Genomic DNA, 72,089 nt, shown 5'->3' with positions numbered 1-72,089 from the left:
TGCTGAGCATTGAATTTGCTCCAGTAACCTCCCTCATAACTGGCTTTATAATATCGGAATGAAGATTTTTGTAACACGCAAGACAAAACATGTTCCCAAGTATATAATGTCTTTGCTCCAATCATTTGAGCCTCACTCTAATAAGTTATGATGACCAACAAGTCACTTTCTGTATTCTAGATAATAACATGCTCTTTGCAATCAGTGGAGTCTATGCCTCAAATGATTACTTGAAATAATATATATATATATATATATATATATATATATATATATATATATATATATATATATATATATATATGTGTGTGTGTGTGTACTATTTTTTCTAAAACTATCTCTAACCTTAAATTACCATGGTTTTATGTCGGAGACTTCGAATCCATAGTTGGTGCTCATGAGCATAGATGTTCACACTCTCATGCTAAGGTCCCAATTGATGATTTCCTCAACTGGTCAAAAAACCTCAATCTCATACACATCCCCACCAAAGTTTCCAAGTTCCTATGGCCTAATGGTAAACAAGGTTCTCGACACACTGAAAAGTGGTTGGATAGATTTATTTGCAATCAAGCTTGGATTTATCCTTGCAATACCATCTCTTGTTAAACCTTAACCAAATTAAGATATGACCATTACACCCTTCTCTATGATATGCTTCTAACTTCAAAAAATTTAAAATGTGGGCCTCCCATAATAACTTCTTCATTATCCTAAAAAAGAATGGAGCATTCCCATATTTGGTTCCCCTATGCACATTCTAAGCCAAGAGCTTAAATTGTTGAAAGAGGAACTAAAAATTTGGAATAAAAATTCTTTTATAAATGTTCATTATCAAGTTTGTCAAGCCACATCCACTCTTGATAATATCGAACAAAGAATCACTGGTCATGGCCCTTACAATAATCTCATGAAACTTGAAAAGGAATGAAAGATTGGCCTACAAAATGCTCTAACTAGAGAGGAAATATTTTGGAAAAAGAAGTTCAGAATTAGGTGGCATAAAGAGGGAGATAGGAACACAACTTTTTCCACAAATCTTCCACCAAGAAGAAGGCCTACAAGAAAATTTATTCTCTTAGAATTTGTTTCGTTCTAGAACCAGAAATAGAGAGAGAGAGAGGCGAAAGTTGCGGAAAGGTGGAGCTTCTGATGTGGCGGAGCGGGGGTATACCTGCAACGCTAGCACTCTGACGCTCGAGTAAGTATGTGAAAAGTATAGATTATTCAAATTGTGTTTGAAACTTGTTCCTTAAGATGACGCCATTTCCTATATATAGAAGAGAGAAATAACATCCCCGTTACCTTTCAGGCGTGGAATACGGAGGACCGTTGGATGTGTGTGAGACATAGATCCCTTGTAGCAAGGTATATGATAATCCTATGGTAAGGAGAAGAATCTAAAAACACAATCATGTAGTCGGTTGATGTCACTCTGTCACTGCATGTTTTCGATCAAAGAAACAAATCAAAACAAGTTAAAGAGGAGCAAAAATAAGGAATAAAGGCCAAAGAAAAATGAAAAAGGGACTAAGTATGAAGAAATATGGACTTAGTGAAAATCAGGTGGAAAAAGGAGAAAATACGTGCAACTACTGGAATAATCAGACGTGACATCGCGCAAGTGACAGAAAAGCAAAGTCAGCATCTCATGCGATGGAAGTTATAACGCACGCGATGGTACTTTTTTTGGGATTTTTCTGACGCCTTTTTTACCGCTTTAAAAGGGGAAGTTTGGTACTTTTTCAAGGGTTCTGTGTTTTAAACTGAAAGTGACGATTTACAACACCATAAGACTTATTTGGGAGCACATTTGAAGCCATTAGAGGCTAGTTTTTCAAGGGGTCTCTTATTTGTATTTGGTATTGTAATTTGAATTATAAGTAGCTAATTCTCTCTAGGTTAGATTTTGTTTGGTGAACCTATTTTAATACTATTGGGACATATGTTTGATTTGTTATTGCATGAGTGGTCCGTGCATTTTGATGCACGTTCTTTCATGTTTGTACTCAAACATTTCTTCGATTTGCTTTGATTATTTTTATGTTTTAATGTGTTTTCATAATTTATGTTATTTTTGCACTTATTTAATTTTCGTATTTAATTTTCAGCATTAGCAGCTTTCGCGAGAAAAATCATATCTTGAGCTAGGAGTATCGGATTGAGACGTTCTGCTAGTCGATGGAAAGCTAAGAAAAAGATATATAACTTTTGTTCAGAAGTCGAGAGCTGAATCAGACTATAACAGGGCCAGAAAATTCGTCGAAGTTGTAGCACTAGTTTTATTTAAGTTTTGGGTCATTACTTTTGAGCTTGGGTTATGTTTTCGATCCAGTTGGGTTGTAAACCAAATTCCTTATTTTCCATATACCTAACAGCCGCATAACATTAGGGAACAATCACTATTCACGAAATACTTGAAAGCTTTGGCAAGAATTCTCATGAAGAACTAATCGATTCAAACAATTTGCTGTATTCGGGTTCCGATACCTTGAGATTTTAGTAATTCTTATTCAGGTTTTTTATTCCTTTCAATATTAATATATGTATTTTGTTTGCTTAATCCGATTTACATATGCTATATTGATTTAATCTGATTGATTGTGTGATCCTAACTATAGTCACGATTTCGTTTGCTTAATTCGTTATCGAGTCCGTTTAATTCATGTTTGCTTAATTCATGAAACTTAATCCCGTTTGCTTAATTCGGATAATATGAACATACAACTTATACTATCAATTGCGCTTGTCAGTTGATATTATAATCGAATAGGAATAGTTAATCTGCGGTTGGAATTATGATAGTCGATGATAGGCAAAGACCGAATCAGTAAATTGTTGCTACAGCTTATTTCAATAACCACTTATTTTAATTTAATTTTTTTAATTGAATCCTAAACCAACCAAAACCCCATTAATCATTACTATCATTGGTTAATTCATTCAAGAATCCTTGTGAGAACGATAATCCGAGTCAATTTGTCGCTAACTACGTTTTGTAAAAAATACTCGTTTTTAATCCGCGCGCGACAGCGGGTCAAATTGGCGCCGTTGCCGGGGATTCTTGATTATATTAATCGTCTTTATAGTCATAGGTGTTGTTTTTTTTTAGCATTTTTTGCCTTAACTTCCTTGCGTTCGAGTCTTTTTGCGGTTTAGGAAAAAAATCTGTTTTTAAACAAATTGTCTCAGATTATTCCAAATTTTTGTCGATTCATTAGGAAAAAATCAGTAATCAAAAGCCTTTATTTATGGATTAAATAGTGGATGCCGCCCTAAAAAACCGAAATTCCTTATTTTTCTATTTTTTATGATTTATTTTCGGTTTTGGTAGTTTTAAAAAAATATGAAAAAATTCTCAAAATTCTTAATTGACGTCATTAGATTAATTTCGGTGTTAGTTTATTTTTCTAAATTTATTTTAATCATTTTCCTTCATTGTGTTTGTTTTTGACTATGGCTGACCAAAGAACTTTAAGACAGTTAGATGTCCCTGATGTGAATTATAATGACATGTGTATTGAATATCCTGAAGCTGACACTCCTTTTGAATTGAAATCTGGTTTAATACACTTGTTTCCAAGGTTTAGTGGTCTTGCAGGTGAGGATCCGCATGAGCATCTGAAGGAATTTGAGGTTGTGTGCTCTGCACCTTCTGGACCTTCACTAGAAGATATTGTCAAACAAATGACTGCAAATAATCTCCAGTTTCAACAACAAGTAGATTCTACTTTAAAGACTTTGCAAACACAGATTGGGCAGCTTGCCACTTTGGTGAATGCCATGCAGCAAGCTCAAGGATCAAACCAACAACCCTTGGAAGAACATTCTGTTTTTCAAATAGATTTGATTTCTGAAATTGTTGATGATACTTGTAGTGATTTGTTTGCATCTGATTTTCCATCATTGTCTGATTTTGATGATGTTTATTCTTGTGATATTTGTACTGAAACTAAAATTTGCTCTGTTTGTGCTGAAATTGAGGTTGCCTTGCAAGTTGATATTCTTACTGTAGATGAGGCTGCAAATAAAGTTGTTCATGTAGATAAAGCTTTTGACATCCCGGTTGCCCCAAACACTCCTTCTATTGAGCAGCCACCTTCCCTCGAGCTGAAGCAACTTCCTGAAAATATGAAATATGCTTATTTAGAGATGAATGAAAAACTACCGGCTATAATTTCTTCTAACATTGATTTCGATCAAGAAAATAAGCTTTTGCAGGTTTTAAGGAAGCATAAAAAGACATTTGGTTGGACATTGGCTGACAGTCCAGATCAGATCACCTTCACGTGTCCATTTGACACTTTTACTTTTAGAAGATTCTTTGATCCTGGAATAAAAGGCGAAGATACTAATAAAAATTTAAAGTTCAATGGACATTACCCAAAGCTATTCCATGACAACCCCACTTTGGAAGAAAAAAATGTAGAATATATCTCTTTGGGAAAGGCTGCTTATGTGATCACCTATCCTCCTTGACTACTCGGGTGTGTTCTTTCCTCTCTCTTCTCTCTCTTATTTTATGTTTGTTTCTTTCATTGAGGACAATTCATATTTTAAGTGTGGGGGAGAGAATATTTTATTTTCTTTGTTTTTGTTCTTTGTTTTGTTTTGTTTTTATTTTCTTTCTAAAAAAAAATTGCATTTTTGTTGAAAGTTTTAGGCTATAGAATAATTTGAGGTTGGATTGTAGAGACTTGGGAAAAGTTCACAAGATCGGTATCATTTTAACACCTTAAATCTCCTGAATATGAAAATCATTTTGAATACTTGCTATGACATAGCCTTGAGTTCTCATTTTTCTTATAGCTCTTGAGTCGTTTATTTCAGCAGTCAGCACCATCTCACACGCACTATACGCAGGGAAGCCGATGAATATAAGTGAGTGCTCCGGAAAAAAAAAACAAGGAATTCACCTTCTAAGTTTGGTGACCCTCACCCGGTTACTTAACCAAACGGTTGTAGAACCTTCAAAAAAAAGTTTTTGACTCTTTGTTAGTTGGTTCAGCGGTTTCTGGTGCTGAACTTGGTAGGGCAGATTACGGTCCGATTCCCCGCAACTACAAGTGAGTAAGCAAAGGGTTATGCCACTTAAGTACCAGAATCCCGTGCGAAAAGGATCAGAGTCACAAACCGATCGCCTTGCTATGGGTGTGTGGAGATAACGGGCTTAATGTGATTGCGCCTGAATGAAAAAGAGCAAAAAGAAGGATGAGTAAGTTAGGCTTTAACATAATAACATGATTCGAGTTGATTTGTGTATTCAGGAGGTTTATGACTGCACAATTGTGGATTAGTGTTCCTACGATATCCTTAGTGTGCAAGATTAGTACCTATCGAAGCAAACTTAACCGAAGATGACTTGTAGCCTAGAATGAGTAATCGTTGATGTGTCTGTGTTTTGTTTTGTTTTTCATTTTGCTCGGAGTGCAAAAGTTCAAGTGTGAGGGAATTTGATCCGTGCATTTTGATGCACGTTCTTTCATGTTTGTACTCGAACATTCCTTCGATTTGCTTTGATTATTTTTATGTTTTAATGTGTTTTCATAATTTATGTTATTTTTGCACTTATTTAATAGGGGTTTCCTCTGATTGGGGTATTATACCAATTTCGGGCGGAAAAAAAGGATATTTCACAAGTTTGAATGGTGTTATATCCTTTGTTACTCTTGCATTTTCTAGAAGTTAGGTGTTCGTCTTCCGCTAACCTCTTTTTAGAATGGGGTTATGAACCATCTTTGTGTTCCCCCTTCGTAACTCCACCCTTGTGCCTGGGGTTTCACTTGAGTATTTTAGTATTGGTATAAATACTACGAAAAAATGGGTTCAGCTTCTCAAGACCTCTTTTCCATCTTTTTAAAGTATGTCCCGCCTCAAAGGACGATGTTGGTCACATGCTTGTTTCTCTCTTTCGTGCCAAAAACCAGGTCTTCATGGTTTACATCGAAAACTTGAAGTATTTCAAAAATGATTACTTCTTGACTAATCTTATTTATCCTCTTGCTTATGAGGAATTTTGTGTCGTCTCTCCCAATTCTGTCAAGCAAGTCGAGCCCATACCCACGTGAGAACCAATGTTTGTACCCATACCCGTGTGAGAACCAATGTTTGTACCCATACCTCTATTCTATGGGTACCTAGACACCCATACCCATACATATTTACCTGCATTTCTAATAAAAAATGATCGATCATTTATAATTTACCATGTCATTTTAATTTTTTAACAACATATAAAATAATTTGAGAATGTTATTGTTGAGTTAAGAAATAAACAAATATTTATATTAAAATGCATAGAAATTTAATAATGATGTATTTAATAAAATTGATAGATTAATATGTGTATATAATAATGAAAATAAAAATATATAAATATATATTGTGCAGGTAAGATGCGAGTTTGGTATTAAGGTACCCGTACCCGCACTCATACGCACTTATTTTAATGGGTAATTGCTCGTGCTCGTGTCCGTATCCATTTTGCGGGTTTTTACCTTACCCGTTATGGATAATTTTTACGGGTATCCACTGGGAATGAGTCCAATTGCCATCCCTAGTTAGAATTTTGAGTTCCAACATCAGCCATTTCAACTCTCTCTTCACCGAATCTTCCACAAATGTAAATAATGGCCTAATTAATGAAGTTATTCATCACCTTATCAATGATAACATCAATAACGTCAATAAGAAATGAAATCTTCAATCTTAACAAGGACAATTCTTCTTACCCTGATGGGTTTAGAGGTTTCTTTTTCCAAGAATTTTGGCCTATCATTTGTATTGATGTTTAAAATATTGTCATTAAGTTCTTCACCAACAACTGGTTGTTTCCCAACATGAATTCCAACAATGTTTTTCTCCTTCCTAAAACTTCAAATGCAAATGCTCTCAACCAATTTAGGCCAATTGCAATGTAAAATTTTAGATTCAAAATCATATCCATCGTTCTTGTTGACATAATGGCTCAAGTTCTTCCTTCAATAATATCACCTGAGAAAAGGGGCTTCATTCACCAAAGACAAATCAAAGATTGAATTTGTCTCAAATCTGAGACCATCAACATGTTACATCATAAATATACCAGTGATAATCTTGTAATCAAAATTGATATTGCCAAAGCCTTTGACACTTTGGATTGAAACTTTCTCGTTAAAGTGCTAAAAACTTTTGGCTTTTGCTCCAAGTTTATCATCTAGATCCTTACAATCCTGAATTCTGCAAAGCTCTCAATTTCCATCAATGCCCAAGCTTGAGCATTTCTTATCTTACTCTATAGGAGTGATGCAAGATGGCCCTTTTTCTCCCCTTATTTTTTTGTCTTGTAGAGGAGGTTTTGAGTATAGGTCTCTCCCATCCGGTCCATCATAAGAAGTTAAAGTTCATTAAAAGTACTAGGAATCATCACATTCTATCTCACTCCTTATATGTTGATGACATCATGTTATTTTGCATATGCTCTACTAATAATATTCAAATGTTTTCTCAATTCTTTTCTAGATATGCTGAAATCTCTGGCCAAATTATCAACCCTATATCTACTATATCTATGGAGGCTCAATTTCTCATACCATATTAAATCACATTGTTTCTTTAGGTTTCAACATTGGCACTCTCCCCTTCATATATTTTGGAGTGCCCATTTTCGAAGGGAAGCCTATGAGGTTTCACTTCCAACCTATAAATGACAAAATCAAGCTTAAGTTGGCTAGTTGGAAAATTGTTATTTTAACATTTGCTGGTAGAATCCAACTCATCAAAAGCGCATTTCATAACATGATTGTCTACTCTTTAATCATCCATGCATGGCCTAAATCACTGTTGAAGGAGCTTGAAACCATGTTTTAAAACTTTTCTTGGAAGGGTGACTTGCACAACAAGATATTAGTAACACTTGCTTGGAAAAAAATTATCTCCCATCATAGATGGTGGTTCGGGTTTGAGATCACTCACTCACCTTAATGATGATTCATTCGTTTGGAACCTAAAGAGAACAAACTGGTTTAGAACCACCCAGCTTCTTGTTGGATTATTAGAATAAGTCAAATGCAGTGTAGTTGGCTTTTGAAGTGTTTTTGGAGAATAGCTTATTTGAGAAGCTATTTTGGAAGGCTTCTTGTTTGCTGCAGAAATAGCAATTTCCTGAAGCCAAAACAGAAAAACAGTTTTGTTTTATTAGGCAGTTTTGGATGCTTTGTTTAGTCTGTTTGTTTAGTGGTTTGTACACTATAAATAGACCTCAATTGTAATATTTGTGGTTAATGCCTTCAGATAATGCCATTCAATATTCTCATCTCAATTTTTCTTATTTCTCTATTTTCATCATCTTCCTCAATTAACCTTTCTACCACCAAAATAACAACTTCCACCATTGATTCACCTTGAACAAGTTTGATCTTGTTCCAACATTTGGCATCAGGAGCTTTGGTTTTGATCCTATTCCGCTGCAATCATGTCCGTTTCAAACTATAAAATACCCACCAACCTTCCAATTCTTGATTCGAAGAACTACGACAAATGGTGCAAGCAAATGAAAGTCTTGTTCGGTTATCAAGATGTGCTTGATGTGATTACCACCGGTGTTACTCCTCTTGTTGAAGAGGCTACTGCAGCCTTGCAAGCTACTCACAAAGAAGAGAAGAAGAAAGAATATAAAGCTCTCTTCTTGATACATTCTTGCGTCGATAGTGACAACTTTGAGAAAGTTGGCGATTGTGACTCGGCAAAGCAAGCTTGGGGGATTCTTGAGAAGGCTTATGCAGGGGCAGACAAAGCGAAGGTTGTGAGGTTACAAACTCACAAACGTCAATTCGAGTTACTTCAAATGGAAGAAAAGGAAACGGTCAACGATTATGTGACGCATGTTACGCGTTTGGTGAATCAAATGAAGTCTTGCGGTGAAGCTGTTTCTGAGCAGAATATTATATCGAAAGTGTTGCATTCTTTAACACCTAGATTCGATAACATTGTGGTTGCGATTGAAGAATCGAAGGACCTCAAGACTATGACCAAATATGAGCTTCAAAGCTCATTGGAAGCTCATGAACAAAGGATGGATGAAAGAGGAAATGATAAGGCGAAAGCGGAAGTGGCTTTGCAAGCTCGTTTAAATGAAAAGAACAAGAGATCGAAAGGGAAATGGTCTTCTAGAAGTAAGAAGAATTTCCAGAATTTTGGTGGAAAAGATCCACAAAATTCAAAGGGGCTAAAGGGTGAAGGAAGCTCCAAAGAGGGTAATCAAAGCGCCTACAAACCACTCGACAAAAGTTCCATGAAGTGTTATAATTGTCAAAGGTTTGGGCATTTTTCGAGAGAATGTCGCTCAAAACGCAAGGAAAATGATGTGGATGAGGCTAAGGTATCCAGGCAAGAAACGAATGATGAAAATACGCTTCTTGTGGTGATTACGGAGGAGAATAATGGCATGGACAGCAACTACTGCAGTACCGAAAAAGTGCAGAAAACACGTTCGGAGAAAAACGCATTGGTAACGGTTCGAGATGGAGTTCAAGGTAGTGATGAGTGGTACTTGGATTCTGATTGTTCGACTCATATGACTGGTAGAAAGGATTGGTTCGTGGAGATCAATCAAGCCACGTGAAGTAGAGTGAGATTTGCAGATAACACGACTTTAGCGGCCGACGGTGTCGGTGATGTTTTGATCATGAGAAGGGATGGTGGTCATTCCTTGATCAAAGATGTATTGTATATTCCTGGAATCAAATGTAATCTTTTAAGTATTGGCCAATTGCTTGAAAGGAATTACACGATTCGCATGGAAAACAAGGTTTTGCGTGTTTTGGACCAAAATAGTGTTTTGATCCTTAAGGCTCCTATGGCTGCCAATAGAACTTTCAAGATTGAGTTTAAAGTTATGGAGCATAGGTGCTTAGCTACTGCTGCAAGTCGTGAAGAATGGTTATGGCACTACCGTCTCGGTCATCTCAACTTTCGAGACCTCGACGCGTTACATAGGCACGGTATGGTGTCCGGGCTGCCACGAATTAATATTCCATCTGAAATATGTGATGAGTGTGTGTGTGTAAGGGAAGCAACACAAGAGTAATTTCAGCAAGGATGCGGGTCATAGGACCAAGCATCACCTTGAGGTGGTGTATTCCGATGTATGCGGACCAATGCAAGTCAATTCGTATGGAGGCAACCGATACTTCGTCACGTTTATTGATGATTTTAGTAGGAAGCTATGGATTTATCTCATTAGGAGGAAGGATGAGGTGTTTGAAGTGTTCAAACGGTTCAAATCCATGGTTGAGCGACAAAGAGGTCACAAACTCAAAATTCTCAAAACCGACGGTGGAGGCGAATTTACTTCGGGTGAATTTAGGAGTTATTGTGATGACGAGGGTATAGTGCGTAAGGTTGTACCACCTTATACGCCTCAGCAAAATGGTGTTGCCGAGAGGAAAATTCGGACGATTATGAACATGGTGCGTAGCATGTTGAAAGCGAAGAATTTACCGAAAGGGCTTTAGGGTGAAGTCGTTTCTACTACCGCCTATTTGCTGAATAGGTGTCCTACAAAGAAGCATGAAAAGGTTACTCCAGAAGAGGTATGGTCCGGATTCAAACCGAGTTTGAGTCATTTGCGTGTTTTCGGTTCGGTAGCGTTTCGACATATTCCGGGTCAACTTCGAAAGAAGTTAGATGACAAGGGTGAAAAAATGTTGCTTGTTGGTTATCATCCTACCGAAGGCTACAAGTTGTTTGATATGAGTAGCAAGAAGATCGTGATTAGTCGAGACGTGATCATGGATGAAATTCAGACTTTTGACAGCAGAATTTCTGCTATACCAGTCCAGGAAATTGATTCCCAAAAAGGGGAAATCGATTTCCAGCCCAAAATTGCACTTCCTGAAGCTGCTGAGATTCGAAATGCAGGCCCAGAAATCGATTTACCACATGGGGAAATCGATTTCCTGGGAGGAAATTTGAATTTTTAGCCTGTTAATGATGCTGGACAGCAACCATTCACAACGGAGAATGGTGAATCGAGTAGACGACCAGCGAGGCAGAGAGGTATGCCTCAAAGACTCTGAGATTGTGAGGTATTCCGTGATAGTGATATCAATAACGATGGTGATCTCATTCATTTCGCTTTAATGGCCGAATCCAAACAGGTAGATACGGAGGAGGCATTAAGCGATCCAAAGTGGATGAATGCAATGAAGGAAGAGCTTGAATCGATTGAGAAAAAAAATACTTGGATGTTGGTTGACTTACCGAAAGGTAAAAAGGCAATTGGTGTGAAGTGGGTCTTCAAAGTGAAAGCAAATCCGAAAGGCGAGATAATCAAGCATAAGGCTCGATTATTTGCAAAGGGATTTTTGCAAAAGGAAGGCATAGACTTTTATGAGGTATTTGCTCCGGTTGCTCGACATGAAACCATCCGGTTAGTTGTTGCGATAGCAAATAACAATAGTTGGTCGTTATATCAAATGGACGTCAAATCGACATTTTTGAATGGTCCATTGGATGAGGAGGTGTATGTTGGACAGCCCCCTGGTTTTGTTGTTCAAAATCAAGAGGCAAGGGTCTACAAGTTGAGGAAGACACTCTATGGTTTGAAACAAGCTCCAAGAGCTTGGAACAAACGCATAGATGGTTTTCTTAACGACATTGGTTTCAAAAAGTGTGTCCGAGCATGGTGTTTATGTGAAATCGGGTGCAAGCGAAGGAGTAATCATACTTTGTCTATATGTGGACGATTTGTTGATTACTAGAAGTTGTGAAAAGTACATTTCAAGCTTCAAAGAAGAGCTTATGAAGGAGTTTGAAATGAGTGACCTTGGGTATGTGAAGTACTTCTTAGGCATAGAGTTCCAAAAGATAAAGTTGGGGCTGCTCATGCATCAAAGTAGGTATGCTTTGGAGATCTTAAAGAGGTGTGATGTGAAGCATTGTAATGCTGCCATAACTCCAGCCGAGGCACAATCACAACTATCCAAAAGCGAGGAAGAGCAAGATGTGGATCCGACTCAATACCGGAGATTGATTGGATCATTGCGTTATTTGTGCAATACGCGGCCAGATTTAGCATTTAGTGTCGGTATTGCTAGTAGGTTCATGGAGAGGCCAAAGGTATCACACTTGGCAGCGGTTAAGAGGATCCTTCGTTATGTGAAAGGTACTTTTGGCTGTGGAATTTTGTTTTCGGCAAGTGACACGGGCAGAAGGTGCAATTTACTTGGATACACCGACTCCAATTGGTGCGGAGATAAAGATGATCGAAAGTCTACGGCTGGTTATGTCTTTATGTTTGGCGGAGCACCAATCTCTTGGTGTTCTAAAAAGGAGCGGGTGGTTGCTCTCTCTTCTTGCGAGGCGGAGTACATTGCAGCGTCATTGTGTGCATGCCAAGCTGTGTGGCTTGTGAACTTACTGTGTGAGCTGGACAGCAGCACGAGAGAAGTTGTTTTGTTGTTGGTGGACAACGTTTCAGCCATCAATCTTGCTAAGAATCTCATAGCACATGGGAGGAGCAAGCACATTGAGATGAGATTCCATTACTTGAGAGATTTAGTGAGTTCTGGACAGTTACGTTTGAGCTACTGCAAAAGTGAAGAACAAGTCACGGGCTTGTTGACGAAAGCGGTTATGAATGATGTTTTCAAGGGACTCGTGGTGAGGTTGGGCATGAAGAACATTGAGCATTTGACTTAAGGTGGTATGTTGGATGATTAGAATAAGTCAAATGCAGTGTAATTGACTTTTGAAGTGTTTTTGGAGAATAACTTATTTGAGAAGCTATTTTGGAAGACTTCTTGTTTGCTGCAGAAATAGCAATTTCCTGAAGCCAAAACAGAAAAACAGTTTTGTTTTATTAGGCAGTTTTGGATGCTTTATTTAGCCTGTTTGTTTAGTGGTTTGTACACTATAAATAGACCTCAATTGTAATATTTGTGGTTAATGCCTTCAGATAATGTCATTCAATATTTTCATCTCAATTTTTCTTATTTCTCTATTTTCATCATCTTCCTCAATTAACCTTTCTACCACCAAAATAACAACTTCCACCATTGCTTCACCTTGAACAAGTTTGATCTTGTTCCAACACATCTGACTTACTTTCTCTATAAGACGCCCCCTCTTTCACTTGTAACCCTCGTCATCACGTGGCTTGGTCAAACTCTATTTGGAACCAAGCTATTCGTCCATATCATTCAACTTTCATGTGGCAGATCCTTCACAAAAAAATGTCCATCGATGATAATTCATGCCATTGACTTCATTCTTTTTATTTTATTTTATTTTTAAAAGATAAAATTCTGATAATTAGCAAACTACTAGTAATTGTATAAAACCGATAAGTGAGGCGCATGAATAAAGGACCATTACCAAACTACTAGTAATGGAAAACACACGTGAATTTGTTCGAAATCACCTGCCAAAATTGAATGATAGTAAACTTAAAACACCTTCACAAGAACCAAACCAAAGAATAAGGACAAATTCCTCTTACAAAACTATTCTCCTCCTAACTATTTCATGCATTTGCAACGAAAGATTAATAGAAAATCATTCATAGAATATATAATGGATATCTATGTTATAAATTAAAAAAAAAAATTATTTGTACTTTTAAAAATGTTTTTTTATAAAAAAATTCAAAAATAAAAAAATAAAAGTTATTCTATAGTCATTTTTCTTTAAACTAAAAAAATTGATTTTAAATAACACAAAAATTTATTATTAAATATTAAAATAAGGTCAAATTACATTTTAAAAATATGTTCAAGAAATAATTTTATTAAAAGTTATTAAAATATTTAACCTAAAACTAAATTAGAGTTTTGATCTCCCGATTTTGACTGATTCATGAAATTAATCTCCCTATTTTAAATTCAAACAATTTAATTCTATTATTTTAAATTCAAATAATTTTAGACTCTATTTGGTAGGATATTTTTTGAATTTATAGTTTATAAACTCATACGACAATAAAAGGTCTTTGCTTAGTAAAAGTCATTTTATAATGAGTTTATAATTTATTTTACTAACTTATAGTTTATATTTCAAACGCTATTTCAAATACCCTTTTAATTTATAATTTATAATTTTTTCTTCCACTTTTTTTTTTATTATTTTAACTAAAATTCACTATTTCAAATAGCATTTTAAAATCCACTTTTAAAATTATTATTTTTTCTTTCACTTTTATCTTTATTATTTTAATTAAAATTCACTGTTATATTATAATTAATTTTAATTTAAATAAAATAATCATATAATATATAGACCAAATACATTAATTATGTAATGAATCTGAAAAGTATTTTTTTTTATAAATATGACCAAAGGAAGTATGAAATTTTTTTATGTCATTTTAATTTATCAATTAATTGAACCATTAATTTTATCATACACTTCAATTAACTTATCAGCTATAATTTTTCGGTCATCAACTATAAATTATCAATTATCAAACATTAGTCATAAGTTATAAACTATCGGCTATCTTATCAACCAACCGTTATTTTTTACCAAACACCCCCTCTTAAGTTTTTTTTACATAAAATCCATGAATTTTTCATTTTTAACTTATATTACTTTTTATAAAGTTCAACAATATATTTATATACGAAGATCCGTAGTAATTTGTCATTTAAAATATAAAACATCATTAATTTTAAATGCAAAAGTATGAGAGAGTGAAAAAAAATATTTAAATTTAAAATAGGGATCAATTTTGTGAATCAACTAAAACAGGAGATAAAAAGTGTAATGAAGCCTTGATTAAATGACACTCCATTAATATTAAAAAAAAAGCCATAGAAAATGATAAAATATCTAAAGTAAAATTGTATACAAAAATAATTAAACAATTTTTTATTTAAATTTTTAATAAAAAATTTGTATTTTTTGTTCAAAAATATATAATATTATAAACAATCATTTTTAAAAATTCCAAAATAATATCTCTTTCAAATTTATTAATTTCGAGTTCATTCATTAAAAATACAACAACACTCACACTTTTGAAAATGAGATTTATTTACCATCTATAAAACATTAGTAAAATTACATTGAATTTAATAAAATTACAGCATTTATATTTTATTAAAATAAAAATATCTTTTTTAAAATGATTGTTATAGTATTTATTTTGTTTTAAAAAATTAAAAATATTTTTTAATAAAACTTCTAATAAAAAATTTGTTTAAGTAGTTTTTTTTGAAATGTTATTTTAAATATTTTATTAATTTATCATAGCTATATTTGAATATTATATTTTTTAGAAAAATTATTTAAATTTGAAGTTACTTCGAATAATTTTTCATAAAAATCATTTTTAACATACATATTTTGAAAACATGTGATTTTAATTATGTTTTAAATTTCAATTAACTATATTTATATTATTAGATTTCAAAATTAATATTTTAATTTATAAAAAAATGAGTTTAATATTTTTTAATATTTTTAAACTAAAACAAACCAGTCAAAAATTTAACTATTAGCAAAACTCGCCATAAAATTCTTTCAATCTCATCATGATTTCAAAGCATTTAGTTTTGAAACTTTATTAAATTCAGACAACAACAAAATTATATACTAAAAAAACCATTATTTAAAATTATTACAAATTTGATTTTGATTTCCCAAAAAATATCAAAATTATTTTTTAAATTCATTATTACAAATCTTATTAATTAAACTTTATTCTTAACCCCTAAGTAATGATCTCTTAGTAAAAACTAGACAATTTGTGTGTTTCTCTAGTAGTTTCAAGATCAAATTCCTTTAATCTATTAAATTAATGAAGAAATTATTAATAAAAAAAGTTATAAGAAATATATTTTTATCAAAAAAAAGAAAGAAAAAAAAAACAAATTAAACCATGTGCTATAAATATGTAAATGGGTTCACAAAACCATCCTAAGCTTATCCTTCAAATCAATTCTTATATAGCTTAACACCATGAAAAAAAAATCACTTCCTTCAAATTTCCCACTTTCCGTTAAATCCAAAGTTTCAATCTTTTCTTCTCTCATTTCTGATTAACTCTCCATCTTCACCATCACAATTCAAACTTTTTTGAGCCATGGCTGCAAAGAAAGCCATTGAAACATTCTCAAAAAGCTTGATTGAAGATGTGCATAAATGGGGTTGTTTCAAGCAAACTGGTGTGAGTTTAAGGTACATGATGGAGTTTGGTTCAAAACCGAGTGACAAGAATTTGCTGATTTCTGCACAGTTTCTTCATAAGGAACTTGCTATTAGGATTGCTAGAAGAGCCATTGAACTTGAAAATCTTCCTTGTGGTTTGTCACACAAACCTGCTATTTTGAAGGTAAAGTTTTAACCTTTTCATCGTTGCAATATGGAAAGAAATCATGGGTTGCTTTTTTGTTGATCTTATCTGTTTTAGTATAATTTTGACTCTTTGATCTTATCTGTTTAGGACAATAGAGATTTAGATGTTTCTTGCAAGTTTCAGTTATTTGTGGTGTTATTTTGTTTATTTTAGTGTTTTGGACTCTGTAGCATCGAAACCTCTGAAAAAATGTGTGAGAAACTGACAAGGACATTAGTGATTATTTTAGTTTATTCATTTTTTCAAATGATTATCGGTGTCCAAGTGTCTTGTTGTCTGCTCTTGATGTGTTTTGGATGTTCCTTGCAAGTTTCAATTTTGTATGGATGTGTCTTGCAATTATTTTGTTTATTTTAGTATTTGTAATGATAATTAAAAAAGTGTTTTGAGGATTACTTGATTAGCATTAAGATATAATAATGTAGATTATTGGTTTAGGTTTCTAGTTTATAATATAAGTGGATAATGATCATGGCATGTTAAACCATGTTTGGAATTGGTTTGTTATATAAGCATGTGAAGTTCTGTATTGTTTTGTACGATGTTTATTCTTTATGAATTGTTTAATTGAACATTTTTAAAGAGAGAGCTTGGTATATAAGCATGTGAAGTTCTTGATGTTATTCAGTGATTCTTGATGATAGCAGATACTATAACTCCTTGGGGTAATAGTCATTGCCGTCTCAAATTTTAGAGGCCTTGCGTAGATAATAGCGGTTTGCGGTAATAGTAACAGTTGCGCCGTGATTTTTAGTAGTGCAGAGAATTGCTGTCAAAACGCGTGTTTTGCAGTTCCAACAGCATCTGTCGTGGCTCATTTCACGGTCGCAGACCTTTATTTGAAACTTTGGTTATGATGCTCTTGGATTGATGCAGATTTTAACGTGTGATTTATGGATATTTAGTGACAATATTACTCGATGTAAAGTTGACATTTTGTAAATATTTATTGAATTTTTGTGCTACATTTTTATGATTTTAGGTTAGGGATTGGTACTGGGATTCCTTTCGCGATATTCGATCGTTCTCCGAGATCAAGAATATGAATGATGAAAAAGAGTTCACTGAAGTGATAAAGGCCATAAAAGTGAGACACAACAATGTGGTGCCTACAATGGCCTTGGGTGTTCAGCAATTGAAGAAAGATTTAAATCCAAAGATTTATAAAGAAGATATTGTCGAGATTCATCAGTTCCTTGATCGTTTTTACATGTCGCGAATTGGAATCCGAATGCTTATAGGTTGGTTTCAGAAACACTCTACATGCCTTCTACAAGACTAAGCCGTTTGCTTATACACTCTTACCATATAATGCGTGTTTTCCTTTTCGTTTGATTCAGGGCAGCATGTCGAGTTGCACTATCCGAATCCTCGTCCTCATGTTGTAGGTTATATAGACACAAGAATGTCTCCTGTGGAGGTAGCGAGAAATGCTAGTGATGATGCGCGCGCTATATGTTGTCGTCAATATGGAAGTGCTCCCGATGTTCATATTTACGGCGATCCTGATTTTACTTTTCCGTGAGTTACATACATTTTACTTCCATGAAGTCGTCAGTTCTATTTTTTAAAATGTTAATAATCGTATGTTTTTTGAACAGGTATGTTCCGGCTCACTTGCATCTTATGGTATTCGAGTTGGTTAAGAACTCGCTGCGTGCTGTCGAAGAGCGTTACATGAATTCCGACAAAGTTTCACCTCCCATAAGAATAATAGTTGCTGATGGATTAGAGGATGTTACCATAAAGGTAACTTTTGTTAACTTATATGATGATTGATGATGCAGTTGTTCTTTTCGAAATTCTTTGTTGAAGCATTTCGTCGAAATGAAATTGTAGATCTCGGACGAGGGAGGCGGAATACCGAGAAGCGGTCTGCGAAAGATTTTTACGTATCTGTATAGTACTGCTAGAAATCCATTGGATGAGCATACAGATCTTGGAGTAGGTGATAATGTGACAATGGCTGGATATGGATTCGGTCTTCCTATTAGTCGGCTGTATGCTCGGTATTTTGGCGGCGATCTTCAAATAATCTCTATGGAAGGATATGGTAAGTAGACTTTTCACTTCATTACAATAGATTTCCTTCTATATCGAGTCTGATCAGAGACGTCGAGTCTGATCATAGACGTCTTAAGTTTTTGAAGGCTATATATAGGTTAACCACAATTGAAATATGGCAAATTAATTACGGACCCTATTTTGTTGTGATTTAACTGTGACAAATATTTGACGGTCCTGAGTTTTATCAACTCCGGAATGTAGAATATTTGGTTCAAATTCAACAAGTATTCTGATATGATCATTGGTTGAGTTTTTTTTTAGGAACTGATGCATATCTACATCTATCTCGTTTGGGAGATTCACAAGAACCTTTGCCATGAAATTAAGTCATTTACTTTTCAGTCACACACAAGAGTTGTGATATGCAACATTAAAGAAACATTGTTGAAACACAAAAAAGTAAAAGTGGTGTCAATTTTTTCATATTATAATAACTTGAGAAATTTGTTGTAAATATTTCATACATAAGGTTGTTTATTATGGTAATGATCCTTTCTTGGCCTTTCAATCAAAGGTTTGAGAATTTGTCCCTTTGATATTGTTTAGAATGAATAAGATATTGATGTGTTTGGAGGGTCATTTTTGTGTGGTCCTAGAAAATTCTAATCCAAACCAATGGTCACTATTAAAGTGAGATAATGAGAGGACTTAAATTTCATACTCCACCTATTTTTTTTATTATATTTCATTTTTCCATTTTTACCTATTAAAAAAACTTAACTAATTTATGTAAAAATATGTAATATAAATTATTTTGTAAAATTATTATTTAGGAATGATATGAGAATTTTTTTAAATGATAAAATAGTAAGTACTTTGGAGTATAATAAAAAAAAGTTGTATTATTGACTCTTTAATATTATAAATTGACTATAATTTAGTTTAATCTTTTAAAATAATAAAAGGAGTGTTTAGTTACACAAGAATAGTCAAAATTAGGCAAAAAGATAAGCAAGTTAAAATAGTTTTTATTAATATGGTTGGCTAAGAATATTACTTCTTTCAATTTTTATTATATGTTGCTTATTGTTTTTTATTTTTTTATTTCTTTTTTGCATTTATTATTTTTTCCTTGTTTCAATTTTTACTAATTTATTTTTCTCATACAAAAATAATTTTATAAAATTCTTAGTAATTTTTTTTATTTTCATATCACATATATTATATTTTTCTATTAAAAATGATTTTTTTTTAAAATTAATTAAAGTAGGCAAAAAGATATATAGAAGTTAAAATAGTTTTTTTTAATATGGTTGAAAATAAATAAATATTACTTTTTTTTTATTATATGTTGTTTTGAGAAAAAAATATATTAAATTATAAATCATTTCACAATATTAATGAATTGTTATTTTATTTTTTTTATCATATCTATTAGTATTTATTATTTTTCTTCTTTTAATTTTTTTAATTTACTTTTCTCACAAAAAATAATTTTTTAAAATTTTTAGTTTCTTTATTTTCATAATATCTATCATATTTTTCAATACTCCTAAAAATATTTAAACAACTTATAATAAAAAATAAAGGGAGAATAAATTATGTATTTCTCTATTGAAATTGAAAAAAAAAACTAATTTAAGCAATTGTTTCAACTATAACGTTAAATCATTTTTAACAAAAAAAAAACTTTTGGATAAGGCTTACTCACGGACATAATTAAAACAAAAATTTAAAATTTAAAATTCTTAAAGAAACGGTCCCATGTAATAATGTACTACTCTTTAGAAAATGACATTTGAAAACATGCCCGTCTTGTGTTCTCTTCCACATGTTTCCTTTCTTTCCCACTACTGTTCCATGTTTTTTTTTCTTTATATTTTTCTCAATAAATAAAAAGGTCCTCCCTAAAAACAATTAAAAAATTAAATTAATATTTAGATTTAATTAAAATATACGGACACATTCAATTAATCTTAGATATATTAAAATAAATTTACTTTTATTTTAAAAACTTATAAAATAAAAGAAACAGACGATGATATTTTACTCTTTTCTTTCTCTCATTAATTTTTTTTACAATGAAAAATTTATTATGTTATTATTATATTTGACATCTATCTACCTAATAAATTAACCAATGTATACTTAATATTTTAAAATGATTGGGATGATTTGATGGATCGGTGGTTTTATATTAAACAACTATATAAAAAATATCCAAGATAGATGCAGAGATGGAATCAAAAATTTTAAATTATAGGGATGTTCTATTAATTTATGAATTTGTAATATAAATATTTATTATTTACTTTTTTAAAGCAAAACTACAAATCCTGCTTATTTCTTATACAATATATTTAAAAAATATATTTAATAATTTTATCAATCTTATACCTTTTTCAATTTTATTATCAATAAAAATACTATCTATCTATTTATATATAAATAATTAATGATGATATAAATAATTATCTACGATCTTCTATGATAATATTTTAGTGATAAAATTAAAGTATAAAATAATTCTAATAAAAGTTACTTTGAAATTAAGTATAAAATTATTTTAATTGAATATATTTTAATTTAAAAAAAAAAAATTAAAATAAAAAACTCTCAAATATCTTAAAGGAACTCTAAACAAAAATATAGCCATGAAAAGAACATTTTTCAATTAATTAATAGGCTATCATGTGTAAGACAAATATACTTTTATTAATTGTTTATATAATTTTTTCATCATATAGTTTAAATATGTTTTAAAGCATAGTGGGGGCACATGACCCCATATCCAATCACATAGCTTCGTCCGTGGGTGCATGTTCATATTCTTCTTTTATTTTATCTATACTTATATATAAAAGAGATATAACTATTTGGAATGAACTATAAAGGAGATACAGTTTAAATATTTTTAATATTCTCAAAATGTATTGGTTAGTTTTTTTTTAATATTCTCACGTGAATATGAATTAATATAACTCATGCATATCACTACATGATAATTGTCCAACTCCAACTGTCTTTTGTCAAAAATTAAATCCAAGTCATCATTCCATTGGAAAATTTGAACAGCCACATCATCACTTACCATATCATAATCTGCATTTTTATCTTCTTTTTCTTCTTCTATCACCTTCATCAACAAACCATACCAATGTACTACATTTTCTACACATTGTAACATCCCGTTTTTTATTTAGATATTTTATTATATTTTAATTATTTGAATTATGCATTTTGATGATTTATTTTATGGTCGAGTGTTGGCAAGGTATGTATCATTGAGTTAAGGGTATATAGAGATGATACAAATAAGTAGAATAATTTAGAATTGTTTTGATAATTAAAAATAATATTTTATTTATTTATATTATATTAATTAGTGAAGATAGAACAATTGGGACAAATATAAGAAATTGAGAAAGTTAGTGGGAAGAAGGTGGGATAACTAAGTTTGTGCCAAGTTGATAATTTGGAAAAGTTTACCATAAAAATAAAAAGTTAAGAGGAACCTAGGTTTAAGGAGATTTTCACAGTGACATTGTAGAAAAATGAGCAAAGAGTCAATAGGTAAGGTGATCAAGGAAAGAGAGTGAAGGTTTCAGTTCAGAAATTTTGCAAGGAATTCAGGTAAGGGTGAGAACTTGTTCCAATAGTAAATGGTATGATAGAATGGTAGAATGAAGAAACCCTTAACCTCCTTAGGGTTTGGTGTTTTGATTCATAATTTTGACTTGGGATGCTATGATGATTATTATATGATGAATTTCGTGTGCCTTATATGCGTGTATTATTTCTATTTTGATGATTGAACATATATTCACCATTGTTACAATTTCGAAGGTTTTAGGCATAATCTTAAAACAATAATTAGATGATTTAATTGTGTTAAAACTCTAAATTAACTTAATATAATTAGAGTATTGCATGAGTTGTAATTTTCTGAGCGTTTGGTTTTTTACGGAATCAAAATCGGAGGTCCAGAAGGCCTCCAACGATGAAAAAAAGGAGAAAATTCTGCATTCTGTCCGTCACAACTACACTCAGCGCGGGAGCATTTGTTCGTGTTTTTCGGTTGAAATCATTTTGGACGTAACTTTTGATCCGTAAGTCCAAATCGAGTGTCATTTGAAGTGTTAGATATTGGAAATAGAGGACTATAATTTTGTTTCAGGGATAAAATAATTTTGATGATTATTTCATGGACTTTTTAGGGTTGAAGAAGATGAAATTTGTGTTGAAAATTTTAGAAAAACAAAAACTTTTTAGTAACGCCTTCGTGCACGGTTTTGATCATAACTTTCAACTCGTGAATCATTTTGGGTTGGAGTTTGAAGCATTAGAAAGCTGACTCTCAGAGGTATAACATGACAGTGATAAGTGAATTGTTTGAGTATTATTCCTATGCCTACTGTATTGATGAAGTTTTTGTTCATACGTTTGATTAATAAATTGTTGACATATCCCGACGATTTTGGTCATAACTTTTATTATGCAAGTCCGATTTTGATTCCGTTTGAAGCCTTAGAAAATTAACGCTCAGACCTATAACATGGCAGTGATTGTTGATATGTTTCAATAATATTCACATGTCTACTATGTTAATAAATGTATTGGTTTATACGTTTGATTGATGAATCGTTGCATTATTGTAATATCGTGGTGTGATAATTATGTTGTTATGTCGATAATGTTAAGATGTTGATGAGTTGCTATTGTTTGTTGATATTATTCACGTGGTAACATAAATTGGTTGTTTCATGATGAATGATGTGATGCATAAATGATGAGATGTGTGTGGGGATCCTTCAGGTGAACCTTATTGTATTAATGCATGTTATTTCAGAGTCATGCATCTTGATGTACGAGATTCAGTCCAATTTTGGTGAGCCTCAATTCTATGGTGATGGATCGTATGCGAGTATCTAATTTCTATTATGGAGGATTAGTGAAGTGTTACCTATGTTGATGGTAACGATTTTTGGTGAGCCTCGATCCTATTGTGATGGATCGAGTGCGAGTAGCTAATTCCTATTATGGAGGATTAGTGAAGTGTTACCTATGTTAATGGTAGCGATTTTGGTATGCGCTGGTTCCAAGAGGAAATCGATCCTATGATGGGGATCATGGAGTGAGATGAACCTGGGTGCTCATATTTGGTACCACATGCATGTCGAGTCGGTGTTGAGTACATTACATAAATTCTGCATTTGTATTGGTTGTTGTTGATGTGTTGTTGGATGAGATGTTGTTGCATATAATGTTAATGATAATTGAGATGTGGTTTTGTATGATGTTGATGATAATTGAGATGTTGTCGTATATGATGTTGATTATGATTTGGATGTAAGAATATGATATATTATTGTGCATGATTGTGTAGATGTTGTACTATATTCTTCATTCTATATCGTTATTATTGATATGAATTATCACCTCTTTTGTTTGAATGTTGCCTTTACACGGGCAGCATGCAGATACTCAAGAGTAGTATTGATGAAGTAAGTGGAAGGTAGCTCTTGGAGTTACTTCTTTATTTTTTCGCTTTTACTAGTGGTACATTGCTCTGATCATGTAATATCGGGTAGGGTTAAACGCTTATTTTATTCCTTATGCTTGATTATGTTGAAGTCATAAGACTAATTTTGTTGTTGAGAATTCTTAAGATGTTAAGTTGATTGATTACAACTCTCTTATTTTGTTATTACAATTGAAATTTAGACTAGATGTTATTACTTGCTTTATCTTCCATAATTGTGATGATAATTCTGTTGCGATGATAATTTAAAATGGAAGTGAGTGTGCGATGACAAGTTATGAATGTCTTATTATGTGAATATGTAATACCGATCAGATGAGATGGACGCCATGTAAATATCTCAGGTATGATTGAGAAAAGTTGGATGTCGTATAAACATCCTTATTACAAATGCGTGTATTGAAATTTATTGTTGAAACCCGTGTTACGGAGCAGGTCATGTGTGTTATGAATGTGTGACAACCTACGTGATTTTAGTTTAGATTTTATTTACGCGATAAATTATGTGTGGGGTTTAGGATATTACACACATCACTATCATCTCCTTATTTCTCCCTGGAAACTCCATGAACAACAACTCATAATACTCTTTCCTCTTCACCACATAAACAACTCCATGCAAAAGCTATATGAATCCACCTCTCTTCTACAAGCAACAAAAACCATATAACAACACAATTCACTTCTCACCATAAGATAAACCTTCATATCTCACGTGAACCACCAACGACAACGACCCTGCGAACATTCACGATTTTCGTTTCTTTCATTTCCTATGGTAATGGCAACAACTAACAGTATCGCTGAACTTCCGACATCACCGCTGATACATCCAATGGCCAACCCTCACGATTGAACGGATGTGCCAAAAACTTCTTAAAGGTACGCGAAACTCTAACTTCTATCTTTTACTTCTTTGTCTTACGTGTTTCGAAAGCAGCACTGGAGTTTTCATTACGATCCGTTCATTTTTTAATGATGGAGTAAGTTAATTTATTCCCATTGTCACTACTTTTGAGTTAACGTTGTGAAACCTTACTTTTTGTGAATTTGTTTTAAAAAAATACGGTTATTTTAAAAGAAACAACAAAGTCATCCAAACAACATTAGCATGAAGAGAAGTTGCTGCAGAGAAAGTTCCAGTAGTTATATTAGTAGTACCCAATCATCCTCAGAATTAAGTCCAACTCCATGGTACTTTGAATTGTTGAGAAACTTTGCATAAATATCATTATGAGTGTAATTAGACAAGGAAATAAGGATCAACCAACTATATTTTTAATTAAATTTTTAATGCGCGTAACGATTATACACTCTTATATTCTGAAGCGGACAATAATTTAATTGTATTAGGTCAATCATTATTTCACTAATAATTTAATTATTAAAATACAAAGTTTATTACGCATTATTAAAATACAATAATTAAAATTATTTAAATTAATATAAGCTTCAAATTATGAAAATAATTATTAAAATATGACACTCTATTAATTAAATGCGTAATTTAATACTATAATTATTAATAATTATGCATAATAAAATATGCGGTAATAATTTAATGATTATTTTCATAATTTGAAGCTTATATTAATACAATTATTATAATTATTTAATGTATCATTATATGTTATTTAATATAATTATACTAATATATATATATATATATATATATATATATATATATATATATATATATATATATATATATATATAATTATTAAATGCTTATTTCCAAAATATAATTATTTTAATGTATTTTAAATCAAATGTAATACAATAATATATTAAATAATTATTACATAAGCGATATATTTAATGTATTTTTAATTGTATTAGATTAAGTGAAAATAATATAATTATTAAATGCGTAATTTAATTATTAAAATTATTTTGAATGCACAAATCTCATTATTATGTAGAAAATACAATTAATTGCGAAAATGAGATCTCACTAAAAATACAATTAGTATGACTTAGAATTTTTAATTAAATTTTTTACATGCTCCTTTAGAAATAGCCTGTGAATATAATTCTAACCTTTAGATTAGGATTAACCTAGTTTCAAACTTAACTCAAACCCTCGATTCAAGTTGATCAAAAGCAATTTTGATCAATTAAATCATTTGATCTTGTATTATCCCACGGTCTAATTGGAGTGACCAAAAGACCCTTGATCACTTGATAAGACTTTTTTTCTGTAAGTTGTGGAGCTCGAGGCCTCAAGTCAAATTCTCAATCAAGGCATCCTCAGTCATACTAAGCAGTGGATCATACAAGACGCATAAATGGTAGTTCTTCAAGAGCTTGTTAATCAAGGCTAAATTGTGCGGCATGAGCCTTAAGCAATAGCGAAGGAATGAGAATGGAGAATTCCTACACTCATTCTAAATATCTTTGGGTATGGGACGCTTAACCCAGTTTCTCATCATATTCACCTTTATTCATAGACTTTAGCACAATTCAAATCATACGATTGGCAAATATCTCCCCTTCACAAAGCAGCAGTGTAACAAACAAAAGACTACACCAACAATTTATCAATCATGATTCAAGTTGTATGACACGAGCCTTAAACAATAGAGAAGGAATGGGACTGGAGAATTTCTACCCCCATTCTAAATATCTTTGGGTACGGGACGTTTGACCCAGTTGTTCATTGTATTCACCTCTATTCATAGACTTTAGTGCAATTCGAATCAAATGATTGATAAGGTCATCATCATTACAAGAAGCAACAAAGACTCTTCTCCAACAACTTGAAAGTTAAGATGACAATTACATGCCACGAGCCTTAAGTAGTAAAGAAGGGATGAGACTGGAGTTTTCCTACCCTCATTATGGATATCTTTGGGTGCGAGACGTTTGGCCCGTTTCTCATCGTATACACCTTTACTCATAGACTTTAGGGTGGTTCTTACCAAATAACTATCAAGTCTCCTCCATATTCAATCAATCAACTTCCTCTTGCCTCATCAATCATTTTTGATTTCAACCCTAGTGGGTTGAACTACGAAAGCTCTTATCTCCTTATTGCACTATAAGGATACGTAGGCGGGAGAACCCAGATTCTTAGCAAGCTACCTTATTTATTAAATCCTTCATTTTTCATTCATTCAATCAATACCATCTTTTTTAGTTTAAATATTATTTTTCCTTGGATTCCATGCACATCCTTTTAGGACGACCTAATAAGTGTCCACCTTGTGAACCAAGAGCTGTTTGGCTTATTGTCAGGCATTTAATTCCTTTATTTTCAGTTATTCCAATACAGTGATACCATGCCTCTGGCCCCTCACTTGTTGGTTCATATTAGTTTTACTCTTTGGTTCAGAGTTAATTCCTTCATGGATCCAATATACCGTTCTCCTTTGATTTCAAATTGTTTGTTCCCCAACAAGTGATATATTTTTCCTCGTGCCAATCAATACTTCCCTTTGGGTTTTGTACTCACCCTTTTGGGAAGACCTAATCAATGTCCATCTTTATATCAAGAGTTGTATGGCTTATTACCATACATTTAATTCTCTTTGTTCCCAGTCATTCCACTATAGTGATACCACGCCTCGGGTCTCTCACGTGTTGGTTTGTCTATTAACTATTTGAATTAAAGCCAATTTACCTATATGGATTTTCCATGCTACCATTTTGTTGGTACAAGTTATGTTGTTCATCACTTCATTCATACCCTTTTAGTTGTGTTTAACTAGTCAGTCCTTATTGCTTAGACGAACACTTCTTTGTTTCTTTCCTTTGTTTTTGTGGTTCCACGAACTACAAATGCTCTGACTTTCTCATTGCACAGTGAGAATACGTAGGCACGAGGATAGAATCCTTGGAGATCATAATTCTAATTATTTTTACTTCCTCCTTAGGACACCATTAATATCTTTCATGATCCATGATCTACATTCAATCATAAATCGCTCACCCCAGTGACACATTATTTCTTTGAAACCGAAATACAGCTTTCTTAAGATATTCCATATACACCCTTTTAGGACGTTATAGCGACAGTCCGCATTTGTACCTAGAGTTGTTTGGCTCGTACCCAGACATTTAATTCCTTCTTTTTTGGCTAAGACGTCACTTTCCTCTATGGTACAGATTCCATTTCTCCTATGGATTCCAATACACCTTGACCTTTAGTTTCAAACTATACCTTTTCAGTCGCTTGTTACCAAATATTCATTTATGTGACTTTGGTCGCTTCATTCCGTTCATCTCCATGATGAATTTATATTCTACTTTCATTCACTTCATGTGATATACCCTATTCTCTGAGCCAAATACACTATCTCTTTGAGATCCATCTTGTGTCACCTTGTGAACCAAGAGCTGTTTGGATCGTCCCCAAACACTTAATTCACCTTGTTTTCGGCTATACCATATAATGGAAGTCAGGCTAGTCCACATATCGGTTAAAGCCAGTTTTACTCTTGGGTTCATATTTCACCCCTTTTTGGAGTTCAAATCATATTATCCTTTGGTTTAGACTATACAGTTATCACAATTCTTTTCACCTCCTACCACTAGTTCTTTGAACTACGGAGCTTTGAATTCCTCATTGAACTATGAGGATACATAGGCATGAGAGTCTCAATCCTCATCGAGCACTTTATCTATCTCTTTCCTTCCCCTCATTCTTTCGCGAGTAACCTTTAGATAACACATATTCGAGCTAGAACGATCAAAACGGTTCCTATGGAGTACCATGGATGTTAGGGGTGCTAATATCTTCCCCTTGCATAACCGACTTCCTTACCCAATATATCTCTTTCCCCTGGGTTTTATCGATGTTTTCCCGTTCTTTCGAGAATAAATAAAGTTTGAAGGCGACTCGGTTGTATGTTCGAGCATGTGATACGTTCGGGTATATTTTCGCTAGCTTCATATATTTTTAAAAATTAAAAAATTAATACGATACATTAGCATATACTATCATATTATTTTTTTAATTTTTTAGACATGACCCACAAGTCAGTCATTCAGAGTATAATAGAATGATGTTCATCTGATGGATTTCGTGGTGACCGTCGTATGGACAGAAGGCAGTGTTAGCTGCTACATGATGGTCAAGATACATCTGAAAGGTCTCAATTGCCTGGTCAATCCTCATTGTAGTCATGCACAGATTGCCAGCCAGAAATATGAGAAAAGTGGGAGATAATTCTTCCTTGAAAAAGGATCACATAAAATATTAGTAACAAGTGTAACGAAAGAGTTATGAAAATATTAGTGACAGTAAATTACTGCAAGTATCGTGCAGCTTCCTGTCACCTGTTTTGTCTCCCAAAGATAACTTTCGCCCAACTTCGAGTACAAGCAGACCAAACAGGAGGCGCCTAGTTGTAGTTATGAATCATAGTCAAGTCGATGAAGTATTTAAGATAGACCACATCAACATAAATTTCACTTTTGTCCACAAATATGGACGTGCCAACCAGGAACAAGAGGTAACACCTCAATGCACATTGTCGATGGTACTCAACCTTGACGACATCCACATCCATATATATATATATATATATATATATATATATATATATATATATATAAAGGTCTTTTAAGAATTTAAATCTAGCATGGGCATCTCTGGTGTTAGGTACCCATTTGCGCGTTTAGTTAGGTTAACTCCCAAATAAGTGACTCTAATCTTGGTGGCTTCGTATCGACTGATCCTTTTGTGGTTCAATAATATTTCCCATATGGGAAACTGTAGGAGGCATGAGACGTCATCCAGGGTGATGGTCATCTCTCTAAGAGGAAGGTGGAAAGATGACCTCTCTGAATGTCATCTCTCTATAAATCCTTCCTGCATGTCATAGTTTATGGTAGTGAATGCAATAACACATAACCCGACAAACCAAAAGTAGCAGAGAACATTCTTGAACCAGTCATCTTCGGATTGTTCTAGTTTCAAAATCTTTCTTTCGTGGTTTACTGATTTTAAACATGGACGCTTCTGTAAAAATAAATATATCACCATCAATCGCAATTAAATTAATATAAACGGTTGTAATACAAAAGTAAATAATTATACCTCTTCTTCCCAGATATTCCTAGCAACATGGTCGGCACAAAGATGAAGAAAGAACTTGTCAAATGGGCCTCCTGGATAACCATCTACAAGTACATCAACATTAGAAAAAGGATCCTCCTAATTGACTTCATAAGCTTCAGAGGCTTCAGGGGCTTCCCGTGAAGTAGATGCCTGAGACAGACGACTTCGAAAAGTAGAAGTAAAAAATTATGAACCTCGAACTTGTGAACCATCAAACAAGATAGCATCGACTCATGACCTTGTGGCCTTATCCCCAACCTTCCCACCTCCTACAAACGCGTGTTGGGACACGCGACCAAGCCTCATTTTGTCATTGTTGTTTTCAACCATTATACTTGTAATAAAACTAGAATATCATATCAAAATGTAGTCAGACCAAATCCGAGGTTACATCTTCGAAAACAATTTCAAAGAAAATTCAAAAATACATCTCTGAATAACTCACGAGTTGCAAAAATGACAGAAACCCTATTGATGCCCTAAACTTCAATCAAATGGGAATGGATGTCTATACCAACTACCTATTTTGAATGTACTATCATTGAATGCATCTTAAATGACCTATGTTACCTAATACATTAATTGAATCTAAAAAAAAGAAATTAAATGAGAAACTTACCAAATTAAAGTTATGGATGAAAATCTTGAATGGAGTGAGTGACTTTGCAGCAAATGAAGTAGAATGAACTTGAAGATGCAAATGAAGTAGTGTTGAACCTTGTAAAATGAACTTGAAGAAATTTGCTCACGAGCTCAAATGAGATTTTAGTGAGTTTGCGGCAAATGAAGAAGGAAAGGGAAAAGAGGTTGACTCAAGTATATGAAATAAACGCATCTAGAGATGCATCTATGTAAGACTCCCTAAATTTTGAATTAAGAGTTTTTACGAATGAATCTTCGAATTCACTTTAATGTTGATACGAAGATGTATCTCTGAACTAAATTTACAAAAAAAATACATCTTCAAACTTACTCCAATGTTGATACGAAGATGTATCTTCAAACTAAATTTTGAAAAAATAAAAGTGTCACGCCAATTTTCACTGTGAAGTATGTAAAAATATCTCCGAATTCTAAATACAATTGTGACTTTTTATATGCTCTTTCATCTTTGGCCTTTTGATTTAAAAAAAAACTATTTGTTAAACATAACCCTTGGCAGCATTTAGATATCAAATGAAATAAAATTCATCAAAGAGAATGAGCAGAAAAAAGAGATTTGGAGATCACCTTACGACATCATTTCAGAACAACCCTTGGCAGATAATGAATATTTGTTAATTTAAAACATCCTTCCGAAGAATTATAATTGCATGGACACAAAAAATCTTTAGAACAATAACACATGTAGGATAGATGAAATGAAATAAAATTCATCAAAAACATATATGATAAATCAAATGAAATAAATCTATGTAAATTCTGATCACATAAATCTATTAATTTGTACATCAATCAATATCAAAATTTATCTTACAATAAACATCATTGGGTAAGATTAACTACAGGGCAACTAAAATTGAAGATCTTAACACGTTCAGTTTCAGATTGAATGCCAACAATGCTCTCATAGATAAAAAGGAACATGGTTGCATACAACAAGATCTTGATTTTTCACAGGGAAGTAGCAATATATGTTCATAACTAGCAACCAATTTGCTTATACCTTTACAAGAAGAACCATGTGACTTGATTACTCGCTTAGATCATCGTCAAAATAATTCAGATCCGACTCATCGTCAGTGGCGCCGTCGATGTTAGCATGATCTGCATCTGATGATCCTACTGCTCCGTCAGCCATAGTCATCAGCTCAAGGGAACCCTTTAGATGCCTTGCAGCTCCATCTTCATAATCAATTGAATCATTTTCATATTCATCGTCTAGTTCAACTCCAAAAGGGATATTCTACAAAAACAAAATCCAAAACAAATATTCAATTAGATTCCCTGCAGTTGGGAAATGGTGCAGTCAAAGAGTCATTGAATTGTAGACCATTTAATTGAAATCGGATGCTACAGTTTAAACATTAATAATATTAAAATTTAATGATCAGATTGGATGGCTGAGATTCACCTGCAGTCTGCAGGGAATCCATTTCCGAAATTGTTGGTGCTTTAAAACACAACAATACCCAATTTATGTTGCTTGTAACAATGCAATAAATATCTAACATGTAACTGAAAGGTGCATTCATAGGTAGCATATAAGTAACACCAACAGTTCAACATATAAGCCAAATAAACAATCTATCTGAGCTAATTGGGTTAGACTTTGAAGTTGAACCCTTTGAATTTAAGTGAATAATCAAGGAACAATTACATATCGATTATTATATCGCATAGTGACAAACATAAAGTGCAGGAAGCATAAAAATACAGCTTAACAATAGCCAAGACAACTCAAAAATGTAACTGGAATCCAATTAACAGCAATTATTGCTAAGCACTGATTACCTTGTCACCATCAGAGCTTTGTGCAGTGGTATCAACTATCCAGTCACTAAATAAATGCTCTTGTAGAACACTGTCAACAGAGGTTGACTTTGACTCCCTGGACCTTTTCCTTACTTGGCATTCTCTAAGGCGCAAGTTATAGTGAACGTACATAATGTCGTTAAGTTTCTTCTGAGATAGACGGTTTTTTCTTTTGCTATATATCTGATCGTACATACTTGAATCGTGCTCACATGCAAAAGATGAGCATGTCTGACTTAATATACGCACGGCTATTCTTTGCAACTCTAAGCAACTTATTCCATGCTGTTGCCACCAAGCAGCTAGTGAGGTAAACAAAGTAAAGTAAATCAATAAACTTATACAGAATTAGCAACGCACCAGTACATATTTAATCGATACTTGAAGCATATAACATAGTAACTTACCTGGTTCAAGACCTGTTCTTGTGCTAATTGCCAATTCAGTTCCAAAATCATCTTGTGCAGAATTATAATGAGCAATCTGGAAATAACGTCATTGTGAACAAGGCATGATAATTAAAATTTATTTAATAAAGTCTATTACATAGCAGTCATTAAGGATATCTTACTTGCTTTGATGCAGATATTCGTCTCAAACTATCTAGATCTAGCCGAACAATGCATTCATTCAGCCCTCGTACTACCTCAGAATGCTATAGTCATACCAAACATTCACTTCAGGAAAGCTCTTGAATAAAATAAAAAATTTGCAAATAATACGAAAAATATTCAATACGATGACATACCGCAACAAAATCCTGACGGTATCGGTATGATGGATTCAAGAAGTAAGCAGCCAAGTAAAGAGGATGACAGAACAGAGAGTTACAATGCCTGTCTATCACCTTCCAGAATGGTTCATATTTACGTGCATCATCGCTATGACCAAATTTGATTGCAAGTCTTGCCCTGTACAAGTCGTTATATAAATATGGCATTGACAAGCTCTCGCCACTAGACACCTTTTGAATCACTTGCAAAATGGGCTCCACTGACTTCCTCACATACTGCATTTTCTTCCAAAATGTAACATTCAGAACAATTCTTTGCACCTCTTTCCCCTCACTTGAGCTGGAGAACCTGGATGACATCCATTTGTTTGAAAGAAACATTCGTCTGAGACTAACTCGATGATCCAACAAACTCAGCAATGTAGCAAAGCTAGAGGCACACTGGGTACCGGCTGCTTTAAGAAGATCCTTTCCCTGGGTAAATTCGCTTTTCATAAGATTTAACAACCATATTTGATTGTATATTAATTTTGTAATTTTTTGGCCCTTTTCCATGCACTCTTCTACACATCTTATCTTCAGGAAATCTTCAAGCACCTGATTAATACAGTAGGTAGCGCAAGGCGTCCAAAATAAATTCCTTCTCCTCTCTTCAAGCATTTTTCCTGCAGCTTTATAGTTAGGAGTATTTTCAGTGATTACCTACATCAAATGGGGGAAATAGAACAACCAGATTAATAACAGATACAAGGTAATATCTAGGATGCAGGAGAATTCCCCAAGAATAGAAAGAACATTTTACCTGCACTACATTTTCCTCACCTATTTCTTCCACTACTTTGTCCAGAAGCTTAAATAAATATGGTGCATCTTCTACCACATTGGTGGCATCAACTGATGACACAAAGTATACACCATGAGGACATGAAACAAGAAAGTTAATAATTGTTCTACCCTGGGTATCTCTCCAACTATCAGCCATTATAGAACAACCAGTGATTGCCCAGGAAGCCTTATATTCAATAAGATAATTCTTAATGGAATTTATTTCCTCCTGCAAAAAGCGACTAGAAATAATCTGGCTGGGTGGGCATACCAGTCCTTGTCCATATTGACCAGCCATTTCCAGCATTTTATGAAAATATATGGAGTCAGCAGCCTGTAAAGGAATTCCTGCATGGCAAAAGAACTTGCATATTGAGGAAATAACTTCCTTGCGTAATTTCTTCGTGGACCCTGTCTTAACTTTTAAATGTTTGTAAGTTGTAGGAGTCTGATTCATGGGAGGTTTCTGGTAAAAACTATCCAATTTTGATCTTCTCAACACTGGTTCTGGTCCAGTATTCGGGGACATTCCCTTGAAGGTCTTTGATGTATCTTTGGAGTATCTCCTATCAATATCAATCAAAGCTTCCTTGTTCATATGATGCAAAGTATCTTCCGGTTGCTCATATTCGTCATCATCATTATCGGACTTCGGATAGAAAGGCAACAGTTCCTTACCCTCAGGTTGCCTATGTCTCTTTCCAGTGCGATGCCACTTCATATTATCTTTAATTTTAAGATAAACTTCTTCGGGAGCACTTTTACAAGGTGCTACCTCTCCAGGAATTCTCGCCAAATGTTGTTTAAATCTATTAATACCTCCACTGACAACTTTCTCACAGTAACTGCATTTAACTTTTTTCTTTCTCTCATCCTGAGCAACACCATGTTCCCACCCTGGGTCAATATATCCTAAAGACCGAAGAGGAGTAAAATTTACAGACACATTCCTTTCAACCATCAATTGCCTCCCTTTACTTCTACACCCAACTTGCTCTTCATCATCTTCATCATCATTGGAGTGGAAATTCATATATGCCTGGGCATCAACCTGCTTTTGTTTCTTATTTGAACGGCACCCTTCCAGATTTTCCTTCATTTTAAGGTAGACTTCCTCAGGAGCCTTTTCACAGTATGTTACTTCACCAGAAACTCGAGCTAAATGCTGTTTTAATCTGTATATCCCACCACTAACAATTTTGCCACAGTAATTACATCTAACTTTCTTTTTGCGCTCATCTTGAGCAATGCCATGATCCCAACCAGGATCAACAAATCCAGTGGAACGTATTGGAGCCATTACATCCAAATCGGAGCTATCACAGTTTTACCTGCATAAGCATGTGGGATGAATACAAGGCACATAAATATTTAAAAGGCTTTAGCATATAAAAGTAATCCAAGAGTCATTTCAGTTCCAGTAATCTCTAGGTGTCAAGTAATAGGGGATGCTTGAAAATTGGAGTAAAGGCAACATGCTAATAAGCATCAAAGACACCGAGAAGAAAAATATATCACTAAGGTGAGTAGGATGAATCCAAGGAAACATCAATACCTTATGTCTCATTGAATACGGTCAACAATGAGAAATACTTTGTAACAATTTTTAAGGCAGTCTTCTGATGAAAATCAAGGGCCCAATGTTGGATAACAAAAGCAACATCAACTTCACCGATTACAAAAACAGCCTACACAACCACAGACTATATTTAAGAAACATACATTTTACAACACTCAAAGGGCATTAAGAAATAGCAACCAACAGGTACATGGTTGGACAAAAATCTTAGTTTTGGATCGAAATGTCCTATTGATACCAAGTTTGGACTAGCATCGAGAGATATTTTCCTGATTCCACATTACATCAATCCAAAGGCAACTCATGTATTGCACCAATGAGCTATAAAAAAACACCCATTCAAATTTAAAAGGTAACTGATGGAACCCAACTTGAAGAAATCTTTCATTTCCCTTTCCTGTCTCTAATTACCCTTCATAACCTATGTCAAGTCTTTAGATGAAAAAGTCCCGTGACTTAAAAACCACATTAAACATTCTTATCTACTTTAATGTGAGACTCGTAAATAACAGAAAATACATAAAAGAAAATATCACCACTATTTACAGCAAAGACTGATTCAAGCACACTCACCCATACTCAAAGAGATCGTCTTCCCCGTATATACCCAGCATTCACTAATTAGTCACTCACCATTCGCCAAAGTGATCATTTCATGATACTCTTAAGGCTTTGTTTGGAGTTTGGACGGAGAGGGAAGGACCTTAGGGTTTTTCAGTCAAATAGTTGAATTTTAGTCTTACAAAGAAAAATAAACCATCATGCAAGGTGGGAGACTAACCTCCCTTATTCCCTTTCCTCAACCTAACTTCCAACACAGGCTAAGGCACTAATGCTTTCACCATCCTTTGGTAACTACAGCAGAATTTGACATCAAGAGTCCCTCTTACCATGCTATCTTGCAGGGATAGGGAAAGAAAAATTGCATGATTACAATCATTGGTTTATCCCAATCACTTACCCTAAACCTTAAACCCTAATTTTCAAAACAAAAAAAACTCAAAAGTCAGATATTTTTTCTTCACAAAAAAAACTACAAATTCAGAAATGAAAATTTTACTCTGCCCCAAACAAAACCTCAGAACTCCACTGGACAAAAACTTCATCTAGAAATATCCAATTAAAACCTAAACATAATCAGGAGAAAATTGTAAATAATTCAAATAACCTAGAAAAGTAAAATAATTTCTAAACAAAATAATCTGAGAAAAAACAGTGAAAACTCGACGAAATTTCCTTAATCACTCACAATTTCCTCAAAATCACAATTTCCTTTTCTAATTACATTGAATTCAAAGAATAAGGAGCTCGATCGTATAAAGATTAGAAAGCGAGAAAGCAACCTCGAAGGAAGACGATCCAGATCGAAGTGGACTCCGCGATGAAGAAAGTTCTTCAGGTGGTGGAAGATTGATGGCGCCGGAATTGTTCGTTGTTAGCGGCGGAGGCGAAAATTGCTTAGGAATCGTTGTGAGTCGCGATTGGATTACTGGGTGAGACTCTGAACTCGACCCGGCCGCGTTATACGATTTTTTCATTTTCATTTTCTTATAAATTAATTATATTTCTTTTATTTTTTCGAAATAATTTTAAGAATTAACAATGTACGAAAATGTAATTTTAATTATAATGTTTATTATACTTTCTTATTTTTACGAAAGATATACATTATATTTTATGCTGTGAATTATTAGTTGAAAAATTATATAATTTTTTTTAACTGTAAGTACATCAACTGATAGTCTGATACAGTATCATTATATAAAAAAAAATTAACTGTAATTTGGAAAATTAATTTATATAATTTATATAAAAAAAGAATTTGGTGAGTTGACTCAGGTTTTTTTTAAATGGGACTCAGAGGAGAGGGTCTTAACTCTCGATGTAACATATGTATAGGGATTTTTTTTTTTGGTATATTCGGATAGAAAAACAAACTACTCTATGACAGATCTTAATAAATGAATTGTTTTATGTTAAGTTTTAACAAAAAAATATTTATAATTAAACATCTGAAAAAATTTTCAAAAAATCAAAATAAATATTTTATTTTAAAATTTAATAAAAATATAAAACTAAATATTTGAATAAAATTCAAAATCAAAATAAATAAATTGAATTGAATTACATTTTAAATTTGATATTGGATTTGCACAATCTTATTCTTGTAATGTATGAAACACTCGTTTGGTCAAATCCAATAAGTAAATTGTGATTATTATGGCATAACAGAAATAAGAGAGTGAATTTTTTATTGGTCTAGGAAAGAAATTGAAAAGAGAGATGAAAAAAATTGAGATTTATCACTGTCACATTTTTCTTCAAAGTCATCAAATATCTATCCTAAAATAAACTATCACCAAACTTCATATTATATCCTTTTAATTTTTAAAATTATACAAACAAAATAATATATTTATAAATTAATAAATTTAAAAAATGAAAACAACCTTATTTTACCACCTTATTCATTTCTCACTTTTTCCTTCTAACTTTTTCACTCTTCATTTTTTGAATTCAAATTTCAAATTCTCTTCGCATTTCTTTTTCTCACAATTTCTCACTTTTATTTTAACTTTTTCTCTTTTTAAGTATAAATAAAAAATGTAAATCTCTTTTTAATTTAATGAAGAAAAACACAAAAAAATATTGAATTTTTAAAAAACAAATTTATCTAAAATAAAAATATAATTATTTTATAATTATTATATATAAAAAATAATCATAATTTATATAATTATTATTAATTTTATAATTAAATAACTCAATTGAAATTGATATATGTTCTAAATACATTTTATATGAAAATTAAATTGGATATCAATCAATAACAATGCATTTAACTAACTTTTTATTTTATTGATCACTATCAAGATAATATATATTTTATTTTAAGAAACAATTGTCTTAATTTGAGAGACCAATTTTTTATTTTCGTATGTGAATTTTTTTTTGCTCCATCTAATGATTTTTTTTATATGATTGAGTTTATATGATTCTTAATTATTTTATAATTAAGTAACACGTTATAAATTTACATCAATAAAAAAGCACACTATTAACTTTCATTTCACGAATCATTATTAGGACAATATCTATTTTATTTTAACAATTCATATGAAAACTTATGGTAACCATTAAAAGAAATTGCAAATTCAAAATTCCTTATCTAACATATAATATATATAGTGTTCATTATAGAATATACATATGAATAAGAATGCATGAATATGAATATATAACTGCAGAGACTAATCAAAGCTCTGAATTCAAATCCATGACATCTACCGTAACTAACCCACCAGAAAACAAAAAGGAAAAATTTACATTATCTGGTTTCTAACTTATTTTCTTCATACACGCTTATCATTTCCGAGCTCACAAGCTGTGCTGCCTTGGCTATACCCAAGTCATTTGATAACTTCTTGCATAACTGAAAAAAACTACATATCAGCCTTAGACTTTCTCAGAAAAGTTGCGACGAAACGAAAGAGAAAGAGAGTTGAAATACATACTTGTCTATATACGGTTGCATCTCCATAAGATTTCCGTAGTTCGACTACATACAATGACGGACCTATTTCAAAAACCTGTTTAAAATCGAAATCCATATAGTTTCATAATGTCAGCAATCTATCTATATACACGAAACTCGTAAATATAGAAATCATAACCAAGTCTCAACATGCATTTTTTTTACCTCTGCCGCAACCGAGAGGCTTCCTAGACTTTTATGTGCTTTATTCTCGTGTATAACTTTCAACTGAAATTTCAAGTTTTTGCGACAATGTTTAGCCAAACCAGTTTTTTTTTTCGATTATGTTTAACAATTATAAATAACAATACTCAAGTTACTTACTTTTCCATTTTTTTTCTGAACACTAAAACCCATTTCTATTACAATGTCCTCAATCTTCTCCGTCAAATCTTTGGGTGAATGGTTTGATGTAAACCTTATCTTTCTCTCCGAGACATCCTGGAATTCAAAGTATGTTGTTCGTTCAAATGATATAACTTTGCATTAGAATTCGTAAAGTTCCATTTTCTGATACTCACCTCTTTCTCGAAAAAGCCAGAGAGGTCTAAACACGAAGACATCCCTATCAACTGAAATGCATTGATAAGCTTCGGCGATTTTGGACTAGCCAGGTCTGCTTCACTGGACTGTAACAATCATAAGAAGTTTTTCTCAGATTATGTTACGCAACGGTGCTAAGGGGTCGTTATTTAACAACATTAATGACAGAAGATAGCTTAAAGTACAAAAGTATACCACTTCTTGGATGGGAAAGGCTTCATCGCCGATGTATACATCATCTTCCTCGTCGTCTCGGTTTGCAGGACTATAACCCTGTTTAAACCATTCATCTTCTTTGATCATAGACATTGTTATTCTGGTTTCGGGATTGGGATCAAGAATTCTCTTTATGATGTTTCGAGCGCCGGGCGACAACCATATCGGTATTTGAACGTCTCCTTTGAAAATCTATATTCGCCGAGGTAAAAAACGTATCAATTTATATTTAGTCTAAAAACAATAACAAACTATATGACATAGAAAGAAGAATGAATGTTCACCTTTTGATATAGAACCGCGAGATTTCTGTCGTCGAAAGGAAGGTATCCTGTTAGAATTACGTATAAGATAACACCGCATGACCAAATATCCGATTTCGCTCCGTCGTAGCCTCTATTCGCAAGAATCTCGGGAGCAACATAATTTGGACTTCCACAAGTTGTATGTAGCAACCCATCTGCCTGAAATTTTCACACATTATATCAGTTTCCAAAATGATATAACATCTCAATTAAGTGCTTATAGCATAATATTTATCATATAAGTACTTATTTATAAGCTATTTCTATAACAAAAGATAAAATAAGGTCAAACTATTTTCATAAGTTATCACACTGAGCAGTGTTGTCCATGGCCAAGAGCCAAAATCCACCATACCAGACGCTTTGCAGCGCTGTTATAGCTGATTATGGGGCCGGGCCCAAAAACCGCCATATATTTCTGCCATAGCGTTGACATGACGGATATTTGATAACATTGATGGTGAGCTTATAGAAATAAGTTAAAAAGTTCTTTTCATAAGCTATTCTCCTAATAGTCTTACAAGCGCTTAAACCAGTAGATAAACTCAAATAAGTTAATCCAAACGGTCTTATAAGTCTTACCCTACAATGTTGCGGCAGAGCACTGAGGTTAAAATCAGTTATCTTTATGTTCCCTTTGGCATCCACAAGTACATTCTCTAACTGCAATAAGACACAAATTTTGTGATAAAACAAGTGTAACCCTAAAAAATTGGTAAAGTGATTATATATGTAGTTTCAAGGATTTTGAAAGAACCTTAAGATCTCTATGGAAGACACCTTTATTGTGGCAGCAGCTCACACCATCAATCAATTGTTGGAACAACTTCCTACCATGAGCTTCGGTTAGTTTACCTTTTGACGCCTGCGAAGACAATTAGGCAGCTCATTCATTTCATATCCAATAAGATCATGCATTATATCATATGCAGACACGAGTATCAGACACATAGACAATAGCACATCAACATCAGTAATAATTGAACATAACTACTACTTGTCTGTATCATGTCAGTATCAGACTAGCATAAAAGCTATATGGATAATAAAAACACATTTTGCTTACAATTTTGTCAAATAACTCTCCTCCATTCACATACTCAAGTACCATATAAATTTTGGTTTTGCTTGCCAACACCTGCATAATTATAATAATTAATCATAATTAGAATAACAAAGCTTAAAAGGTAAGTTGCATTTGCATTTGCATTGATTACTTCTTTTCCATTTTTCCATTAAAAAAATGTAACTTATATTACAAAGAGTTGTACATAATTGATATTTCTATCCTAAGTTACATACAATGTATTTATAGGATAAGAGCAAAATTTTACTATATATTGATCAAATGTATACTTGGCCAATTGCATATTAGAGTATGGATGATATGATAGGTCCATTTATATTAATTTATTTTGTGGACCCTTCAAGGATTAAAATAGTAACTTATTGATACACTAGTTAATGGAGAACCACTAAATAATTTACTATTATACTATAATGTTGACACTATAGGTGGAAACTATTTATGAATATGAACTAAAGGTAAAATCATATTTTATCAAAGAATGTATCATAGCTGCCACATGATATTCATGTGTGGAACCCACATGACATAACAAACAAAAAATAATGAAAACTTGGAGTGGGACTTTATTGTTTCTTATTTAAATTGGAGAAAAATTGCTAAAGTATATCAAAGACAATAATTGAGAGGAAAATGACATCTCATATCAACCATACACTAATATCACATTAAAAAAAATTATTAGCTAGTTAGTATAATTTATTTTTACAAAATCAACTTAAAAGTGATGATTTTTATGAATACTTGATACTGACCATAAAACCGATTAATTGATAAGGATCAATCAACTTAAATGTTTATACCGGTACTCACATCCTATGAGTATCTAAGTACCTACTTACTCATACTCGTTTAATCACATTTCTAATAAAAAATAATATATCATTTATAATTTATTACGTCATTTTAAATTTTTAATAATATTAAAAGAATTTAAGGATGATATTATTGAGTTAAAAAATAAACAAATATTTATATTACAATGAGTACAAGTTTAATAGTGGTGAATTTAATAAAATTGATAAATTAATATGGATACATAATAATAAAAATAAAAATATATAGATATATATTGTGTGGGTAAGGATACGGGTTTTGATACCTTGGTATTCGAAGGTATCCAAATCCGCATCCTTACCTACTTATTTTTGTGCATAATTGTCTGTATCCATGTTCATACTCATTTTACGGACTTTTAAAGTATCTATTGTGGATTTTTTTTTACGGATGACCACCGGAAATGGTCCAATCTCTAGTTCTGAAGACCTATGAGGTTACTTAAAAGGTGATGATTGATTAAACTTATTTTACAAGGCATGTGATAATCAACGATTCTATCTTGAAAAGAACCAAACCAATAAAACAAGAAAGGTGTATTCCAAGGTTTGAAAATTATGGATTCCTAACGTGTTTTGGTTAATAACTTTGTTCCAAAATTTAGCATCACCACAAGTTGTTACACTACCATTCATACCCCTTTTCAAAACGCCACATTATTACGGGTCCACAAATAAACTTCAATCAACAAAAAAAAGTCCCTGTGGTTCCAACAAAATTGAAGATTGAAACCTAACTATTGTGTAAATAAATTCTAGAATTCAAGACAAAACGACAAACCACATGTCATGGTATATACTTAGGAGGGTAAATGGGTCCCATAAAACGTGCATTGTTTATGCATTATAGACATAGAAGAAGCAATAATTGTTTGAACAAATGTTAATTGGATTGGATTTGTCATCCATACACAAATGTTGATAGTAGTTGGATCTAAAATGAACATACAAGTTGATATAGTAATTTAACAACTATTAATATACATGTGTGAATATTTGATTTTAAGTAAAAGGACATGTTTTTTCACACATGATGTTTGTTATGATTCACACTTACTTATTTTCAGAATCAGTTTTACTCACTTTAAATATATCAATTTAATAGTACTGAACCCAGAAACAGAGAATCCAAGAACAGTTTCTTATTTTATTTATTAATCCATTCAAAAACTGAAACATTAGTAACTTTTTCTGAATTATATATCTTAATCAATTTGATGTGTAACAGATTATAGATGATTATGGATACGATAAACTGAATCATAAGACATTACCTCGTACAACCGAACAACGTTGGGATGTTTCAAAAGCTTCAACGTTGATATCTCCCTTTTTATCTGAGAATTCCAGCCGCCACAAAACCAAACATAATCAATTTTTGCAACAAACAAAAGTTTAAGATTAACAAAATCGAAAAAAGAACATACCTGGTCAGTGTTGTTGAGATCAACAATCTTATTCTTTTCGAGAATCTTAACAGCAAAAAAGTGTCCCGAATCAGTGTTTCTTGCTAACTTGACTTTTCCGAAATTTCCTTCACCAAGTGTTTTACCCAATTCGTATTTCCCCAATCGCATTACTTTGAATTCTTTCTTCCTCTCTTGGTTTATTATCACCATTCCCAAACACAACCTCTTTGATTTCTCTCTCTCCTCTCTCTCTCTCTCTCTAGAAGACTCTTTTCTCTATAATTGTGAGTTATTAAGAGAGTAATAACTCATGAGGGTTGAAAAGAGCCACGGAAAAGGATTAGGCTATAAATTAGGATTTAAAAACACGTTGAAAAATATTAATTAAGATAAATGAATAGAGATTAGTGTAGGATTATGAATGAATCAAAGATTCAAGAAACCGAACAAACACAACCCCTCCTATTTGCTTTCTTGTAGCCTGTGTTTTGTTTTGTTTCTATCTGCTTTTTGTTGCTTTGAATGGCTATTTATGCACTTCAAAAGCCATTTCGTGACGATATAAATAAATAACTGTATAATTTATTTATTTTTTAATTTTAAAGGAAAAAGAAACTGTTTTCTCCATAAGAATAACGTTTTTAATATACGAAATAAAATTTAAAGAAAGTTTGAGGATTAGATAAAACTAAAATAATATTTTTTCCTTTATTACGAAGGGATAATGTTGTGAATGAAACGGATCAAATAATGATGGTATAGTCAAATATGGTTATACTCTATTTAATTGTGTATATGAGTTATGGATATTAAAAATCGACCGGTCTTTCTATGTTTGAGTTATTTTTTTAACAGGATTTTGTGATTCGGGATAGTTTGTATTTTGTAAATTAAATTAAAATGTATTATGTTACCGTCCAAATTTTATTAAACTCATATTCAATCCAAATCCAAATCAAATATTCTTTAGTCTTTCAATTCAAACGATTTTTTCTTTCTCCCATTTAAATTGAAAATTACAAACTCATAATTATATAGTAACAATCTAGAGAGATTTTGAACTAATCATCTCAAGATTCAAGTTTTCATAAAAATGAAAGAAAAAAGAAAAAAACTGAATTAAGGAATCTTCATTATCCCATATACTTAAACACCAATATATTGATAGATCAATGAATAAATCTCATTAAAATAAAAATACTTCTATCCCATTTAAATAAAAATCTAATTTATTTATTTCAATAATCTCATTAACTCCCTTAACTTTTATTAATTCTGTCAACCTCCCTAAATTTAGTTAATTTCCATTTTCTTGCCTAAAACCACAAATCCCGTATTTTTCACTAATTTGAATACTTAAAATAATAAATAAATCTCCCAAATTTTTATATTCTAACTATTATTATTAAATAATTAAAATACTCCATCAAAATCAAATAAATTATTTTTAAAAAACATGGAAAGTTACAACTCTCACTCACTTAAAGAATTTTTGCCCTAAATAATTTACCTGAAAAGAACAATTATGGATAAGACTCCCTCATATGGCTATTTAGTTCCCACGCCATGCTCCCTACAACGGATCCTCCCCACACAATCTTCACCAAAGTAATCTCTTTATCCCTTAAGTGATTCACCTCACGATCTTCAATTCGTAATGGTGACGCTTCCAAAGTCAGGTTATCTCTCACTTGCATATCATTCAATATAATCACATGAGACGGATCAAGAACATACTTATGGAGTTAAGAAACATGAAATACATTATGAAGGTTTAAGAGAGATGGTGGTAAGGAAAATCGATAGGCAACTTCGCCCACTCTCTTAAGAATTTGATAAGGATCAATAAAACGAGGTGTAAGCTTTCGAGACTTCAACGCCAGACCAACCCCTAATCACTTGAGTGACTCTCAAGAATACATGGTCTCCTTATTGAAGTTTAAGTGCCTTTATATGTTTATCATGATAACTCTCGTGCCTACTTTGCGATGCTTTCATCTTTTTCTGAATCATCTTAATCTTCTTGATAGTTTGTTGAACGATTAGTGGTCCAAGCACATCATTTTTTACCGATTCATACCAACACAAGGGTGTTCTATACTTTATATCATGCAAAGCTTCAAAAGGTGTCATTCAGATACTATAGTGGAAATTGTTGTTATAGGTAAATTCAATCAGCGACAAATAATTATCCCAATTACCTCCTTGCTCCAAAATATAAGCCCTCGACAAATCTTCCAATGACTAAATGTTTCTTTCTGTTTGACCGTCCGTCTACGGATGGTAAGTAGAACTCAATCTAAGCTTGGTTCACATGGCTTATTGTAAACTTTCCAAAAATATTGCAATGAACCTTTGATCTCTATCTGAAACAATGCTCAAAGGAATCCCGTGTAGCCTCACTATCTCACTAATGTAGATCTCTGTTAGCTTCGTCAATGGGTAATTGGTCTTTATTGGAATAAAATGAGCCGACTTAGTCAATCTATCCATGACAACCCAAATAAAATCACCCCATTTTGGGTTCTTTGGCAACCCCACTACAAAATTCATAAAGATACTATCCCACTTCCACTCAGGGATACTTAAAGTCTGCATAAATCCATATGGCTTATGATGCTCAATCTTCGATTTCTGACAAGTCAAACAAGAATACACAAACTCTGCAACATCCTTCTTCATACCTGGCCACCAAAACATTTTCTTAAGGTTTTTATACATATTTGTGGCTCTTGGATGAATGCTCAAACAACTCTTGTAACCTTATTCTAGAATCCTTTTTTTAAGCTCCAGGACGTCTGACACACAAACTTTGTCCCAAAACTTCATAATTCTCATCCCATCTATCTTGAAGTCCACTTCTTTACCTTGATTAATTAATACTAATCGATTAATCAATCTCAAATATAACTTTCAACCTTCCTTGATTTCCTTTAGAACGTTTTTGGTCAGCTTCAACATACCCAACTTCACACTTTTGGGCGTTATCTCACACACCAAGTTGAGATCTCTGGACTTCTCAATCAAATCCATTTCTCTAACCATTAGTGCCAACATATGCAAGGATTTCCTATTTAACACATATACTACCATGTTAGATTTACCATAATCATAACTCAACTTAAAACCACAGTCCTTCAAAAATTCAAGCCACCTCCCCTGCCTCATATTCAATTTCTTCTGATCAAACAGGTACTTCAAACTATTATGATCACTATAAACTTCAAACCTCGAACCATAAAGATAATGTCTCCAAAATTTAAGCATGAAGACTGCTACTGCCAACTTTAAATCATGGGTCGGATAATTCCTCTCATGAGTCTTGAGTTGTCTAGAAGCATAAGCCACAACTTTACCATTTTACATAGGCACACCACCTAAACCCATCTTAGATGCATCACAATATACCACAAAAGATTCACTCAGATCTGGTAAAATAAAAAATGACATTGACGTCAACTTCTTCTTGAGCTCTTAGAAACTTTCCTCACAATGAACATCATATACATAAGGATGCCCCTTCCGAGTTAGTCGGGTTAAAGGCAATGCCAACTTTGAAAATCCTTCGATGAACCTTCTATAATAAACAGCCAACCCTAAGAAACTTCTTATCTCTATAACTGACTTAGGAGTTTCCCATTATAACACTGTGTCTTGAAGGTGAGAAAAATATACACAAGAAGGGGAGGTTGAATTGTGTATGGGTAAATTTACCTCTTTTTCTTAAACATGTTCAGAACCTGAGATGTCAAGCTCAGATTCTGATCCAAGTAAGAGTCTGAATCAGATCAAAGTCTGAAGTCAGAGTTTGTTGCACATCTAAATATAAATGCAAAAGTAAATAAAGATACATACATTATATATTGGTTCCTCTCAAACTGAGAGTAGTCCAGTCCCCTTGCAGCACAAAATATTTTCACTATAATAATTCAGATTACAATTTTCCCAATCAAACTAGAAAGAGACTTATTCTCAAGGCCTCAAGCAAGATACTTCATTGCTTGAACAACATGTTCAATACTTCCAACTCAATCCCATCGAAAGAGATTTCAGCTCTGCCCTTAAGCATGATGCTTCAATGCCTGAACAACCCGTTCAAGACTTCTTGCTCTGCCCGCAAGCTTGAGACTTCAATGCTCAATTAATCCTTGAAAGATACTTTTTCTATGCCTACAAGCATGAGACTTTAATGCTCAATATATCCAGAAAGAGACTTATTTTCTCAAGCACCCAGTAAGAGACTTATTTTCTCAATCTTATAGAAAGAGACTTACTATGAGCATAGCGGCTAGAATCTTCAAATTCTCTTAATAATAGAGTATGGTATTAACCTTGTATTTATGTGAGTGCTTCTTGGTTAAGAAGATACACAAAGGTTACACAGTTTTAAGAAGAATATAAGTTGGTTGCTCATAAGTGTGGAAGATTGAAGTTTTTAATCTTCTTCTCTTCATGCCAAAATTTTCTTCTTTGTTGTGCATTTATGTTATGTTGATCTTCTTGATCAATTTCACTCTACTCTCACACACTTAACCCTTGTGGTTATATTTTCTATTTAGTGTGTGTGTTTCTTTCATCTATGTTTTCTGTGTAACACAATCTCTCTGTCTCTCTCTCTCAACCCATATTGTGAACCGGTATCACATATTTATGAACACAATCACATATTATTCAACCTCATACATTCTTGATCAGGACTGACACTTTGAATGTTTTCAATCTTCTTATATAGATGCTGAGAATAGACCATTTGAAGATTGAAACTACCAATAGTACAAGTAAACGTTGAAGGTCTTTAGCTAGAGCACGTGAAGTGTTTTATAAACTCATCTAGAATAAAGACGTTGAAAGGAACAGAGTAGAGTTCAAAACTATTGAAGAGATCATATCCTAACAATGTTACTTTATCTTGATTTGACTTAAAATAGTGTACCATTGTCATGTGATCTTCTTTAGATAAATTTTAACCGGAGACCTTTTGTAGACGTTTATTGAAGCTTGATCTGAGTCATTATTATCTTTATACTTAACTTCCTAAATCATATGTTTTTTATATAATTAGTTAAAGCTTGATCAGAAGTTAAAGTATGTCTTCAGAACCTGGTCGGAGTGAGACTTCAGTGAGTTCATAAGTTATGAGCTTTCCTTATATCAGAGTCTTGATTAGAACTAATCTTGATGAACACTTTTAGAGTTGCTGACTTGATATAGACAATAATCCTTTGAAGTAGAATCTTTAAAACTGCTGATAACGCTTGTTCAAAAGATGCAGAGTCATTCCTTATGACAGAGTCTTCTTGCTTCAAACTACTCCAGTCTTTAGAACCTTGTTGACCTTTGAATAAGGTTGACCATCTGAAAGACTTGAGTTGACTCTTCAGAGTCTGAAGGCTTTTATGATGATCCTTTATATTCATATCAGTCTTACTTCTCTTTAATGATTCTTCTAGGTGATTAACTTTATTTATATCAAGGTAAATATCTTTTGAACCTGTACACTATAACAACCATTAGTAAATCCTATTGTTCTTTAAATACGTTATTATCATCAAAATATTTTAAGGGCATGAACAAATCTTGTTCCAACACGTCTACCTTAGACGGATCAACTGTTATCCCACCACTAAAGATCACATGCCCAAGGAAAGTTACTTATCTTAACCAGAATTCACACTTGGATAATTTAGCATATAACTTATTTTATTATAAGGTATGTAACACAACTCTCAGGTGCCATGCATGATCTTCGTCTAACGTGGAATACACCAGAATATCATATATGAATACCATGACAAACTGATCCAAGTAAGGGTGAAAAATCTTATTCATATACTTAATGAATACTCTTGATGCATTAGACGCACCTAAAGGCATAACTGAATACTCATATCGACCATAACGGGTTCTAAATACAATCTTAGGTATATCATTTGACTTCACTCAAATCTGATGGTAACCTGACCTCAGATCAATCTTGCTTAACACACAGGCTCCAACCAACTGATCCATGAGGTCATCAATATGCGTAAGAGGATATTGGTTCTTAATAGTAACCTTATTCAACTGCCGATAATCCACACACAACCTCATGTTTCCAGAATTCTTCTTAACCAACAACACTGACGCTCCCCAAGGCGATACACTAGGCATAACAAACATATTCTCTAGCAGATCTTCTAGTTGCTTCTTCAACTCACTCAACTCAGATGCATGCATTCTATACAGTGTCATATATATAAGTCTAGTACCAGGTACTAAATCTATCATGAACTCGGCTTCGCATTTAGGAAGCAAATCACCAGTATCATAAGGGAAAACATCTAGGAACTCACACACAATATGAATATTAGCAATCCCAAATTTGCTTTCTACATTCAAGGAAGCTAACATCACGAGCACTTGATATTTGTGCTTCATGGACATCTCTACTTGGTTAGCGGATATAAACCTTGAATCATTTCCTTCCTCAAACTCAGGAAACAACATGATCTTATTAAAATAGTTGGTGCGGACATGGTTGAAATCAAACCAGTTCATTCCCAAAATAACATCTAGTTTAATTAGAGGAAAACATATCACTTTAACTCCAAAATCCTTACCATAAATGGACAATGGAAATTCAGACAGACTAACGATGTGGTTATCGAACCATTAGTTAAGGTATCAATGACCATACTACCATTTGTAGAAGACACTACTAGATTCAACTTGATAATACATTCATGTGATATGAACAAATGCTTCACACTCATGTCAATGATAGAAATAAAAAAATGGCATTGGTGAAACACGTACCTCAAATCAAATTATCTTACTTTAAGACCTCAACACCACTAAGAGCGAACACCTTTCCACTAGCGTCCGCGGTACCTGGCGCCTTCCTCGTCTTCTGGCATTAGATGTTGATGTGACCCTGTTTTCCACAGTTGAAACAAATTAGAACTGTACTCTTGCACCCGGTGACACAGTGTCTTATCTTTCCACACTTGAAACAAGTTAGGTTTTGGTTCTTACATTCAGAGGCATGATGGCTTAACCCTCCATACTTGAAACATCTCAGAGGGGCATAAATGCCTCCCTCACTTGTTCAACTCCCACTTACGGCCTTATGTTGGAACTTCTGGTTCCCCTTAGCAACTAGAGTCATATACGGCTTGCCACAATTCTGATCATATTCTTCTTCTCACTCACACTCTTGTAGTAAGTGGATCTAGCTCTAATATCCTCATCATAAATTCTGAATATGTTGACCAATATCGAGAGAAGATGAATTTCCTGATATCCGATGAACTGCTTGATCTCAGAACATAGCCCACTTTTGAACTCCACGCACTTGGAACCTTCAATGTCGACACCATTATAGTGAGGACAAAACCTAGACAACTCTTCAAACTTGGCAGTATAGTCAGACACACATATTACCCTGCTTTAGCTCCAAGAACTTAATCTCCTTAACGTTACGAACATCAGCTAGAAAGTACTTGTCCAAAAACTCACTCTTGAAGTTATCCTATGTAATTTCAGCATTGACGACTTCCATCATGTGGCGGGTATTCTCCTACCAATACCTTGCTTTCTCAAACAACATATGTGTTTCGAACAACACCTTTTGTGCATCTGTTCACACCATAACTCTGGAAATATTCTCAATCTCTTGAATCCAAGCACGCGCACCTTCAGGATCGTACCTTCCCTTGAACGTGGGCGGGTTATTCTTCTAGAATTTTCCCACTCCACGCAACTCATCAGCTCCACCATTCTGATTCTGATTAGTGTGCAAATCTTAATCTGCTTGCGCCATCACCCGAGCCACCAACGTGGGAGTCAAGTAAGAGAATGTCTCTACTTACTTCGAGAAGATAAACGATCAGTAACCTCCCATAGTAAGAGTGGAGCGTTAAGACCATGTGTTAGGAGGTAAAATCCTAAGCGGCGAGAACTCATATAAATAATGTATCTCTCAAGGAATTAGACAGACTTTTAAGTCATACACATCTTTTACTACTCAAAGAGCATTATGCTCCTAGTAGCCGTAACACATCATCAACTTAATTGTCGCCTACAACCCAGCAACACAGACCACCAATAGGACCTCTCACCTCACGTGAATTGGACCTTTAAACAACCTCAAAAACCACTGCACAAAGCTTCTCGTTGTCGTGAGTAAACTCTCACTATCCAAATTACAATACACATACTATGGTCTTCGAATCTCTCTACCTTTGAAAAGAGAACATGTATACCCTATATATATATATATATATATATATATATATATATATATATATATATATATATATATATATATATATATAACTATCATTTATATTTTGAAATTAAATTATAAAATTGAAACTTTAATTATATAAGGACAATATAAAACAAAAATAAAAATAAATTTAAAAGATAAGGAAATGTAGTTTAGCCTTTTATTTACAACAAATTGCATTAAATTAAATAGTTAAACAAAGCATTCTAAAATTTTGATTGGTTCAACCAGGGATTCCCCACACGTAACCACATAAAGCTTTCACGTTTCAACTTTAGAATATGATTCTTGCGGTTGCGTTTGCTTTGCTTGATGTTAAGCGGTATCTGTAAATGTCATGTGATGACTCATTAAAGAGTGTTGGATAATTATTAGAATGAGTATTGAATTCTAAACAGAGAAAAACATCTAGTATAATTTGTTGTTTTCTTAAAATACGAAAAGTCATATAATTTACTTAATATTCTAATCTATTTAGTTTTGAGAAAAGGCTAGGTAGTACATTTCATAACTTATTTTTTATCACACGGTTTCGTTTTCTCGTTTCAAATCAAGTTTGTACAAGTCTTTTTTCTTTTATTTGGATAGTTGACAAAAATTACATGAAGCTACTAGCTAGCATTTAGGTAGGTGGAAAAGAGAAGAAAACTTCTATAGCCTTGTCAGCAATAAAGCATCAAAACCTCATGATATGTTGCTTTTTAAGGAGGAAAAAAAAAGGTAAGAAGAGAGATATGATCGAAAGAATCACATGACATAGAGAAGATTGCGAAAATATTACTCCTTTATTTGAAATAAAATAATATTCTAAAATAAATAATTTATTTTAATTTTTAATATTTTTTTAATTTTATTTTTTAATTACTTTTATCATTTTCAATAAATAATAAGAATATTTTAATAAAAATAAGAGATTAATTACTATATAATGTCAGTTTAAAAAATTTTACACCGTCGGTTTATCACCATCACCCGTTTGTACTACTTTATAGATTTTTAAAATAAAAATCAAACTTCTTTTAATATCCAACGTCTATAATTAATCGATGGTGTAAAACCTTTTTACACTGACAATATATTTCAATTAATCTCTAAATATAATATTATCTTATTTTTTTATTTTTTTTAATCTAAAAAAAATGGTCAATTATATCATTTATTCATTGTGGGACGGAAAATAGTAGATTAAGTGGCTCTTAAATACTAACCAATAACAGAAATGGAAAATGAAAAAATCCTTATTCTACGGGACTGTTTAATTTATATTTTGAATGAAAAATGAAATCCCCTTAATAAAAACTATCCTCCTAAATTATTGACAATCATAAATAAACTTCTATCTTTACGTGAGCGTCATGTGGTTCATAACAACTTTGAATTCACCATCAGAAATTTCTTTTCTAATACTACAAGAAAAATTGATTTTATGTGACACTCAAAAGTTGTCATTAAAAATCAATAATATATAAAACTGTGAGTGACACCCTCTTTTTTTTATGTTAATTATAATGGAGTATGGTGTGACATTAAATTGAATGTTATTATAATTTTTAACTACAGTCAAACTTTTTTCCTACAGTTGTAATAAATATCATTATATATTATGCAAGTATTACAAGTAAAAATATTATACCTAGAGATTATTTTCTTTTATCCGTCACTAAAATTTCAATAAATAATTTTATTATATCAAAATATAATAAATTTATAAATATTTTTTTTAATATAATTGAGGAATATTACTAAATATTAAAATAAAAATTACTCATTTAAAATGTTTTACTATGCATTTTGAATCATGACAAAACTAAATAATTAAAATTAAACTATTATACCATTTTTTGCTAAATTCAAATAATTCAACATAGAAATACATGACAAATTGAAAATTCAAAATATAAAAGTTCTTACAACTCTTGAATCACAACTCTGAAATTTAATTTAATTGTTCAACTTCCACGGCTCTTGTCCTTGTATAACAAGAAGAAAAAAATGACCTAAATCATGTTTACAAGTTCCCCAAAACAATCTTGTACCTTCCTAATTCTTCCTCAAAATATATATGGTTGTTGTGCTGACACCCCATATTTTGTGACAGAATCATGTGGTAAAATACATGTCTCTGCCAACTTACGAGAAAGCAATGACTTTATGAATAATAAATCTGGTTCAAGTTGATCATGGATATGCCCATATCACAAAACTAATCAGCATTCACACTAAATATGAAAGTAAAATGAGAATTTTAAAATTTTACATGAATTTTCTTTTAAGACACAAGAATATGGAAGAGGTGGGCACCTAGCTAAAAATTAGCAAAATCTATGTAGATGTATTTACCAGATTATGAGGCCATCCATGTGGATGAAATATGTATCCTCTTTTAACTCTTGCTTTACGCTGATTATAGGAACCACGAGCAGGTTGGTGTTGTTAGAATTAATTCATTTTCTGAAACTTATAGATAAAATTTGTTAGATGGTACTTTAGTATTTTCATTAAGTCCCACTTGTATTTAAGCAATTGAGTGGTGTGAACAGAAGTATCATTATTCATTTTTTGCAGTATGTGTAGTGTAGCAGAACAATGTGTGTGTGCGTTTGCTATAACCATTTTAGAGTAGTGGAAGTTTGTTATTATTCTCTATTCTCTCTCTTATTTCCATTGTTCATCTTTATCACCTTATGCACCAACAATTGAAATCTAAAGCTCTGGTTTAGATCCACAGGGAAACATCACGGAAAACACGAGTGAAATGGTGAGGCGTTGTGTGATTGATTTTTGTTCGAAGAATTCGTGTTGAATTTCTGATCAGAATCGTAATAGTCACATATCTTGATTCTAAGGGATTGGGAAACATTGTGTGTAGGTGAGATTTGAGTGTATTGCACAAGGTTGAAGATGAGCGGAAATGGTAATCTGAGTATCCAGCTTCCAGTGTTCGATGGCAAGAACTGAAATCGTTGGATGATTCAGATGCATGTGTTATTTGGAGCTCAAGATGTTCTTGATCTCATCAACGACGATTACACTGCACTTTCAGAAAATGCAAAGGATGTGTAAAGAAATGCTCAGTGTGATCTGAGGAAAAAGGATCAGAAGGCGTTGTTCTACATCTATCAGTGTGTGAATGTGAGCGTGTTTGAGAAAACCATTGATTCAACAACAACGAAAGTTGTGTGGGGCACACTGGTGCGGTGCTACGACGGTGATGCATCAGTGAAGAAGGTGAAGCTTCAGTCTCTACATAAGCAGTATGAGAATCTCAGCATGAAGAACAATGAGAAGGTACCTGACTACATCTCCAAAGTGATTCTGATCACAAATGAGATGAAGTCGTGTGGAGAAATTCTCTCTAAAGAAAGTATCATTGATAATGTACTTAGATCTCTTACTCCTTAGTTTGATTACACTGTTGTAGAAATTAGAAATTCTAAGGATCTGAGCACCATGAGAATAGAAGACCTATAGATCAGTCTAGAGGCGCAAGAGTTGCATCTGACTGAAAGAACCTCTGAGAGAGAGGTAGAGCACACTCTGAAAGCTTCTTTTGTCAAGAAAGACCAGAAACAGTCTTTGTCAGAAGCCAAGAAAAAACATGGTATGTCTCAGAAGTCAGAAACCTCAACTTTTGGAAGTCAGAAGGGAAAACGGAAGTATGACAAGAGAAAAGTTCAATGTTATTGTTGTAACAAGTTTAGCCACTTCGCTGCAGATTATTGGTCAAACAATGAGAGGAAATCCGAAGAAACAAATATAGCCATAACCATATTATATTTTTTATAATTTTTTTTTATTAATATGATATGTATTATTTGATGACATTTATTTTTTAATACTATTTATTGGACCGTATGCGAAGTAAGGAAACAATTCGGATGCAAAATAATGAAAAAAATGAAAATTTGCACTCAAGGCTACCTACATGTGTCTCACTCACCAATGGGTGGATTGACCCACTCTTCCACATGTTGGGAAGATGGCGTTCGCCACCATGACATGATGTTCGTCATCCTTTGTGAAAGCCACCGGTTAGAAAATGGACTTACTTGGTTTTCCACCCTTCCCATGTTCCCCTATTTATCCTCCCACGAAATGAGAAAGCTTCACATGACATTTTAGATATTTGGAACATTATAAATATGCTTCAAACTTCATTTTTCAAGGCATCCAAGCTTAGCACAATCTTAAGCACTTAAATTACCAATCAAAAGTTATAACTCGTCACATCGAGGGGTTATATCACTAGAGAGTATTGAGTTTGTACGAAGTTTGGAGCACTTTATTTTCCCGTATTTTAATCTTGCCGCCATTTACATTCCTTTACAAGTCTTCAGCAATTTACTCTGTATCAGATTCAAGTCTCTGTTTGGAGCAGTTTTTTTTAATCATATTTAGCATTTTATTATCGTTTTATTTATTTACTCGCACTTTACTTTTTCTTGCCTCGCACAACTTCTTTTATTTCCAAGTCTTATTTATCGCACTGTATTGTTTTAAACTACTTTTCCGCAATTTCTACTTCTAAGTTTCAAACTTATGGTTTCATGTTTGTCATAAGCATGTCCAACTAATTTATTGATGATGGGATGTGAGGACTGTCACTTGACGATACTCTAACTATTGCTTCTTTAAGATTTCGATTGTGGGTTGTTTTAATTTTAATACAATCTTTCTGAATTTAATTTAATCGGTCACTACGAAAGTAAAACCGTAAAAACTTCGGGTAATATCTAAAGTCATCCGACATTAAAGAATAAGATTGGTTTGTTTTTTATTAATGAATATCGCGAAAACACTTTATTAATTAACTAGGAAAGTCTAATATTTCTAAAAGGAGGTTTTAAAACTATTTGCGGATGCGTTTATAGGTTTAGGATCCGGTTACCAAAGCAAAAACCTGGAACCCTTTTAAGTTAAATTTTCCAATCAAACTTACTTTTCAGCCAAGTGAAGAATCTAATTTCTCAAAATAAGATTTACTACTTTAACGCATTAAGCGTCTGTTCAATTACATTCTTTTCAAAGTAGAAAATATTGTCCCGTATAACGATCCTATTTAGAAGCAATCAAGAGTAGAAATGATAGATTGACAGTTAGGTCTATGTGGGATCGATATCTTTTAAAACTACGTGATAGACTGTACACTTGTAGTTAGTTATTCCGATAGACTCATAATCTCGCGAACAAGTTTTTGGCACCGTTGTCGGGGGCCAATACCGTCAAATTTTGTAACTTATTATTACACCGTCTAGATTAAGGCAACCCTCGTAGGTCAATGCGAAGAACTCGCAGCACCGGAACTTTAGAAGATCCAATAGCTGAACCAGAAAAGTACGTAAGAGCTCGACTGTTTCTCTAACGAATCAAAAGAGCAATGGCAAAAGACCAAAACCGTAGGCTACTCAAAGATTTTTCCCTACCCTCTAATGAAGAGCCTCATTCGAGCATTGTCAACCCAACTGTTACAGCTAACAACTTTGAATTGAAGCCTGCTTTGTTGCAAATCGTGCAACAGAACTAGTTCCCTGGTCTCCCAACAGAGAACCCAAACCAGCACCTAAAAATCCTCATTCAATTAGCCGACACAATTAAATGCAATAACACCGATCCTGAGGCGATACATCTATGTTTATTCCTTTATCCCTCAGAGACAGAGCGTGATCATGGTTGGATTCCCTTCCAGCTAATTCCATCACTACTTGGAATGACCTGAAGAAAGTATTCATTGTTAGATACTTTCCACCTAGTAAAATCGCCGTCCTACGTAACCAAATTACCAGATTCACTCAACAGGACGGTGAGTCCCTTTTAGACGCTTGGAAAAGGTACAAAGAGCTATTAAGAGTTTGTCCACATCATGGATTAGAATAATGGCCAATCATCCACACATTCTATAATGGACTTCTCTACAATATAAAGATGCCTATCGACGTTGTCTTCGGTGGTGCGCTAATGAACAAACCTTATCCCGAGGCATGTGTACTCATTGAGGACATGGCTCAAAACCATTATCAATGGGGTACAGAGCGTGTACAAGTAGAGAAGAAAGAGACTAAAGGAGGTATATACAAGGTTAGCAGCTTCAGACATATGAACGCCAAAATGGACGCCCTAACCCAAAAAGTCGAAAGCTTAGTCATAAATCCTACAGCTACCGTAGCTGCAGGGCATCCTGGATGCAAAATTTATGGAACACTAGAATATGTGACCGTCGAGTGCAGTCTACTAGCTGAAATAAACCCAGACCAGGCCAACTATGCCCTAGGAAACCCCTATTCAAACACTTATAACCCTGGATGGAGGAATCACCCAAACTTATCTTACAAGAACAATAACCCTACCTTTTCCCAAACTCTGCTCCTCAAAGACCAGCAGGTTTCCAATCCCAAAGACCCTCACAACCGATACAAACTACACCTCAGAAGTCAAACATTGAGAAGATTATGAAATATTTTATCACGAGTCAAGCTCGACAGAATAAAGAATTCATGAACCAGAACATCCATATTAACGAACTGATTTCACAATTAAGAAACAATGTTGATTCTGTGGTGACCCACAACAAGATGCTTGAAACCCAAATCTATCAAGTAGCACAACAACAAGCTGCTCAGGCTACACCAGAAGGATTGTTCCCTGGACAACCTCAACCTAACTCTAAAGGCTATGCTAACGTTATTTCGCTGCAAAGTGGAACTCAATATGATGGGGCTAAAATTTCAGAACCACCAAAAGAAAATTTTGTGACTACTCCAAAGAAACAAAAAGAGGAACCTGCAGAACCTGAAAAACAAAGAGAGAAGGATATTAATGATAAGGAGGCAATGAATGATAACCAAGAAAATTGAACATATGTATTGTCCCCACCCTACATACCACCGATTACATATGTTCAAAGGCTTAAACAGACTAAACAAGAAACCCAATACAAGAAGTTAGTGAAAGTAATTGAGAAACTTCTCATTGAGATACCCTTCACCGAAGCCATTACCCAAATACCATCATATGCAAATTCCTAAAAGACATCTTAACAAACAAGCGCAAGCTCGATGATCCCAAACCCTTAGAATGCAATGCAATTGCTGAAAACAAATTAGCCAAGAAACAAAAAGACCCTAAAAGCTTTTAGATACCATGTGTAGGAAGACATGTCATAGAGAAAGCATTATTGGACTTAGGAGCAGACATAACTTTGATTCCTTTAGTAGTTTTTGAAAGACTAGACCTAGGAGACATGCAACCAACTAGGATGTCTCTTCAACTGGTTGATCGATCGGTTAAGTACCTGATAGGTATATTAGAAGATATCCCAGTTAGAATTATACAACTTTATATCCCTATTGAGTTTATTGTAATTGATATTAAAGAGGACAAAGAAATCCCTATCCTTCTAGGCAAACCATTCTTATCAACTGTTGGAGCCATGATAGATGTAAAAAGAGGTAAGATGACTTTCAACGTAGGTGGTGAGAAGGTAGAGTTTATCCTATTCAAATTTCTGAAAGCACCCGCCATGGACGGCCCTTGTTATGCAATTGATATCATTGACGAATGCATAAGAGAATTAGATAATGAGGGGCATATTGAAACAATAAAACTACCTTCGACGCCCATAATGGAAGGCGATGGATTTAAGTCAGTTACACCTTACATTGACGATAGCCGTAACAAATGTTTAGCACTTACCCTTGATCATATGCAGAGCATTAAGAAATATACAACAAAGCTTAAGGAACTGCCTAAGAACTTGAGATACGAGTATCTTGATAAAGAACTCAACCATCCAGTTATAGTAAATGTCAACCTTAACAGAGGCGAAATCGATCAACTCTTAGAAGTCTTAAGAAGATACCTTGCAGCTCTAGCCTATACCATCTCCTACTTGAAAGGAATAAGTCCCTCTGTGTGCATGCATCAGATTATGCTAGAGGGAGATTCTAAACCTTTTAGAGAACACCAAAGAAGGATAAAACCTATAATGAGTGATGTAGTCAAGAGAGAATTATTTAAACTTCTAGATGCAGGAATTATCTACCAAATCTCTAATAGTACATGGGTTAGCCATGTGCACGTGGTACCAAAGAAAAGAGGTGTTACAGTCATACAAAATGAAAAAGGAGAATCAATAGCAAAATGCATAGAAAGCAGATGACGCATGTGTATAGATTATAGAAGGCATAACAAAGTAACCCGAAAGGATCACTTCCCCTTCCGTTTATTGACTAAATGCTAGAATATTTAGTTAGGCACTCTTACTTCTGTTACTTAGATAGATACTCTGGATTTTTACAAATCCCCATCCATCCAGATGACCAAGAAAAAACAACCTTTGTGTGTCCATATGACACTTTCGCTTATCGATGAATGCCATTCGAATTGTGTAACGCTCCTACAACCTTCCAGCGATGCATGATGTCCATATTCACAGACTTCCTGGATGAAATAATGGATGTTTTCATGGATGACTTCTCGGTATGCGGGTCCAGTTTTAAAAACTACATGGATAACTTAGAGAGAATCCTAAAAAGATGCCTACAAATTAATATGGTGCTAAACTGGAAGAAATGTCATTTCATGGTAATATAAGTTATAGTCCTAGGACACATAGTGTCAAAAAGGGGAATTGAGGTCGATAGAGCTAAGATAGAGATAATAGAGAACCTCCAACCACCCAAGATAATTGGAGAAATCTGAAGTTTCCTTGGACACGCCGATTTTTACAGACGCTTCATTAAAGATTTCTCCAAGATAACTAAACCCTTAACTGGTCTCCTAATGAAAGATGTCGAATTCACATTTGAAGAAAAATGTATAGAGGCATTTAATCTTCTTAAGAAAGAACTAATCTCTGCACCTATTATGCAACCTTCCGATTGGAACCAACCATTCGAGATTATGTGTGATGCTAGTGATTTCGTTGTAGGCGCAATCTTAAGACAATGAAAGGATAAAATATTACATGTGATCTACTATGCAAGTAGAACCTTAGATGCAACCCAACTAAATTATGCAACAATAGAGAAGGAACTCCTGGCTGTGGTATTTGCAATAGAGAAATTCTGATCCTACTTAGTCGGAGCTAAAATCATCATATTTACAGATCATGCTTCCATACAATACTTATTAAGAAAAAAAGACGCAAAACCTAGATTGCTTCATTGGATTGTTTTATTACAAGAATTTAATGTAGAGATCCGCGATAAGAAAGGGACTGAGAACTTGGTAGCTGACCATTTATCCATGTTAGAATACCTGAAACCTGACCATATCCTTATCAATGATGACTTTGCATATGATATTCTGATAGCACCAGTCTTCAATTGGATAGGTCATGAAGAATCCTTAGATGAGGTAGCGCTAAAAATTGAATCTGCCCATGTTGTGACCGGTGTACCTTGGTACGTTGACTTCGTAAATTTCTTGGCGGCTAATATATTATCTCAAGGATTGACGTACCAACAAAGGGAAAAGTTCTTCCACGACGTGAAACATTTCTATTGGGACGAACCCCTTCTCCTCAAGAGGGGAGAAAACGACATTTTTCGTCGTTGTGTTCCTGAAGAGGAGGTACCAAATATCATAACTCATTGCCATTCTGCCCCTTATGGCGGGCATGCCAGCATATCCAAAACCTGCACTAAAATCTTCCAAGCAGCCCTTTATTGGCCAACTTTATGGCGTAATGTCAATAACTTTATAATTAAATGCGACTTGTGCCAACACACTGGAAACATATCAAGGCGCGATGAGATGCCCTTAAAGAATATTCAGGAAGTAGAAATCTTTGACGTCCGGCGTATCGGTTTTATGGGTCAATTCCCTTCATCTATGGGAAACAAGTACATACTCGTTGTTTTCGACTACGTATCAAAATGGATAGAGGTCATCGCCTCACCTACCAATGACGCACGAGTAGTAATTAGGATGTTTAAGAACTACATATTCCCTAGGTTCGAAATACCTTGCCTAGTTATAAGCAATGGTGGATCTCATTTTATTTCAAGAATTTTATAAAAACTTTTGAACAAGTATGATGTGAGACATAGAGTAGCTACACCCTATCATCCACAAATCAATGACAAGTAGAAGTATCAAATCGAGAAATAAAACAAATTCTAGAAAAAACTGTCTCACTTTCTATGAAAGATTAGTCCTCTAGACTTCAAGATGTATTGTGGGCTTATAGGACTGCCTGTAAAACCCCTATAGGAACAACACCATTCAATTTAGTCTATGGGAAGTCGTGTCACCTACCCTTCAAACTAGAACATAAAGCCTATTGGGACATTAAATCCCTAAACATGGACTATTTAGAAACTAGAAACAAATGAATGTTAGATATCCAGAAATTAGAAGAACTCTGACGTAATGCCTATGAAAATGTTATAATCTACAAATAGCGAACCAAAGCATGGCGTGGCAAGCGTATCGCAAGGAAGGAATTTTGTGTAGGAGACATATTACTTTTATTCAACTCTAGATTATGCCTATTTCTTAGTAAACTACGTTCCAGATGGACCAGACTGTTTGAGGTCACAAGAGTCATGCCCTCTGGTGCAGTTGAGATTAAGAGCAATCTTCTGACTCGTTCATGGTTAATGGATAAAGACTGGAACATTACACCAACGATGATATACCTACCTATTATTTTCACCATGACTTAATTGAACCACCATTTGCAACACAAACAACCTGATGCCACCATTGTCGAGCTACTGACACTAAATAAAGCGCTGTATAGGAGGCAACCTACGGTTTCATTATCATTTATTTTATTTTTTCGCAGTTTTTTATTTTATTTGAATAACAGTGATTTATTTTACTCTTGCTAACAAGACTAACTTTTAATTGATTACGTTACATGCCTAACTCAAACTAATTTTTCATACTAATCATTTAGATATGGAAGGTACTGATAACATGCAAGTTATTTTCATAAACAAGGCTCAAAGAAGACGCTATGAATTCTTGGCTACAAGAACCATTTTGCCAACCAGATACCCTGACTTCCTTAGCTTAATAACTTTAGGCCTCGGTGACAGTGTGAAGTACATGTTCAACCAGCTCAATTGGGACCGTTTATCTTTCCGCAAACACCCAACCTATAAGAACCTGACATTGGAATTTCTAAGCTCCTACCGATATAACCCTAATGTAGGAATAAACCGTGTCCAGGGCTTTGCTACCTTTCGACTCTTTAGGAAGGAATACCGACTAACACATGATGTGTTAGCCAGACTTTTAGCCTTCTACTGTGATCCCCAAGCCTACACCGAAGTCCTAGTAGGTGATGATATGCAATGGGAACTCGATTTTTTATAGGGTAGCATTACTGAAGATTACCCGCATGATTATGAAAAAATGCATCCCCCTCTAATCCATAACCCTGCCATCAGGTATTTCCAGATGGTTGCGGCCCATAGATTCTTTGGAAAGGCTGAAAATATTGGACATGTCAGTAAAGAAGAGATTTTTCTCATATTCAGTATTTTTCAATCCCGCTCTGTACACTCTGTTGCTTTCTTGATGGCAAGTTTAGCCAAAATAACTGCCCAAGTTGTCGAGAACATTTATGTCAGCGATATGGTCGTCCATATTGTCGCATCGCGCGAAAAACCGGCGGGAAAAGAAGAAACAACAGAGCCGCCACCGTGCGTTATTTATCCCAAAATAGGGAAAGGAAACGCTCAGAGTAAACCTGGGAAAGAACATGGTCTCGCGACCAAAGAGAATGGGTTCGGGAGTCGGTTATGCGAAGGGAAGGTATTAGCACCCCTACGCATCCGTAGTACTCTACGGGATCCACGCACAAAAGGAAGGAAAATGGTTGCTAAACGCTGCTCACACACACACACACACTGGCTGAAAGGAGACAAAAGAAACTGACTGAAACTGACTCGGCAGGATGTCGCATCCTGGGCCTACTTAGTCTATCAGGCATAGACATCAGAGTCGAAGTAGTTCGGACTGGGGAGCGACACATGCTCGCTAGGATATCGCATCCTATGCATACGTATCTTCTCGGACGAGAGAAGAATCAGAGCATTCGTAGCTCGGCTGACGCGCACACCAACAAACAAGACAAAGGCAAACGTGGAGCCTGAATGCCAATCACTGGACTTACATCAGCATCCGAACCGAAACAACACAAAGAGGCAAACGTGGAGCCTGAACGCCAATCACTGGACTTACATCAGCATCCGAACCAAAACGCACGCACACTGGAACCCAAATGCCACTCGATGGACTTACATCAGCTTCCAAGCACACAACAAGGCAAAACACAAGACACAGGCGACAAATTGCTAAGGAGTCAGGCACTCGAGCCTAGCAACTGTCAAACAACACACACAAGAAAGAAAAAGGGCGCCCGGAGAGATCAGCTCAATCTCCTGCCTACATACTTCATCTGGTATGAAGATCAGGGCGATGTAGTTCCCCTACGCAGGGATAAAGGACCTAGCCTAACCAGATAACAGAGGGAGACACAACTAGGGAGACTACGACTCGAGCCTAGATGTTATCATGCAAATCATCCCTAAGTTAAGGTTTCTAGCTAAATGGCACAAGGGCCAACCTATCCTAAGCGTGGCTCACACAGGAAGCAAGCCACACACACTTAACTTGCACAGGAAGCAAGCCAAGCAAAACCTAACTTGCACAGGAAACAAGTCTAAACTAATCCTAACTTGCACAGGAAGCAAGTCAAACAATCCTAACTTGCACAGGAAGCAAGTCAAACAATCCTATCTTGCACAGGAAGCAAGTCAAACAATCCTACAAGCATAGATAGCACACGCTATACACAAACAAGTGGCTCAAACAAGGGTTAGGTTTTAGTCAAGGGGTCATATCAACCTCGACAAACAAACCTCTGGAACTGGGTGAATGTGCTCTTAACCTTGCCATTGAGGGGCTAAGGTGAAGCAGATGAAAGGTGAGTGAAGATAAGACCTCACAGCTCTTATCCCTGGCCTGGGAGAGCTTAAGACAAGAATGTGTGGGTTCAGAAAGTGGGAACCCTTCTACACATTTGATACTGACTCAACTGTACAGTTGTACAAGATCTTGGGTTTGTATCTGCAATGCATCAACATAGTGGTGTGAGCAAAGCAGATGACACAACATGAATAGTGGGGGATAGATTGCATATCCCTACCTTCCACCAATTGCCTCTTCACTTAGGAGGACTTTGACTCTATGCAAGGACAAAAGTAAACAGTCACAAACATTGCCTCTTAAGGAGGACTTCAGACAGTTGCCTGGCCAAGTAACAGGCCAGGTCTTCCAGACTACATGAAGTAAAAGAGACATACCTCAATGCAAATTGCTTATACAAGCAAAGCAAAGCAAAAAAAAAGTTCACAAGGAACTAAGCAACTAAAGCACCTGAAACAGTCAAGCAGATGTTAGTGTGCAACTTCAAACAAAACAAACAGAAACAGACACCAACAGTCAATTAGGGGCAAATGAATGTGCAAGGCCCAAGGCTTAAGGCATGTGAGCCAAGCCACCTACAAAACAAAGAGGTTAGACAATGATACTTGAGTAAGCTCAATCAAAAGAATTGGTCTTAATGGCCATTTGATGGTCAACCTGAAAACGCAAGCTCAAAGGTGAGTAACAGGACCACTAGGGCAAGCCTAGGGTCAAAAGTGAATGAGAAAGTTAAAACAGCAAAGGGCAAGTATCCAAAATCATGTTCAAACAATTAGGAAACAAAACCGATTGGGTTCACATTCATATCAATCACTATCATCATTTCATGAACCATTTAGGTCAAAACATGGCAAACAGAAGCTCATAGAAGTCAACAGCAAGACTTAACTCAAAAGTCAACTCAAACATTTCCAAAAATCACTAAATAAATCATGGTCAAAACTAACACATAGCATGGTAAGCATGTCAAATTTCATCTCATTTGGACAAGTGGAAGGCAGTCAATGAAAATCAGAAAGTCAAAGCAATTTTGAACATGCTCAATGAAGTCAACCAAACATGCATCAACTTAGAAAAATCATAAGTCAAGAATGGTGTATGATAAATGAATGGGATCAAAACCATGGTAAAGATGAGGATGTCTAGTTATCTCATGTAAAATTTCATGTCCATCTAATAAAGTATGAGAATTTCACAAATGAAATGGGAACATGTGTCACACAAGGGCAACATTTGACTAGGCAGGGAAGAAAAATCTCAAACAAATGGAAAATGACACAAATAATTCCAAGAAAATTCACATGTAAACTAGACATACAAGAGTAGGCTCATGCTAAATTTGGGGTCATTTGGATGTAAGGAAGCATGGTAATGAAAATCATGAAGTTGGACATCAATGGTGTGACACAAATTGTCACACCCTAATTCAAAAAATCATAACTCACAAACCACAAATGATAAATTCACAAACTCTACACCAAAATCACCATGAATGTGTCTAGTTTAAGCACAAAAAATTTGGGAGCCATTGGATACATTCTCATCATTTCACAATTAATTTGGCAAAATGCACCAAATTTGGTCACATGTCACAAACCCTAAGGCCAATTAAAAACCACTCATCCAAAAATTCTGGAAAAATAATGATAAAAAAGTAGAGATCATGATGAACACAACACAAAAAATCCCATTCAAATTGGATCAAAAATGAGCAAGTTATGATTTTTGTAAGATGGGATATCAAAATGTGAAATTAACATGAAATAAATGGAGCAAGAATGGCAAAGTTGTAATATCATGATTCACTTATCCAAACACTGTCGTTTTGGGCAAGAATTGAAATGTTCTGATTGGACGAGGGAAACCAACCATGCATGCACGAAAATGGACAAAAAAACTGGGCAAAATGCATTTGGGGATTAGGGTTTATGTTCAAAAATCATGATTTCACAATCTTGCCCAAAAATCAAAATTGAATATATGGAAATGATCAGCATGGCAAGGTCAACATGAATCCACCATCATTTTTCATTAAAACACTACACAAGCCAAGAATCGAGCAAAAGACAAATTTGACATCAAACTTGTTTTCCAAATAACTTCATGCATAAGCAACCATTTCAAAAAGTGAAAGCATCACTAAACTCAGCATTGAAAGACCTTTTAAAATCATGTATCAATTTGACAAAAGGGGAGGGTCGAATCCATACCTATTTTTGAAGGGCAGTTGTGTACAGATGCTTTTGGATGTTATTGAAGTGCAACAGCTGCACCTTAGGGTCCCAGATGATGATTGATGAAGTTAGCTTTGCTTGAGATGGCTTGTTTTTGGCATCAATCTTGGACTGTCATGGCTGAGGCCTTTTCTAAAACAGTGCTAGAACAAATGCTTCCAAGTGTGAAAAATGTGATTGCAATGTGCTCATGATGTTGCCTTGATGATGAACCAACAAAACAAGGTCAAGGTGTTTGGAGTTTGTGGACTGAAAAATGAAAAAGTGTCAAGGTGTGATTTTTGAGTGAATGAGAGAACCAATGCTATTTCTTGTTGGTTTGATGATGCTAGTGTGTTTTTAACATGACAGATGAAATAAACATAACCCCTGCTAGTGTGTTGGTTGACAGTTTTTGGAGTTTGGCCAAAACAAGATGAATGATTTTCTGCTGTTGGATGCTGCAGGGTTTGGTCCCTAGAGGTTCTTGACAGAAGATTGAGATGCAAAACAAAGAGTGAGTGCAGTCAGGATGATTTAGGCCTCTTGGTTGATCTGTTGGTTAGCAGGTTTTTGAAGATGCAATGCAGGGTTTGACAGTGTGGAAAATGAAGGTTGCTAGGTTGCTAATGTTTGCTGTTGGATGGTGGTGGAATGCAGGTAGCAGGGTTAGGTTTTGAGAGAGGGAGCCATGGCCTTGTTGCTGTGTATGGTTACTCTTGGATGCTGCAGGTTTTTTATAAGTTCTTGACAGAAGATTGGGAATGCCAAGCAAGGTGTTTTTTCAGAATGAGAATGCTTCCTCCACTTGCCTTGGCCAAAATGGTTTTTGTGAAGCTCTTGCTGTTACTGCTACTGGTTGTTTTATGACAGGAAAATAATGGAAGGCATGGTATTAGGCAAGGCCAGTTTAGTTCATTTTGTTTGGACAGCAAAATAGCAAGATGTATGGTGTGTTGGAGAGAATGTTGTATGCAGTGTTCTGTTGGCAAGCCAGGCTTAGTCTTGTTATGTTTTTGACAGAAAAATCAAATGCCAATAGCAAGCAAGGATGAGGTTGGAAAAATGAGTGAAGGTGTTCTTTTTTTGACAGGAAAAATGCAAATGGCAAGGTGAGTTAGATGAGTGATGATGGTTTGCTATGTGGCTGCCATGTTTTTGTGGCTGCTAGGTGTCACTCCTGACAGCAACAGGATGGAGGGTATGGTTTTGAGCAATTGCCAAGGTTTTCTTCTTCTGCTGCAGGGTGTTGTGACAGGTTTTTTAGAGGAATGGCCAAGGGTGTGTGGTAATGAGTGTAAGGTGGTTGTGTATGGCTGCTACTTGCTGGTCTGTGGTGCTGCTAGTCTCATGTGACAGTACAAGTTACGGCATGGAGGTATGGATGTCCTTGACAGAAAAATAGGAATGCAAGCAGCAAGGTCATGTTTAGCATGTGAGCATCAATGAATTTCTTTGTCCTCACTCCATTTGATGCTGCTGCTGATTCAATTTCATGACAGGAAATGAGGGAAAAATTTTGCAATGTGACTGTACAAGGCAAGGTTGCAAGATGTGGTAGCATGGTGACAATGTACTTTCTTTGCAAAATCCAAGCAACTAAGGCAATGACTTTTCTGTTGGTTATGGCTGCAAAATGTGTTCATAGTGACAGAAAAAATGCTGCATAATTGCTGTCCTTTTGAGGTACAAGGCAAGGCATGGTGGATGGTATGGACAAGTATGGTGAGATTGTACTTTTCTTACAATTCAAGCAACCAAGCAATGGCCTCATGTACTGCATATTTTGACTTTGCAAACACATTCTAAATGACGTTTCTGAGCTTTCCCAATTGGCCAAATGTTGAAAAAATGTTTATATCAAAAAGTCAACTCTTGGTCAAACTTGCATTTAAATGAGAAAAGTCAAAATATGCCATTTTGATTGGTGAAGTTTTGGCTCATGAAATTTATATTTTTGGAAAGAGGGGATCAAATGTGACTTGTAGGAAAAAACCCCACCAAAATTGGCCAAACGGTTTGAGAGATATGGCCCTTTGAAGTTCAAAATTTTCTGAAATCGATTCGATCATAACTTGCCAACCACACATGGGAATTAAAAGTTCTAGGACTTTTTGGAAATGGGAGAACAATATCTTCAACTTTCATGTTGGGCGAAAATTCATTTGAGGCTTGTATCATGATGTAAGTTTGAGGATCAAGACTTTCCATTTATGGCAGGTTTCAGTTACAGGCCCAGTTTCCATTTTGGGAAATTTTGATCTGGCTTCAAATTCTTCCATGATGGTGTTTGGCATGATGTATGATGACTATTTGGACATGAATGAACTCTCACAAACCAATTCCAATCATCCAATCACTGATTAAATGGACAGTTGACCAACAGTTGACTTTTAGGGTTTCTGACTGATTGTGCATTGACTGATGACTTCCAAACCCTAATTCCTTGAGAACTTGACTTCAAATGATGTCCCAAGTTGTACGAACTCTTGATTATTGATCATGGTGCCCAAATTCCACAAGAATGACCACCATCCACTGCTTTGACTGACAGTTGACTTTCTTTGACTTTTGACTGTCTATGTGTGAACTGATGACCTCTGAGCCTTCAACCCTTGCCTTGAACACTTCAAATGGACCACCAAGTCATGTGAACTTGTTGGACAAACCCTAGGGCCTTGGTTCCTTGAGAAACACCTTTGCTTGATTGACTGACTGATCTCCTGATCAGTTTGACCTAATTTCTTGATTGGCTTGCACTTGAGGCAAAAGAGGCAATGCAATGCTATGCAATGGATCATGATATGCTATGACCTAATATGAAAATGTATGCATAATGATAGGTGCAAATTTGAGGTGCTACAGCTGCCCCTATTCAATCAGCTGGGAACCCGAATGGATGAGAGCGACGGCTGTCAGACTTTCAGGGTAAACAGGGATTGAATACCAAAGAACCGTAGAATTTGCACAGTACTGGATATGATACAAAAGAACCACGTCATTTACTGATGGCAAACTGCATGACAGCTTCAGAAAAAGCAAAACCATTTACCGATGGTTGGAGAACTGGAAACTTGATATTTACCGATATCAACTGCAGCACGACCATTTACCGATGGCGGCTGGGGAAAACAAACTTCTGAAAAGCAAAACCATTTACCGATGGTTAAAACTGGGACCTTGATATTTACCGATATCAACTGCAGAACGACCATTTACCGATGGCGGTTGGGGAAAACAAACTTCTGAAAAGCAAAACCATTTACCGATGGTTAAAACTGGGACCTTGATATTTACCGATATCAACTGCAGCACGACCATTTACCGATGGCTGCTGTGACGCAAATTTCTGAAAATCAAAACCATTTACCGATGGTTAAACCTTGATATTTACCGATATCAACTTCAGCAAGACCATTTACCGATGGCTGCTGGGAAACAAATTTGATGTAGAAAGGAAGCAAGACCATTTACCGATGGTGGCTTCAAAGAAACTTGACATTTACCGATGTCAACTTAGCAAGACCATTTACCGATGGCTGCTGCAACTGGGCATTCGATATTTACCGATATCGAAGAAAACTGGGCATTTACCGATGGCATCTCCGCTTGGGGAGGAACAAAATCTTTGTGGTGATACCAGACAAGACGTTTACCGACGACTTCTGGGGATCTTGATTTTGTTAACAAGGAAACAAGGCATGACCAGACATTTACCGATGACTGGGATGAGACTCGATGTTTACCGACATCAAAAGAATGACCAGACATTTACCGATGACTGGGAATGAGAAATTTATTGGGGAGATACAAATATTTGCAACTGGAAACCAGATAGGACATTTACAGATGACTCTACTGGGGATTTCTAGCTGGGGATTATCAGACATTTACCGATGACTGAGGAAAAACTTGATGTTTACCGACATCGAAAGATGATGTTTACCGACATCAAAAAAATGACCAGACATTTACCGATGACTGGGTGGGACTCGATGTTTACCGACATCGAAAGATGATGTTTACCGACATCAAAAAATGACCAGACATTTACCGATGACTGGAGAGAAGACCCGATGTTTACAGACACCGAAACAATGGTGTTTACCGACACCAAAAATGACCAGACATTTACTGATGACTGGGGTGAATACTCGATGTTTACAGACACCGAAACAATGGTGTTTACCGACACCAAACAATGATGACCAGACATTTACTGATGACTGGGGAGAAAACTCGATGTTTATAGACACCGAAACAATGGTGTTTACCGACACCAAAAGTGATGACCAGACATTTACTGATGACTGGATAAAATATCCGACGTTTACAGACACCGAAACAATGGTGTTTATCGACACCAAAAGTGATGACCAGACATTTACTGATGACTGGATAAAATATCCGATGTTTACAGACACCGAAACAATGGTGTTTACCGACACCAAACAAAGAAACACACGCGGGTGCTAGCATGACACTTACTGGTATCACAGGAACGACTTTTTAGATACATCAAGGCACGGTTGACCACTTGCTAGGGGTCTCACTGGGGAGAAACAAACTTTCTGTCACCATCGGGTGAGGTAGTAAACCTTTGTGGGGATATCGATCCTGAATGCTGTCAAGAGCAACTGTAGCAGACTTGGTGCTGATGTTGAATGAAATAATCCGCCTCTGCCGGGGATACGGTCTGGTGAGGTTAACACATGAATGCATATGTTTGAATTTTTCTATGGCGTAATGCTCCATTTATGAATGGGAATGCTACGCGATTTTTGAGGATGCAATGATTACTATATGCAAAATGCAAATGAACCCCGGCTAGGGAGCCGAGATGATCAGACACTCTGACTCTGTGGGGAGACTCCTCTTGGGGAAATACTCTGCGGGGAACTCTGCTTGAGGAATGGTAAAGCGACTTCACACTCATGTTGAAGAATAGCACTGCTGCTGGGAAAAGGTAAACTCCGCTGGGGATATCCTTCAGTCCACAGATAGGATAAATGTCGGAGATAAATTCAATGAACCTGCCTCACTCGGGGAGGAAATCGGCAAATACAGTCCTGCTGGGGATAGGCAATCCTTAGATCTGTTGGGAAATAGAAGGCACTATCCACAGACGTCTTCGCAGGGGAACATAGCTCTGATAGCTTCCAAACTTGCTTGG

General features: G+C 34.4%; 4 protein-coding genes and 1 non-coding gene across 7 annotated transcripts; 2 read left to right on the top strand and 3 right to left on the bottom strand.

Moving 5' to 3' along the window:
• Window positions 1–15,891: 15,891 nt before the first annotated feature.
• LOC127073568 (pyruvate dehydrogenase (acetyl-transferring) kinase, mitochondrial) lies at window positions 15,892–23,718 on the top strand. Of its 2 annotated transcripts, none has more exons than XM_051014775.1 (6): window positions 15,892–16,312; window positions 17,319–17,577; window positions 17,677–17,857; window positions 17,938–18,085; window positions 18,176–18,389; window positions 23,193–23,718. In XM_051014775.1, exons 1-6 carry the CDS (start codon window positions 16,064–16,066, stop codon window positions 23,273–23,275), a joined length of 1,134 nt encoding a protein of 377 aa, XP_050870732.1. In that variant the 5' UTR covers window positions 15,892–16,063; the 3' UTR covers window positions 23,276–23,718. The 2 variants fall into 2 exon arrangements, with proteins under 2 accessions (XP_050870732.1, XP_050870787.1); XM_051014830.1 differs by lacking the exon at window positions 23,193–23,718 and adding an exon at window positions 18,665–18,889.
• A 7,603-nt stretch (window positions 23,719–31,321) lies between these two features.
• On the bottom strand, window positions 31,322–37,109 carry LOC127073417 (uncharacterized). 2 transcript variants are annotated; one of them, XM_051014600.1, is made up of 8 exons: window positions 36,905–37,109; window positions 35,538–35,670; window positions 33,960–35,313; window positions 33,173–33,859; window positions 32,996–33,079; window positions 32,832–32,907; window positions 32,404–32,726; window positions 31,322–31,855 (listed from the first exon to the last, which is right to left on the bottom strand). In XM_051014600.1, exons 3-8 carry the CDS (start codon window positions 35,280–35,282, stop codon window positions 31,643–31,645), a joined length of 2,706 nt encoding a protein of 901 aa, XP_050870557.1. In that variant the 5' UTR covers window positions 35,283–35,313; window positions 35,538–35,670; window positions 36,905–37,109; the 3' UTR covers window positions 31,322–31,642. The 2 variants fall into 2 exon arrangements, with proteins under 2 accessions (XP_050870557.1, XP_050870628.1); XM_051014671.1 differs by lacking the exon at window positions 35,538–35,670.
• Window positions 37,110–38,692: 1,583 nt separating this feature from the next.
• LOC127073320 (CBL-interacting serine/threonine-protein kinase 1) lies at window positions 38,693–44,146 on the bottom strand. The gene is made up of 12 exons (XM_051014502.1): window positions 43,511–44,146; window positions 43,358–43,420; window positions 41,227–41,298; window positions 40,918–41,025; window positions 40,743–40,823; window positions 40,140–40,319; window positions 39,835–40,047; window positions 39,618–39,725; window positions 39,421–39,537; window positions 39,262–39,324; window positions 39,077–39,151; window positions 38,693–38,994 (listed from the first exon to the last, which is right to left on the bottom strand). The coding sequence occupies exons 1-12, from the start codon at window positions 43,700–43,702 to the stop codon at window positions 38,890–38,892; spliced, it is 1,377 nt and encodes a 458-aa protein (XP_050870459.1). The 5' UTR covers window positions 43,703–44,146; the 3' UTR covers window positions 38,693–38,889.
• Window positions 44,147–57,521: 13,375 nt separating this feature from the next.
• Window positions 57,522–57,628, bottom strand: LOC127116720 (small nucleolar RNA R71). Its single transcript, XR_007801516.1, has one exon. It is a non-coding gene; the product is annotated as a small nucleolar RNA R71 (small nucleolar RNA).
• A 55-nt stretch (window positions 57,629–57,683) lies between these two features.
• LOC127088160 (uncharacterized) lies at window positions 57,684–58,612 on the top strand. Its single transcript, XM_051029085.1, has 2 exons — window positions 57,684–58,139; window positions 58,241–58,612. The coding sequence occupies exons 1-2, from the start codon at window positions 57,684–57,686 to the stop codon at window positions 58,610–58,612; spliced, it is 828 nt and encodes a 275-aa protein (XP_050885042.1).
• Window positions 58,613–72,089: the final 13,477 nt, after the last annotated feature.

The sequence above is a fragment of the Lathyrus oleraceus genome, chromosome 1 (assembly GCF_024323335.1).
Source record: "Lathyrus oleraceus cultivar Zhongwan6 chromosome 1, CAAS_Psat_ZW6_1.0, whole genome shotgun sequence".
Classification (NCBI taxonomy): Eukaryota; Viridiplantae; Streptophyta; class Magnoliopsida; order Fabales; family Fabaceae; genus Lathyrus; species Lathyrus oleraceus.
This window is presented reverse-complemented; position numbering and strand designations above follow the sequence as displayed.

Excerpts from the sequence above, each read along its gene's own strand:
- LOC127073568 (XM_051014775.1), top strand. The coding sequence starts at position 16,064 with ATGGCTGCAAAGAAAGCCATTGAAACATTCTCAAAAAGCTTGATTGAA. Across the intron at positions 16,313-17,318 it reads ACAAACCTGCTATTTTGAAG|GTTAGGGATTGGTACTGGGA; the intron begins GTAAAGTTTTAA and ends TTATGATTTTAG. Across the intron at positions 18,390-23,192 it reads AATCTCTATGGAAGGATATG|AGTCATGCATCTTGATGTAC; the intron begins GTAAGTAGACTT and ends ATGTTATTTCAG.
- LOC127073417 (XM_051014600.1), bottom strand. The coding sequence starts at position 35,282 with ATGGCTCCAATACGTTCCACTGGATTTGTTGATCCTGGTTGGGATCAT. Across the intron at positions 32,908-32,995 it reads GAATATCTGCATCAAAGCAA|ATTGCTCATTATAATTCTGC; the intron begins GTAAGATATCCT and ends CGTTATTTCCAG. Across the intron at positions 32,727-32,831 it reads AAGAACAGGTCTTGAACCAG|CTGCTTGGTGGCAACAGCAT; the intron begins GTAAGTTACTAT and ends TTACCTCACTAG.
- LOC127073320 (XM_051014502.1), bottom strand. The coding sequence starts at position 43,702 with ATGGTGATAATAAACCAAGAGAGGAAGAAAGAATTCAAAGTAATGCGA. Across the intron at positions 41,299-43,357 it reads ACGTTGTTCGGTTGTACGAG|GTGTTGGCAAGCAAAACCAA; the intron begins GTAATGTCTTAT and ends ATAATTATGCAG. Across the intron at positions 40,824-40,917 it reads TCTTCCATAGAGATCTTAAG|TTAGAGAATGTACTTGTGGA; the intron begins GTTCTTTCAAAA and ends GTCTTATTGCAG.
- LOC127088160 (XM_051029085.1), top strand. The coding sequence starts at position 57,684 with ATGCCTATCGACGTTGTCTTCGGTGGTGCGCTAATGAACAAACCTTAT. Across the intron at positions 58,140-58,240 it reads TGCTCCTCAAAGACCAGCAG|AATAAAGAATTCATGAACCA; the intron begins GTTTCCAATCCC and ends CAAGCTCGACAG.